The sequence below is a fragment of the Cibotium barometz genome, chromosome 35 (genome assembly GCF_041138505.1).
Source record: "Cibotium barometz isolate CiBa-2024 chromosome 35, ASM4113850v1, whole genome shotgun sequence".
Lineage (NCBI taxonomy): Eukaryota > Viridiplantae > Streptophyta > Polypodiopsida > Cyatheales > Cibotiaceae > Cibotium > Cibotium barometz.
In genome coordinates this window covers 25,528,247-25,600,335 of record NC_141080.1, presented here as the reverse complement: position 1 = coordinate 25,600,335, position 72,089 = coordinate 25,528,247, and the positions used below count along the sequence as shown (strand labels likewise).

The 72,089-nt window shown below is 40.8% G+C and overlaps 1 protein-coding gene across 2 annotated transcripts; it reads right to left on the bottom strand.

Annotated features, from left to right (window-relative positions):
- Positions 1–30,532: 30,532 nt before the first annotated feature.
- On the bottom strand, positions 30,533–69,349 carry LOC147618266 (MADS-box transcription factor 23-like). 2 transcript variants are annotated; one of them, XM_086774711.1, is made up of 8 exons: positions 69,231–69,349; positions 68,473–68,903; positions 67,194–67,272; positions 31,989–32,050; positions 31,759–31,858; positions 31,622–31,663; positions 31,390–31,431; positions 30,533–31,015 (listed from the first exon to the last, which is right to left on the bottom strand). In XM_086774711.1, exons 2-8 carry the CDS (start codon positions 68,844–68,846, stop codon positions 30,836–30,838), a joined length of 879 nt encoding a protein of 292 aa, XP_086630837.1. In that variant the 5' UTR covers positions 68,847–68,903; positions 69,231–69,349; the 3' UTR covers positions 30,533–30,835. The 2 variants fall into 2 exon arrangements, with proteins under 2 accessions (XP_086630837.1, XP_086630836.1); XM_086774710.1 differs by having other exon boundaries at positions 69,225–69,316.
- Between the last annotated feature and the right edge of the window lie 2,740 nt (positions 69,350–72,089).

Below are 72,089 nucleotides of genomic sequence, written 5' to 3'. Positions count from 1 at the left end.
GATATCTCACATGGCTCGTTTTGACATAAGATTGACCAGGCTTACCATGGCCCTATGTTTAAGTGAGAGAAAGAGATGAAACTCCTTATAGAGGGTCCCAAAATGAGCTCATAATTTCCCTAATGTTTGGCATAGGGTGGCTTAACATACCATTACCTCTAGGTACTTTTCAATTGATGTGAATTTAAAATTTCCTACGAGCTAGAGCATGGAACTGCTCACTAAATTAATTAAGGATCTTAGTGATCCATAACAATAAATTTTAGGAGCTTCTCATGTAGATTAACCTTAATATTTGCATGCTTGACCTAGAACATCTCTAAAATCAAAGTATGGATCATGGTAAAACATAAGACACCAGTAAAATAGTATAAGTATAGATGGATTAGTGAACATTTTTATATATGAACCTAAAACTCCACAAAACTTAGGCAAATCTTTGAAATTTTATATATTATATGGTAGTATGTAGTTTACTTTTGATGAATTTATCTCCAAAAACCATTAAAAACTAAACATATTTGAGCAATTTTTCCTCTTGACAATATAAAAGATGCTTCTAAAACAACCCTCAATTTTTTCCTTACTGTGTATTTAATGTTTCATTTAATGATAGATGGTGACTCAATTTAAAGTTCTCTTTAAGCCAAATCATGGTAAGGGTTTAAACCCAAGTTCTATTTTTTAGAGCCAACATGCCACACCAACTCAACCCAACAATTAGGGTTGAGGTTCAAACCCAAATTCTTTTCTTCTAAGCCAACATGCCACACTAATTTGACCTAACAATGAACACATCCAAGTGTGAGCTGATTGTTAATAAATAAATAATCATACACATATAAAATATATCTTCCAATTTATGTCATAGCATGCTCTTACCATCATTAGGTTTTAATGTGTACTTGAATATGAATAAAACTAAGTGCAACAATAATATGTGTGCATGAACTTGGAAATTTAATTAATATGAATTTCATTGTGTAAGAAAGTTTTATTACTCGTGATTTTTTACTACCATCAAACAAAATAATAACTTTTAACATTATGCTATCTATAAGCATGACCTTTGAAAACACTTCTTTTTTTATTTATTTTCATAGCTTTATGAATGTTTTAAAAACACATTGAGAATAGAGGCCAACACTTGTATTTTATTAGTTGTTATTGAGACTCATTAATTGAAATTTCATATGTAAGGACCATGTGCTAAAATGTTTCACTAGTTTATCAAAAGATGTAGTGTACCTAAATTTCATATGTATGGAGCATGTGCTAGATGTTTCACTAAGTTATGCAAACATGTACTAGACTGTATCCTTTTATAAGATCTTCTTCTTCTAAAATGTGGATGCTGTATATAGGAAAATTGTCCTCCTTTTAAAAGAAAATTCTTTAAGGCTAATGTTCCTCCTTTTATAAGAGTTTTCTCTAAAATTCTTTCTTTAACAAAATGTGTCTACCTACTGGTGTGGCCAATCAAAGAACAATCTACTTGGTGAAATTGATGATAAGTTTCTTTATATAAGTTGAACAAGTCTAAATTATTAGTGTTAATAATGCCTACTTTAATATCAAAAATTTTTGTTTGTTTTTATGACAAATAGATAATGGAATCTACCAAACTAATGTATGCCTCTAAATATAAACCTTCTTGTAACATCAATTTGGCTTCCTGTATTCATGTGACAAAAAGATAAAGGAATCCAGGAGACTATTATATGACTCCAATTTATTACACACCCTCTTGTAAAAGTTTTTAATATCATATTCTTAAAATCAAATTTAGCATCCAATGAAAGTTTCAATATCTTGATTAATTTCTTAAATAACTTTTCCATTGTTATTCATGATGCAAATTCCTTAGAAGCATGAAAGAGTCATTTTTTAAGTTTAAAACAAGTTCTTGATAGAGAACATGTTTAGTTTCTCCATCATTGTAAGATCATCTTAGAAACATGTTTAGTTGCTCACTTGAGAACATGTTTAGTTGCTCACTTGAGAACATGTTACGTTCTTGATAGAGAACATGTTTAGTTGCTCACTTGAGAACATGTTAAGTTCTTGATAGAGAACATGTTTAGTTGCTCACTTGAGAACATGTTAAGTTGCTCACTTGATAGAGAACATGTTTAGTTGCTCACTTGAAAACATGTTAAGTTCTTGATAGAGAATATGTTTAGTTGCTCACTTTAGTTTTTTTAAAGGTTTAATTGAAGTTGTATGTTCACCAAAATGTGCATTCTCCTTGCATGAGAGAGGAAGCAGAGAAGAGAAGAGAAAAGATGCAAGGGTCAGAACATGCACTTAGCCAACCCTAAATGGGTTAACTACTCCATGTGAACCGCTAGGGGCTCACTCCACCACCACTTGTGTCACTCAAGTAGAGCTTTCCTTGAGCTAGGTAGGGAGAAATGAGAGAAGGATCTTTGGAGAGCTCAAATCCCATTTTAATGCCTTGATGTGTGCAAGGGTGAGAGAGAGAGAGAGAGAGAGAGAGAGAGAGAGAGAGAGAGACCATGAGAAGAAGAGAAAAAAAAGAAAGCATCACCTATTAGCGCACACCCACAATCAAGCAGGCAAGCATGCATCAACACACAATCTCACCACCATAGCCACAAGAGAGCAAGAGGAAAGAAGAAGAAGACTCGATTGTGATAATGGGATTGTACATGAGATCTCTTTTTACAATGGTGGACCGCCCATTTAACAATTGCAGGCCCAAATTTGGTTCTCTAGCTCTATGTATACCTAGGCTTTGTTGCTCATGGGGCTAGCGTTACACATGTCATAAGGTCGGTCATCAAATATCTTTTTAGATGAAGTGCTTAACGTGATTTTGTATATAAATGAATTACCTGAAGCGTAACCACTCTTTGAGTAATGTTAATCATTGTGGTTGCAGTAATATGTTAATCATTGTGGTTGCGGTAATAGAGGGAGTAGGTGCAGACAAAATCGTACCTCGCTTTGGGGTACAAGGGGGGTCGATGGTGGAAAGCTTTATAGGTTATCCATAAGGCGGTCTCCTTCATATCTTCAAAGTTCTTGAGGCACGAGGTGGGCATCCACCATTGGATGTGTTCGTAGTAGCAAAAGAGCTGCTTGAGTACTCCTTGAGTATGGGGCCTTTATTGAATATATCAAAGTCAAGGCCATGGTCTCCTTCATGATAGTGGTGCGACGTGGGAGATTTTGCCAAGAGGGTGTTGATGAGGGTGCAAAAGTAGATGGTGAGGATGATGGCGGGGTCATGGAGTTGATCATACTTGGCCATGAAGGCATGCATTTAGGCAAGCAAGATTTCTTCATTGGATAGGTTGTGGGACGTAGGGGGCTAAACCAAGGAAAATTGAATTATAGCTTTGGTATCTGCTTTTGTTCGAGGCAGAAGAAGCCCCATGCCCATCGGCGCGCTAGATGGGGAGATAGGAGGGGTTGATGCGGAGATGGTGTCAGGCTAAAATCTGAGAACAGTTTTGGGTCTGTGTACATATGGTGCGTGTGGTGTGTGAATAAAATTTGCCCTGATGAATGCCTTGGCAAGTGTACAGGCCGGGCGGTTTTGCAGTGAGCTGGAATATGCACGTGTTTTTTTTGGGAGCAGATGCTGGAGATCTGGAGTTTTATGGCAATTGTGTGATGTGCGGGTGGTTACTAAAAAGAGGGCACCGACTGAATTGGTTATGTTTGGTAAGTTGAGATGCTGATGATGGTAGCTGTGGGTAGCATTGTACTGGACGTATGGGCACCGCACGTGAAGTTGAGGAAAATAAGGTATTAAGGTTTGGATGGTGGTCATCATTTGGTGGCTTTGAGGTTTTTTTTAAAAAAAAATACAAATACATATGTATATGTGGCCACCTTATAAAGGGCCACGTGGGGGTGTTATGGGTCGCCAGCCTGAAGCTCTAAAAGGTGGCGCTTCGAAGGTAGGAGAAGGGGGTCGCCGTTTACACCTCGAAGGAGCAAGCCCAGTTGGTGTTCGGTAGGCAAAAAGGAAGAGCCGGGGGCCTTGTAGAGTGGGTGCGTGAGGTGCTGCAAGTAGGAGACCAGAGGAGAGCGTGCAGTTGCGCTGGAGTGCTGGAACAGACGGGTGCGAAGAGAGTCAAGTGGACAGGCCGCCGAGTTAAAGGGAGGGCTTGCTGAGGCGCGGCAAAGAGATGCAAAGAGGCAAGTGAGGCGCAGCGCTAGAAAAGGAGGTGGCCGCCAACGATGTGAGAGTAGCCGACTGGTGACCACTTGGAGTGCAGCCGTAGATGAAAAAGGACAATAGCCACCTTGTGAAAAGCGAAAGGAGCTGAAGGTGCTGGCGGCCTGGTGACAGTGGAAGAGCTGCTGAGGGCTCTTGGGCGCAGCCGCCGCCGCAGCCAGAGGGAGGCCAGGAGTTCGTGTTAAGTAGCCAAAGACTTGGCTGGCGTCAAAGGTTCTCGGGCGTAACTGCAGACTGCACAAGGGATGACTCTGGAGAGAGAGAGAGATAAGGTGGTGACTGCCTCGTTGTGGAGAGCACCCTGGTGATAGCTGCAGCAGAGGGAGACAGTAGGGCTGGAGCACAGCCAGGTGAGCAAGAGAATCAGGCTGGTGTGGGCCTTGGGTGATGGTTTAGTGCGGGCTGGTGATTGGAGCAGTATAGAGGGCTGCTGGCAGGAACTGAAGTGATGTGGCATGGGCTAGATACAAGAGCAAGAGATGGTGATGCTGCGTTGAGCAGTGGTTCGTGGTGCTGAAGTGATTGTGCAAGGCTCTGGTGGTTGGTGAAACTGCTGGTCTCGACACGCAGAGAGTGTGGCTGCTGAGTTGAAGGTTTGCTGGTGTGGGCGCCTTCTGGTGAGAGTAGCTGGTCTTGTGTGGGCGATGATTGCAGGCAGTGCGTGGATGCTAGCCAGAGAGAGAGCCTTAGTGTTTTGTGTGTATTGACTGTAGAGATGCTGATGTGTGGGCTGGAGACAGTGGGGCTCGCCTACGACAATTGGCAGATAGCAGCTGGAGACAGAGAGTAGCCGGGCTACAGAGAAAGTGAAGAAGGGTTGCTGGTGTGGGCGCCCTCTGGAGATTACAGGGACCGGGAGACAGAGGCTCGGTTGTCAGACGCAAGGGTGTATTTCCCTTGGCAATAAATCCTGGCCAGAGTCCTGGTCTTTGGTGTATTTACTGAGTTTGTACATGGTTGATGCTGTATATGTTTTTTGGTGAATAATCATCTGTTCATTGTGGTTCTGAGCTGTCTTTATGGTGTGGGTGGGTGGCGAATGGTGAGAGAGTGTTCCAGCCGGTGGCTGGTGGTGCCCCGTTCGTGGTAGTTTTTCCAAGTTTGCGAGGTGGAAGGGCTATAGAGGCAGGTCTTTTCTTCTTTTTTTCACCTCACAGATGGCATGGGGCTTTGTAGTATTCTACACAGATGTGTAGTTTGACAAGGAATGGATGCCGCCAAACCATCTCCTTGCCCACAAGATCAAACATGACCATTAGGAATTTTTTAGACCCAAAAAGGGCCTCCTAAGATTCCTAATTTTAAGGGATTAGAGCTTAAAAAGCTGGGCTTAAGGGAGACAAAGGCTATGATGACCCCATTTTTTGCCTTGCCATATCAGCCATACCCCCCTAGTTTCACTTTTTAAAGAGAATATTCTCATACTCTCTCTAGAGCTTAGTTTTTGATTTTTCTTACTTTCTCTCTTACTTTTTGAATTTTTTATCTTCACTCTCTACAAATTGAATCTTTCTTGTCAGTTTGAAATCTCCTTTCTCATTAACTCCCACCATATCTCCCTTTCACATCAGAAAACATTCTCGTATTTAGGTGGGTCCCAAAAAGTGAAAATTTTTTATTTTATTTTTTTTTACATTTTGAGGTGGAAAAAACACCACCCAACCAATATGTATGATGAAAATAAATTTTTCCCTCCAAAAAGCTTGTAATTCAAGGGTCACGTCAAAAGCCAGTACATCCATAACTAACTGTCAAGTCCCCACAACCCTATAAACATAACTAACTATCAGGAACCACTACATCCATGAGATCCCGAAATTGTGGAGACCCCAAAATTTATTATTTTTTAATTTTTCTCATAAATGTAATTTATTGTGATGAAAAACTCCATGTTAGTATATTTGTATATCAAAAATATCATTTTCTACTTAGAAAAATGGATTTGAGTTAAACCTACAACAACCTTCTTCCTCTACTTAGCTATGCAGCCTTTGCAAGGTGTGTGTGTAGCCCCTTGTGAAGCTAGAAAACGGAAGGTTGATTTACACATTCGTATTCCTGAAGAGTATGGCAGCTCTAAAAAAACCCATTCAATCGATGCACAATCTGTCCAAGCTCATAGGATAGCTAAGGAGAAAAATGTAGATCTTTGGGTTGATGGGCATCTCTATCCAATTGACCCTCCATTAAGAGCAAACCCTCCTTTCTGCAATTTATCATCTTTTATGCAATTTGTTGGTGAAGGAGAGCTTGGCTTATTAGGATACTGCAGAAGATTGACTACAAGTGGAGCTTGGCAAACCCATATTCTCCAATCTCAATTGTAAGAATCACAATTCAGCCTTTTACAATGTCAAGAAGGACTTAAGAGATCATCAATGAATAAGTAGGCCTCTGGTATGTCATACGAGGTTGCTCAAAAGGTCTCCATGATAGGATCAAAGGCAAGGAGATTTTTGGAGAAGCCAGCAAACATAGAGAAATTCAAAGAAGACTTGGGGACTTTGGAGAGACCTATGTGCAATCACCACAAATGTAGATTGTCCAATGCCAGCTCTTGTAAATATGCGCAAACAGCTTTGGATAAATTTCAATAACATGGTTCGCATTATGAATCAAAGTAGCACAACTGACCAAGAACGAGCATCATTCCAATAACATATCACAGAATTCACCAAAAGTGTGCTAGGTGCTTGGGGAGAGAGTAAAGTAACACACTATAGTAAGTTGTACAGTAAAAAAATAAAATGTTGTTTTAACTATGACTTTTTCTAATTAAATTCTATTGTCATGTGTACAGCACATAGTTTATGCGCATGGTGTGTATTTCATTAACAAGTATAGATCGCTCGACATGTGGAGTACCCAAGGGATGGAGAAATCACATTATAAAGCAAGAGGGGTTTATTTCAAAAATACAAGACATGGAGGTGGAGCTTCTGCATGAGGAACACATACAAACTATCTACAAGAGATGTTCAATTGGTTTTATCGCACAACCTTCGGAAGGGTATTGGTTAGGGAGCGGGCCCAACAATCTAAGCTTAAGCAAGAGGCACGCAAGGCTACAAAAAGTCATGCTCGGCTTGAATGGTTGCAGACCAATGCTCCCCATAGGCATGGTGCTTGGCGTGCACAAACGAGAAGACAAGGCAGGCATTGGGTTGTGCACGCACCAGCATAAATCTAGATGTAATAAGGCTAAGAAAATAAGTTTAGTTAGGGTTTTTTTTGCCCTTAAAAAAACCATTAATAGTTCCTTCTCTCACTTCATTTTTATTTCACTTTTTTAGAGAGCTTGAGCTCAAGATCTAGATAGACACCCACGTAAGGACACTAGCACATCACCACGTTTTAGCATAGTCATACAAGCATAGTCGTACATGGATATGGCACGCACCAAGAACACCGCACGTGTTATCATGTCTTCACAAAACACAGTGCAAGGCACCCAACGACCACATACTGGTGACACCACGGATTCTGGGACACGCCCAATGGGATCACCAGAGTCCAACCCTCCTCCCACAGCAACACCAACGCACACACATGCAGGCCCTTAGAGTGGGAGCATGCGTGTAAAGAGAAGACCCCACAATGCAGCCACCCCAGAGATCAAGATAGAGAGGTCGGTGATGAGCAGTTTGACTGCGTTGGTGAAAACATTCCTACATTGCGCAGCACCATAGGTGGCAAGACCCTACTACTAGGACAGGGTCCCCTACCTACCCGGGAGGAACTTGATACACAGGTATCATAGCAACAGGAGGAGGAGGATTCAGACTATGAGAGAGACCAAGAGGAGGTTCTTGCAAGTGTGCGTAGGCGTAGAAAGGTCATCTCTTCAAGCCAAGGAAGTCCCAACCTCGCGAACGCACTAACACAACACAAAGAGCTCCAAGGAGAAGGATGCACCAAGGGCATAGGGCTCTACAAGAAATCAAGTTCTATCAGAGGAACACTGAGTTGCTGATAAGAAGAGCCCCTTTCGCTCGCACAGTGAAGGAGATTCTCCAACGATATAGAACAGAGTTCTGTGTGTAGGGGATTGCCCTTGAAGCATTGCAAGAAGCCTCCGAGGCTTACCTTTTTGGGCTTTTTGAAGACACCAACCTCCTTGCAATACATGCAAAGAGGATTACCATATTTGCCAAAGGACATGCAACTAGCTCGTCGCATTCGAGGCGAGCGAGACATGATCTAGAGATCTTAGAATGTTAACCTTCTTTTTGAAGCAACTCTTTTGTTTCAAACCCCCATTTGTAACAAGCCTATTTGGCTTTCATTTGAAACCTTATGATAATTAAAATTTTAAGTTTCTCTTACAATGTCTCGGTGTCATCATATTTGTTTAACATGGAGTGTCTATCATGTGCCAGTTTGTCACCCAAGGCATCAGAAATGCTCTTGGAGGACTGAGGAAGCTGTGCCAGAACAGTGCGAATTTGACCTTTGCAACGGCGATGTAGTCTCAAAATTCGCACTATTCTGGCACTTCTCCCCTAGCCACTCAGGATCATTTCTGATGCATTTATAATGAAGTTGAGCACACTAATTGTGAGAAACAGTAGTTTATAAAATAAAAACACCTTTAATCATGTGTAAAAATATAGTGTTTATCATCCAATGCATCAGAATTGCTCCTGGGAGGACTGGGGAAGCTATGCTAGAAGAACAGTGGGTGGGAATTTCAGCTCTATAGATGCAGACTCAAAATTTGCACTGTTCTGGCAATGCTCTCCTAGCCACTCAAGATCATTTGCATTTATAATGAAGATGAGTACACTAATTGTGAGAAACAATAGTTTATAAGATAAAAATAGCTTTAATCATGTGTAAAATTACATTGTTTGTCATCAAATGCATCAGAATTGCTCCCCCTAGAACAGGATGTAAGGGCATCGAATCTTTCCTTTGTGGTTTGGCAACACAACGTTGGCACTCATCACAACCTTCGAGAGAAAGAGTGAAAAATTCTTGAAGAGAATTGGCCACTAACACCTTGATTGGAGTATTTTCTTAGTTGTGATTTCTACTACAAAATGTCCATCTACTACCCCTTGGTGCTCTTGTTCAAAGATATACAAGTATTCATCCTCCTTGGAGAACCATCTTCGTATATCATCTTTAATTATCCTATAAAGGGTTCCAACAATCAATTGGTAAGGCTCCACCTCTTTTAGAAATTTCCATGCCAAATTGTATCTTAACTTTTTTAGTGTTGGGAATGCATTAGCAAGAAAGTTAACAATTCTCTCTCTCCACCCTAGTATAGCATCTCATAGATCATCATCATTATCACCCTGGTATAGCTTCAACCTTGAATAGTATAGCATCTAGTCAATCATCATCATCAACTCCAATTGGTGCTTCACGATTAGATACACGTGATAGATGTTCCATCGTAACAAGTTTTTTGGGAAACCTCATAACTACAGTGAAATTAAATTCAAGAAGAATCAATAATCACCTTGTGATTTGTCCTATGGAGCATGGTTTGTTAATAAGGTAAAAGAGGGCGCAGCATAAAAAAACAAACTTATTAGCAAGAAGGTAATGCCTAGATTTCTTAATAGCATAAACCATTGCTAACCCCTCATGCTCCATGATGGTATAATTAATTTTCAACATCATTCAATTGACAGCTTGCGGAACTAATTGGGTAGTGTGACACAAAGTTGGGGGTTTAACTTTGGTCACGTCTCAAACCCAAAGTTTAAAGAAGGGGAGGCAATCTCAGTGTCAAAAAAAGCAACAAGAACAAACTCTTACCCTCTATCTCCCTAGATCAAAACAAATACATAGACATCAAAGGTGAGATTGTAGTCCAGAAGAGGAGATAGGAAAGGCTCTGGGGAAGCATTAATTTGAGCCAAGTGATCAGCTCCAAAAGTGAGGGCAAGTCTTTGCTGCAAGAAAATCTTTCGGCTCAATACAATGTGAATTGAAGTGAAAGGGGTATATTGATACGCCTCATTTGGATGGATCAGATGGTTGGGTGGGCTGCACCATTTTCAAAAAAAAGAAAAAAACCAATAAAACTTCCCAAAGTGAATAATGTGCTTTGATTATAGAAAGCTATAAATTTTTCTTTACTACTCAAAAAAAAGTCTTAAAAAAATCAATGCATAGATCTTGAAAAAACAGACTTTTATATAAGTTTCATAAGCTTCACAAAGATTGTTTTAGTGAGAAGTGACAAAACTATCCCAAATACACAGTCTACTTTGATCAGATAGCCATAACTTTTTCTCTGCTACTCAAAACAAATAATTGAAACCATCAATGGATAGAGCTTGGAAAAAAAACAATTTGATATAAAATTTATAAAAATTGGGAAAGCGAGAGTAAAGTTATGACTATTTTAGTGAGAAGTGTCAAAACTATCCCAAATACACAATTTGCTCTAGCCATAACTTTTTCGGTGCTACTCAGAACAAAGAATTGAAAACATCAATGGATAGAGCTTTAAATTTTTTTTTTGATATAAGCTTCATAAAAAATAGAGAAGCGAGCACAAAGTTATGAATGTTTTAGTTGAATGTTTTAGTGAGAAGTGTCATTAGGGGAAGGTTGAGGTCTATAGGGGCCCTTTAAGCTGCCATATTATGATTTTAATGACTTTTTGTTAAAATGTTAAGTTTCTTTGACTTTAGATACCTTCTTATTCTTCAAATGGCAATAAGTTTGAATTTCAAAGTTTTCCACCAAAATTGAATTTAAAATTGAGTGGGCAAAACCATATCATGTGACATATCTATGGAAAGAGCTCATCGAGTAGATTCTGGATCTCTAATCTTCGACAAATTTTGAGCTCATATGTAGAAGTTATGGATGTCCTAAATTTCAAAAACTTTCCCCCCTCCCACTTTTTGGGAATGAAAAGTACAAAAAGGCATCTTCTAGAGAATTTTTGACCACCTTTAATCACCCAACATTTTGGTATACATGGCATCACATGATTGGCCCTTTTCCTTAATAACCTTTTAATCACATGGCATCTTAAAGGCCCCCTATAGACCTCAACCTTCCCCTAATGCAAAACTATCCCAAATACACAGTCTGCTCTCATCAAACAGCCATAACTTTTTTGTGATGATCAAAACATAGTATTGAAAACATCAATGGAAAAAGCTTGAAAAAATGAAGATTTGGATATAAGTTTCATCAAAAATAGAGAAGCAAGCACAAAGTTATTATTGTTTTAGTGAGAACACTACTAAAACTGTCTATACCCGCCTACAACTGTGGGGAGAGGCAATGATTTTCCTCATTAGAGAACTTCCAAGATGCATGGTGGATTGCGGTCACCCAAGGGAGTAGAGGACCCTCTTATAACAGATTTGGAATCAAGATACTCATGTGGACACACTTTGCTTTGAATCGAAGAGGGAAAAGATAGAGAAAGGAAGCAAAAGCTTGATTCACGATGCAAAAGAGACTTCCAATTGGAGAGGACTACAAGAGTAGGAGATCCTAATGCTTAAGGGAGATGGAAAATCATAGGAGGATCTAGATACAAGGCTATGGCATAGCTACAAGGAGGAAAAAAATTGAGGTGCTTCAAAGGGAGGAGGAGGTCTCTTTTATAGAGAAACTCTCACCTTGTTACATTTCCAGTGAGTAAATTCCTTCACCCCTGGTGACATAAGGACATGGGTCACCATCAATTGTCCTTTTGGAAACATTTTGACAAGTGTCCCATCTAAAGATGCCTATAAATCTCTTGAAATTGAAAAAGTCAAGAGTCCTCTCACATGGAGCCCATAGGGATCCTCTCTTTTCCACATGTCAAAATCCTCCATATTCCACTTAGGATATCTAGAAGGATTCCTCTTGATCCCACACTTCTCCACACTCCTCCACACAACCTTCATGTGCTTTACATGTGATCTCCATATTATTTAACTATCTTATTTATTCCATGTAGACATTTGGCCCACCCTAAATACATGACTCATTTCTATCTTCCTAATATAATCGAATAATAATTCACTCTCAAACCACTCTGTTCCCATACAAAGGTATTTATAATTCATACACATGGTATTTACATTGATTCATTCCACTCATACTCACATCCACAATCATTCTATTAGTTATTCTAATTAGTATCAAGCCCATATTTTTGATTACATGAGATAAAGTAGTCATCATTAAATGATTAACAAGCCGGAAACAAACGAGATTAGCCGCTCCCAAAAGCCATCTCCCACCAGCTTCTCCATAACACTTCTCGGTTGTTGCCATGTCTCCATGACTAGCTTTTCCATCACACTATGGGCCTTGCAAGATTCTCCCACAAGTTTCCACCTTATTGTTATTCTGAAAAAAACAATATCAGTTTTTGTTGTCACATCTTTCCCCCCCTGCTGCAAAACAGATCCCCAAACTTGTCTTGGAGGTCTGTTGGCCATGGTATCCGAGGATAAAACATATTTAGCAAGTATTCATTGGCACGTCCAGGAACCTCTTAACCATTTGCATCTTCTGAAAGATAGGTTTTGTTTTTGAATTTTTTCTTTATCCTAAAGGGCCCTCCCAGTGTCGAAGAAGCTTATTATCTCTACACGACCATCAAATTTCATGACCAAGCTTCCTTCCTTGACTTTTGGCTTCTTCTTCTTTTTTGTAAGAGCATCATGCCTTGCCTTGCACCGTTGTTGTGCTACCTCCAAATGTTGAAGTGTTTGAAGCTGCTTCTCATCCAAGGTCTCCAATTGTACTAGGCATTGGGCATGAGTTTCTTCTTCATTACTTGATCATGCAAAAGATGTGCGAAGGCGTGTTATTTCCAATTCTATTAGCAAAATGGCCTCCACTCCATACACTAGCTGAAAAGGTGTGAAACCAAGAGAGAGCTTATGAGTGGTTCTATAATCCCATAGAACCTCTGATACATGCACATTCCACTTTCTTTTCATGGCATCCACTAGCTTAGACAAAGATCCACAAAGAAAACCATTAGTCTTTTCAACTAAACCATTGCACTTAGGATAATAGGGGGTTGACATGACATGATTTATTTTTAATTTGTGCACCAAAGATTCAATCAAGTCATTCCTAAAAGATCACCCTCCATCTGTAAGGATTTCCAATGGGCACCCAAATCAGGCACATATATACTCCTTGAGAAATGATGCCACAGTTGTTGCCTTATTGTTGACCATGGCCTTTGCTTCTTCCCATCTAATTGCATAGTTGGTGGCAATATATAATACTTACCATGTAACAAGCGAGGAAGTGAGCCTACAAAATCCAATCCCCATCTTTCAAATGGACCATATGTTGGAATGGGATTTAAAGGTCCAAGAACCAATTGCTTGCACCCATATGCCTGACACACAGTACAACTTTGACACCATTCATGGACATCTTTGTTGAGTCGAGGCCAATAATAACTTGTGCAAAGGATCTTTCGAGTAGTGCTAGTTGAAGCAAAGTGACCAGAACATTCATGACATAATTCCATAATCCTTATAGATTCTTCCAAGCTCACCACCCTCCTAAGGACGTTCTTGCTTGTATAGAACATCACCAAGGATTGTGTAAGGACGAGCTTTCCTTGTAATTCTTTGCTTCTGTTCAAGGGTCAACTCACCTTTATCTAAGTATTGTTGAACATCTTGGAGCTCTAGCCAACCTATATTCATCAATGCAAGAGTAGCTTCTTTGAAAGAAGCTAAAGCTTTAGTAGCCAATTCATCTGCCTTTTGATTATCCTTCCTTTGAATATGCACAAATTTGTAAAATATGCACAAATTTGTAAAATATGCACAAAATTGTAAAACTCAAAAACTTCTTTTAAGTCCATTGCTCTTTTATATAAATCTTGTAGATTCAGACTTCTTGCTTTGTATTTTCCTTTCATTTCCCTAATGACTAGTTGAGAGTCCCCTTTTACCTCTACCTCTTTCACCCCCTCCTTTAGGCAATCTTCTAATCTAGAAATCAAGGCATTATACTCAGCCACATTATTTGATATAGCTTTTGGAAATTCCCTACCATTGGCCTATACAAAGTGGTTGGTGGAGTCTCCAAATCATCACATACTTCTTCCTTTGTCTTGGTTCCTTCTTCTTCTTCTTCCCTACCTATAAGAAAATCTGCAAGATAGGATCTAGTGGTACTTTCTATACTAAAAGTGAAAGAGAATTCTTGAAGCTCACAAAGCCGCTTTGCAAAATTTCTTATAGGATTGGGTTTACGAACAAGGAATTGTAAAAAAGGCTGAGATGTAAGGAAGAAAAAAGGGCAAGGCAACAAGCATGACCTGAACTTCTTCACTGCAAAGACCAAAGACAAACCTCCTTTCTCTATTTTGCCATATCTCTCCTCGGCATCAGTGAGTTGTTGACTTGCATAATATACTGGTTTCATGCATTCTTGATCACCCTTTTGCAAGAGTATAGCACCCATTGAATGTGATGACACACTTGGATTCACATAAAAGTCATCCCCCCATCCAAGAGGCTGCATAATCAGACCTTGACTCATGTATTCCTTAAGAAAACAAAAGGCTTAACTTTGCTCTAGTCCTCATTGAAAGGAAACATTTTTCTTTGTCAACAAATTTATAGGATACATCTACTCAGAAAACATGTCAACAAAGCGTTGATAATACTTTGTTTTACCAAAAATCCTCCTTGCCTCCCTTACATTGGAAGGTGGTGGAAGGTCCATAATTGCTTATACCTTCTTAGGGTCTCCATGCCTTCCTTTGAGATAACATGTCCCAAAAGAACCTCCTTCTTTCATGCCAATCGGCATTTTCGAGGATTGAGATAACACTTTGCATCATCAACACTTTGCAAGGCCATCCTCAACTTTTCCAAGTGATCCACGCGGCTTGAGTAAATGCAAAAATAATCCAAAAAGACTCTTATAAACTTTCCCAAGTAAGGTGCAAATACCTGACTCATGAACCGCTGAAAATTTGCTGGTGCATTGGTTAAGCCAAATGGCATCACCCTATAGGCATGCACTCCCAGGGAGTAACAAATGAGGTCTTTCTTTGATCTTCCTCAGAAATCTGAATTTGAAAGTATCCAGAGTATCTATCACACACTGAATACAATTCATGGCCTAAGCACCTCTTCTTGCACCACTCCCAATTGCCTTAGCTACTACTGCACCACTGGCTTGATTTGGGGTTTGAGATCAATTTGTGCTCTACTAAGATAACTTGGCGTACCTGTGAGTAGTTGTTTGCAAAAAGGTTAGGAAAACCATGCAACATTTTTAAGTAATTCTCCCTCTCATATGGACTCATCAAGAAGAATAAGCTCATTTTGTTGGCGAAAGAATGGCGACTTCATCTTTCTCGAGCATGATTGAAGAAGCTTCTTCCACCAAGGTTCCCCTTCCTTCAATGTCCCCCAGATCGATGCCTAGGCAAAGGCCAAACACAACTCCTTCCACCTATCCTTCTGATATGCATGCCTTGGAGAGCTGCCACTTGTCTCCTCATCATCAGATGACTCTGACTCTGAACTCTTGAAAGTTGAAGATTCATCTCTTACCAATTTCTTATGGCGACTCTTGATGTTGTAGTAGCGGGCCTTCTTATTCTCTCCTTGAAGAATGAGATCACATGTCTCCCACTTCTGAATTGCCCTCACATGGCAAAGACATGGCCTTCCCAAGATCAATGGGTAAGCCCTAGCATTTAGCTTTATAAGAATAATCGAAAAAGTTGTAGACACAAAGATACCACATACATCCACTGCTAGATTCATTACCACTCATAGCGTTTTCCCCCTAGTATTATCAGCAAGTTTGATGCGATAGGGAGAGTTAACATAAGAAAACTTCAAAATAGTATCTTTCATTGTTTTTTCACTCATGAAATTTATTGATGCACCTCCATCAATGTATGCATTAGAAATTGTTTGCCCATCAATGATGACATCAATCAATAGCCATAGGGATCCCATTATCCCTCTTCTTCTTTTTCTTAGACTCTCTTTTGCTGGGGCTAACTTACCCCATTCCTTCTTGAGTTTTGGAGAGAGTGCCAAAAGTTGCCCAAATGTGATTTGTGCAATTTTCTCCCTAAGATCTGTTAAAAGGTCATACCTAAGAGATCCTTGTCCAAGAGGAAAATTCGATTCTCCAATTTTCCTCTTAGATGACTTTTTCTTCTTCTTTTGTTTCTTCTCTTTCTCTTCTTCTTCTTCTTCTTGAACACTCCTAGTTCTACGATTCCTTCTTGCCATCAATGGCATCAAGGTTTCTTCTTCTTCTTCTTCTTCTGAATATAATTCTTCTAGAAGTGCTACACTTTTAGATGACATTTTCTTCTTCTTTTGTTTCTTCTCTTTCTCTTCTTCTTCTTCTTCTTGAACACTCCTAGTTCTACGATTCCTTCTTGCCATCAATGGCATCAAGGTTTCTTCTTCTTCTTCTTCTTCTTCTTCTTCTTCTTCTTCTTCTTCTTCTTCTTCACATATTTCTTCCAGAAGTGCTACACTTTTATCCTCTCTTTTCTTCAAATTTGGCATTGAAGATGATAGTGTCCCTTTTCTTAACATTCATGGCACATAACATTGATATTATCCCTAGGCTTATCCTTAATATGTGGAGCCTTAGGTGGACTTGCATTGACTAAGTGCAACTTCAAATCAGCAAATTCTACCATAAGTTGTGCAATATTGTGATCCAGTGTGATGGAGCTGGTACCTGATATGTTGAGGCTACCTCTGCCCGAGGTAGTGGAGTTGGCACACCTGCAGAAGGTTGGAACACAGCCTCAATTTGAAGGGTAGCCTCCTTTTTCATAGCAATGCGAAGTACCTTTTTGAAATTACTAGGATTATTGCTAAGAACTTTTCCATGTAAGCGAGGATCCAAAGCCATGACAAACTTGTTCATTTTCACGTGCTCCATTTCCAAAGAATTTTTAGAGTCCCCTGTAGAAGATGATGAAGAAGAACAAACAACACGTAAAGATACTTGTGGATACTTAATAAACAAGGCCTCATACCTCACTGAGAAGGTAGAAACTGACTCTCCTTCCTTTTGGCAAATCTGATCCAACTCCAATAGTAAAGCATTTGGCGACTCTAGTGTTCCAAATCTCTCCTTCATTGCCCCAATAAAGTTGTCCCAATCACTCTTGGTATCTTCTGGCAAAGCCTCATGCCAAGTTAAGGCCACGCCCTCCAAGAAGTCTTGAAGAATTTCAGTCCACTCCTTTCATAGCCAACCCGTTAAGCGCCATGCTCGGTTGAACTCTTGGAGATAACTCCCTGGGTCTTCTCCTTCCAATCCATGGAACACTGGAATGTTAAAGATCTTGCACCAAAAGATGAGTAAAAGCCAATAAAAAAAATCTTTCAAATAACATCTTCCCTTCTTTCAATCAAGCGGGATTGTGAGGTTATGAATAGAAGGACTCTAAGCAAAACGTACCCGCCGTCTCCACCAAAATATGTGACACAAAGTTGGGGGTTTAACTTTTGTCATGTCTCAAACCCAAAGGTTAAAGAAGGAGAGGAGGTCTCAATGTCAAAGAAAACAATAGGAACAAACTCTCACCCTCTATCTCCCTAGAGATTGCAGTCCAGAAGAGGAAATAGGAAAGGCTTTGGGGAAGCATTAATTTGAGCCAAGCGATCAGCTCCAAAAAAGAGGGAGGGATGATAAGTATTCAATCATGACCTTTTTTTCCTTGTCTAACTTTGGGTTGATGGATTTATGAGCTACTACTGAGGCTTGTCCATTAACTTCTCTTAGGACGAAGAGGGTGGTGTGCTTTGGAACGCAAATCCAATTGTTACCTTCATGGAAGCCTAGAGCATCTTGAAGAAGATGAGTGGAAACTCACCTTGAAGTAACTTAAGGGTTGGTTGAGAGATGACTTTTCCTAAGCTTTTGGTCCATTTGTTGTTGACGCAGAATAGGTTGAGTAGCCTTGGGAACCCATTTGAAGATAGGCAGAGGCTTCTTGGCTTGTTTCCTTATCGGGCATTGGTCCCTCTTTGGAAAAAATGTGGATGAAAAGTTGGAAGCAGAAGACTTGGGTGGTTGGTATTGATGTTGAGGTTGGTATGGAGGAAGCCTGTGGGTTGAGCCGATGTTGAGGCTTCTTCCTTATGGCATTCTAGTGATAAGTATTGTAGTGCAGTTGCAATATGCAGTGTGAGGGTGTAGAGTTACTGGAGACACTCTGTGTGGCCCAGTCTATAGTGCATTGGTAGATTTCATCCTTGCTCGACCAAAAATGACTTGTTCTTTCATTTTCCCGATATATGCATGACCAAAATATCACTCGCCCAGGGCCCATTTTCACCATGGATGATGCTTTCTAGAATGCCTAGCACTTTGGTATTCTTGTTATTGATGTTTTTTACTCTCAAAGGGGAAGTTACAAAATGAGGCTTTCCCAATTGGTTTCATATATTAAAAGAGAGTAAATTATGACTTGCTCCAGTATCAAGCAATGTATTGTAGATACATTTACCCCATAAGGGCTATGTAATTCAACTTGAATTTGGAAAGGCGTAATGTGATCTCGGGGGATGCACCTCAAAAAATGTAAGTCTACCACGTGCGATCATTAGGTGGGGTTTTTTTAATCCAAAATATTGGGTAAATTTACAGAATTACAATTACAAGAGGGGTATTTTAATTGTACTTTGGAAAAAAACTCGTAAGTCTATAAAGAAAAAGGGGTAGTTTTATCAGCTCAAAATTCACAGATAAGGGGTTTTTTAAATACCCCTTGAACGCACGTCGTAGGAGGGGCTTCCATATAGTGCACCCCCCGAGAATGTGATCTTTTGTTTCTCCAACAACCTCTCCTACAAAAACTTGTGCAACTTTCAAGCTTTCTTTGCATCCTTTTCAAAGTTAGATTTCTCTAGCTGGATCTTCCTCTCGCACTTTAATTTTCTTTTAAGTTGCCCGTTAATTTGTAACTTGGTTATCGTCGGCACCACGTAATGCATCCTCTCACTGAGAGGACCATAGTATTTTTTGAATTTACTCCCATTTAAGAAGCCAATGGTCTCAATTCCATCTAGAGTTTCCACATGCATTTTCCCTTTGCACTTAATCTTTGCTTAATCTTGCATAAGCGAAATCTCAGGGAGTTCACTATATGTAAACCCTCTATATCATGTGCGTTCAAGGCCTAATTTGAAAACCCCTTATGTGTAATTTTTTCATGAATAAAACACACCCTTTCTCTATTCAATCTGTAAATAACCCCTTTAAATGGTACCCTTTTGTATATGTAAAAAATGTGTAAAAAAGGGATATTAAAAACCACTTCTGTTGAACCCACGTGCTACGCTTACATATTTATGAGTGACCCCCCCGAGCCCGAACTGGTCCTTTTCTTCTATATTTTAGCTTTGTTTTCCATTCTCGACCCCATACATAAGTACCACATCTCCAATATTAATTTCCTTATCTTTGACATGTTTGTTAAACCACTTTTCCTTTTGTTTCTATCAACTAGCATAGCCTCCTCAAGTATCTCCAAAGTGAGTAAACGTTCAGCTCACTCATTATCCCTAAGCTTTTCAAGTGCAGCCACTCTTAAGATGGGTACCATGAACTCCCAAGGCATAACTACCTCAAGTCCATAAACCCTGCAAATCATTACACTGGATCATTAGGCACATCCCAATATGTCTGCAATAAGTGACCCCACATAGAAAAGGATCAGATGATAGCAAACTACAAGGAATGATTATATTGAAACAATTCAGCCCCACTCATTTTATTAACCAAGCATATAGACCAGCACATACAAATACATTTATGCATCAATCCACTAACATCAATTCCTATATCACAAGCTTTCTGAAACACAATCCAGTTTCTAGAGTTCTAGATTTTCCATAAACAACAACACCTGATATTGTTAAAGATCACATCACCATGTCCACCACTAGTTGTCCATGTGCCACCCATTGACCTTGTACCCCTAAACAACTCTGGACCCATTTGTAAATCTTAACGCAAGCTCCTCTAACAGTAGGGCAATCCAGGAGGGCCACCCATCAAAGTCCATACTCTTATTAAATCTTGGATTAAACTTGGACCCTTCTAGGTGAAAGATCCTCTTTGAGATTGAGAGTTGCTCCTAGGTGCTCCACCCAATTCCTAGCTATCGATCTCATCCATTTCATCTCCTACCCATTATCATTTGAGACCCTACCTACAACCTCCTTACCTCTCAACTTTTCAGTTAACTTAAATAGATACCCATTAGGTCTCCTTTTATTGGTGAAGGTTTTCGATTTGTACCTAGTCTCCTCCTTCTTGGAGCATTTCTCCTCTTCACTTTTGAGCCCAGCTTTTGGCACTTAAAATACCAGTTTGTCTCTTCGGTAGTTAGTTTCCCCACCTGCCTCTTCTTCTAAAGAGATTCCAAGAGATCACCCCATCTCTTTCTTTCATGTCTACCTTCCTCAGGCCTTAGCTTCCCAACCCTCCTAATTATTCCCTGCATTTCATTAGCAAACAATCTCCAAGACCCTTGCACATAGCCTCTTCCTTTGAGTCTCTCTATGGCTTCCTCAGTTTGACTGACAAACAAATCATCCTTTAGAAGCAAATTATTAACCCTTAGTTTCCTGGTGGAAACCTATTTAATCCAGCTTCTTCTCCTCCAAGCACATGCCATCCCCACTTAAGGGCCATATGATGAGACAAAGCAAAGCCAAGTAGTGCTGGTTGAAGAAAACCCTGTGTATCCTAGAAGAGGACCCAAAGTATTGCAAGCTAAAATAAGTATGTTCAAGGTCTTAGCTCCAATCTCCCATCTCCCAGCCATCCTTGAGTGGGTCACTCATAAATATTTAAGCGTAGCACTTGGACTCAAGAGAAACGATTTTTAAAATCCATTTTTTACATACACAAGGGTACCATTTAAAGGGGGTATTCATAGGTTGAATAGAAAAAGGGTATGTTTTATTCATGAAAAATTAACAAATAAGGGATTTTTAAAATAGGCCTTGAACGCACATGATACAAAGGGTTTACTTATAGTGAACCCCCCAACAAGCAGCCATCCCTTGGGGGGGGTTACTCATAAATTTGTAAGCGTAGCACGTGGGTTCAACAGAAGGGGTTTTTAAAATCCATTTTTTACACATTTTTAACATACAAAAGGGTTCCATTTAAAGGTGGTATTTACAGATTGAATAGAAAAAGGGTGTGTTTTATTCATTAAAAATTTACAGATAAGTAGATATTTTAAATTAGGCCTTGAACGCATGTGATATAGACAGTTTACATATAGTGAACCCCCCAAAAGCCATCCCTTAGGCCATGCTTACCTCTTAATGATTCCCACGTCATCTTTTCAAATCCCATTAACACAGTGCTCCCACCATACCTATCCCTTTATTTTTCTACCATATTGAAGTCCCCCATGAGAATGCAGTGCCCACCATGACAATTTAAGTTAGCAATCCATTCCCACATCCCACTCCTTACCTTCTGGTTGTGAGCTCTATATAAGTTAATTACCCATTCTCTCCTTCCAAAACAATCTCTACTACCAAAATCCCCTCATTGGGATGGCTGGCTATAATATTAGGGCATAAGCTACTCTCAACAATAGTCATGACACCACTAAACCCACCATTCAACTCCCAATACAAAACAATCCAATCCTTAAACTCGTCTTTTCTAAGAATGTTAGACCCAAAAAGATTATGATCTCGAATGGCTATAATAGACAAATTCCAATCCTTAATCAGACTCCAAAAAACAACACTCTTCTTTTTATCTTTAATTCCCTTAATATTCCATGAGCACCCACTGATTTTGATAGTAGAACTCATGAGCAATGATTTTATATTCACGTGATCACAAATTTTTTTTTGTTAATAACATGTGTTAACATGTTAACATGTTAACATGTTCCCAAAAAAGCCGGTGGGAAGCAACCTGGTAACCGGATAAAATCCCGCCAGGCTTTTGCTATACCCGGCGGTCCCGCCGGGAAAAAGGAAACCTCGGCGGGGTCGTCATCCAGCCCAGCAGGGTACAATTTTCTATATATATGGGCCTGGGGGGCCCTTTGGGAGTTCATTGCTGATAGCATACACAGCTAATGAAACTTGTGTGTGTGTGACATGTGTGTGTGTGTGTGTGTGTATGTGGGTGTGTGTTCGTGCGGGCAGCCGCCCACTGTCGCAATGCGCGGCAGGATGTGAGTGGTCCGCCACATGAGGGATATGTGTGTGGGTGTGTTTTCATGCAGGCAGCCACCCATTGTCGCAATGCGCGGCAGGATGTGGGTGGTCCGCCACACGATAGGTGTGTGTGTAAGGCCATTCTTCGGAATGGTGCTTACCCTGGGGTACTTAGACGGTAACGCGGCTAGTCTGTGTCCTATGGTAAGTATGGCACGCCGTAGTGGTACTAGTCGGTAATGCGGCAAGCATAGTATCGTTATGGCGATGTCACCTTCCCTTCCCTTCCCTTTGTCAAATGCGGGCATATGGTCGGTAATGCGGCCAGTGTATGTTCGTATCCTATTTGTATTCCCATAGAATCGGGCGGCATTTTGTCGTTAACGCGGCAAGTTGGTGTCGTCCGCTAGTGCATAAATTGTTTTTTGCATATTGCGGCATTTGATCGTTAACGCGGTCGAAAAAATGTCGTAAATTTGCTTGCATATTACGGCATATGATCATTACCGCGGTCGAAAAAATATCGTAAATTTGTTTGATTTGACTTGTATTATTTTTATTGTGTTTGATCCATGCGATACTTGGTTGCTAACGCGGCATGAGTATTTCATGGATCAAAGTTTACATCATATTGTCTAAACGTTTTATTTTATAATATCGTGATTCGTAACTCGAAAAAATGAATCTCTCTTTCTTCCTACCCCCCTCTCTCTCTCTCATGATACACTTCACAACTCTTTCTCTCTCTCTCTCTCATGATACACTTCACAACACGATAGATGTGTAGATAAGGATTTCTTTTTTTTTCTCTTAAAATATACATAATTCCTAATAATTTCTTTTTTCTCCCTCTATTTACTTAAAAATTAAAACAGTGCATTATTTTCCTCTTTAGGAACTCACAAAAACATTAAAAATGTCATCTAATGTTTCTTCTCTCTATCTGTCACAACTCTCTTCCTCCTCTCTCTCTCTCTCTCTCTCTCTCTCTCATGATACACTTCACAATTCTCTCTCTCTCTCTCTCTCTCTCTCTCTCTCTCTCTCTCATGATACACTTCACAACTCTCTCTCTCTCTCTCTCATGATACACTTCACATCTCTCTCTCTATCACGATAGGTGTGTAGATGAGGAGTGCTTTAGGATTACAAAACATTATTTTCCTCTCTTTAGGAACTTACAAAACTATTAAAAATGTCATCTAATGTTCCCTCTCTCTCTATCTGTCACACCTCTCTCTCGTCCTCCCCCTCTCTCTCTCTCTCTCGCTCGATAATGTATACACTTGATAAGTAATAATGCACTTGTTGCGGTTGTCTCACGTTCGATAATGTATTGCATGATGTTGAGTTCAGTAATATTGTTTGATATTTCGTTTTTGTTTGATCATTGACAAGTAATGATACACTTGTTGCTGTTCTCTCACGTTTGATGATGTATTGGATGATGTTGAGTTCATTAAAATTATTTGATATTCCGTTTTTGTTTGAACATTGATAAGTAATGATACACTTGTTGCTGTTCTCTCACGTTTGCTTGATGTTGATTTCAGTAATGTTTGATATTCTGTTTTTTTGTGTTTAGTGATATTTGCTAGATTTACGAAGACGAGTAACATGCTTTCCCCTGAAGAGCGTAAAATCGTTCTACGAGAAATTCGCATTGAAGCAGTCATCACAGTGTCACAATGTGCTGATGATGTCGTCAAAAAGATCAATGAGTCTGAGATACTCATGCGAGATCTAATAGACCAGATATGGGAAAATGCACAGCGTCGGCTTCGAAGCGGAGGCAACGCTGAGTTGCTTGATAGACAGAAGATAGTAGATTTCAACCATCAATATATAACACGAACCATTTTGGGGAGCATGCGTGTAACATGCAGTGATCTTAGAGATGCTACCCCGCCTCAAGCTAATATGCAACATCTACAGTTATGGGACGTTGTATGGAGCGAGCAAAGAGCCAAGAGCAAGCGCATGAAGGCGCTGGATGCAGAGTCCCTCCCCAAAAAGAGTGCGCATTGCCCAGGACGTCGCTGCAACGTCCAGCCAGGCAGATGCAAGTGGTACAGGTGTCATTAATCGTACCATCTACAATTCTATGTGCACCTCATTGGCATCCCGCACGAGGCGCAGTTCGAAGGGCGAATAATAGGCTCTGGTGTTTTTGGCACAGTAAAAGAGTATACAGTTAAAGGTATATCATTTTTTCCGGAGCACATTACTTTTTGCGGAAAGCACTACAAAGGAGAAGGCAGTGCCAAGTTCGAGAGCTTCCACGCAGAGCAGGGCATGCAGGTTCTACACCCATCGATTGTCAGGTGTATTGCCTTCACAAAAGAACCTCCTTGGATCACTATTTTCCCGTACTATAATGGCGGCTCGCTTGGTGATACTCTTCTAAAGGTTCCCTTCAGATTCAGTGAGTTCACCATAGCAATTTTCCGTTTGGATCGAGGATGGAGACAACCCCCGCCCGATAATATTCCTTTAAGTCATCTAGAACTTTCTAAAATAAAACAAATAGTAATAACCATGCCACATATTATGCATGCCCTGGTGGAAGGCCTAGCGGCAGCACATCTGGCAAGAATTGTACATACCGACCTACATCCATTCAATGTAGTGTTGGATTTTACAAAAGAGTTGAAGCCACGCATAGGTATTATCGATTGGGGGTTACTGCTGAGAGCGCCCAAAAAACGGGTGTCTCTCAATTTTGTATTTGAAGCAGACAAGAACCCTGAGAAGGTGGCATAGGCGGTCTCCTACGCAGACAGAGAGCGAAATAAACGGCCGTGGATAGCCCCGGAGCTTTATGATCCGTTTTTGGCAGATGCATACACTCCTGCATCTGATGTTTTTGCCTTGGGATATTTATTACAAACTTTATATGACTTTTGGCAGAAAGTACAAGAGTTGTGGATGGATAATAGTTCCCATGACAAAGTTACCATGGATACTATTATTTATAGAGTCAAAAATTGGATGTTTCTGCCTAATCGCGATGAGCGAAAATCAATTTTGCAAGTAGTTGAATTTTTTAGATCACTAAATATTGACCCAACGAGGGCACAACGTCCTCTTGTAGAGCTATCGGTGTCATTCACCCCAATTTTGTAATTTTGTAATCTTGCACCACCTCAACGTTGGACATCAAATCCATATTCCAATATTCAGGATCTAACATGTAAGCAGCACTGTGTAGTGGTGAATGCACTCCAATCCATCTAGCATGAAAGTACTTCAATAGAACTTTTCTTTGTCTACTGGAGAATGGTACACGCCATTGCTTTTCCACCACTGAATGCTCTAATTTCTCAGGACACTCCAAACTCCGCTGGATAGTCCACCATTGCATCCATGCTTTCCCGAGATTAGGCGCTCTTTGATCAAGACTTCGTACGGCATACATAACAGGCATCATTACATGGTATGCATCCATCACACTATTCTACCAACTTCTTCTCGTAAGCGCTGCCTTCAAGACTTTGATTTTCTCTTTCACTTTTTCAAGTTGAGTGTTCTCCCAGTCATGAAATGCCATGCATGTAAATGTTTCGCAAACTGCATCTTTATTTCTAAGAAGAGACTCAAAAGTGTAAAAGTGAAAGCAAAACCTAGTCTCCGCTGGAAGCTTTAACATAACTGACATGCGAGGTCGAAAAATATCTAACACTCTCTGTCTCTTGAGCATGAATCTCACAAGCTGGCGAGCAGTGTCGACGATTGAGGAAAACCATTTGGTATCATCACTTTTATACCAATCTTTTAATATCTAACACTCTCTGTCTCTTCAGCATGAATCTCACAAGCTGGCGAGCAATGTTGACGATTGAGGAAAACCATTTGGTATCATCACTTTTATACCAATCTTTTAATACAAGATTCAAACTATGAGTATTACAGCCTACCGGAAAAACATGTGGATATTGTCGCTGTAGGATTTTGGATGTATTTTTGTAATTTTTTGCATTGTCCATGACGACTTGGACTACATTTTTTGGCACCCACTTCCTCTATCACAGAGCTAATGACTTGAGCAATGTATTCCCCAGTTTTGATTGAACCAGCTGAATCCACGGCACGGATGAAAGTCCATCACTTACTATACTACATCCAGAAAGCTCTATATTGCTAAGAATTATTCTTTGTACACGTTCTTTTACTTGCGCATAACATTTCTCTAATAGATCATTTCGCATAGCATGATACGTAGGCGGTGAAAACCCTGGTTCAAACTCACCAATTTTTATCCATGCTCTCTTCCAATGCTCACTGTCCACCATCATCATAGCACTGCCAGAAAAGTAAATCGCTTCAGCAAGGGCGAGTTGTGCATCATCGAGTCGACCTTGACGTAGGCTTTCTTGCAATGAAGTTTGACGCATGGGTATATTTCCTACGTCAAAGTTTCGCTTGCAGGAAGATGCACTGGGTAGATTACTTTCTGGTTGCACATTGCCGTTCGGGGTACAAGTAGGCGATGTAGCGGGAGTTTGATGATTAGAACAACAGTGTTCTTGCTGCCTTGATACATTAATGGTAGGAGTGTCATGTTTTCTTAAATCTTTCTTTTGAATTTCTTCTCTTATGCGTTTGGCCACTACAGGTGCAGAGGGGTGGGTACATGACTTTTTCTTCGGTCCGCCTAAAAAGTGTTCTCTTAGTCGAGGCGCCCCACCTGATTTTACTGCATGGCATAGCTTATACTCCCAATCTATGAATCAATCACCAACGTTAATTGCATATTGCCACTCTATCCCAGGTGCCTTTTTTTTCCTGCTATTTGAAATTTGGACTCTATTGGAGGTATCACTGGATCCAACATTGTCCTCCATCTGAACAAATAACCTATTCAACCAAGCATATAACAATGAATACACAATTGAAAAAACAACAAAGTCACTCACGTATTACAAAACATACATTAGCAGACAAAGTACTTCGAAACTATCTTGACAAATACAAAAGATCATCACATAACACAAAACTACTTCAAACTATCTTGCAAGGTCTTACTACAAAACTACTTCGAAACTATCATGCACATTGCCTTTTGTACCCAATTAAGGATACTTTACACAATCAAAGATCTATGCTTGCCCAATACTCTAGTATAGGACAATAGACCTTCTGTAACATTCACAAAATAAATCAAAGATCTATGCTTGCCCAATACTCTAGTATAGGACAATAGACCCTTGTCTACTCTAAACTATATCAAGTATCAAGAACCAATACAAGCCCCTAAGCAGGACTCTTGGCTCCATCCAACCATTCATAAAGCAGAATGAGGTAGATTACCTACGTAGCTCAAATGGAAAGTTGAATGACTCCAAATTTGTCCCTAAATCTCTGCAAGTATTAGCTACGAACCACACCCTGCCCCCAATTCAAAGAACTAAGGACAAGTGGCTCAATAGCCTTAGGAGTGCCTACTAGGAAAGACGACAACCCCTAAGATAAGGACGTTTTTCCCAAGAGGACACTTCTAGCAACTTGAGAGCTCTACAAGTACTTTGAGGAGAGATATCACGCCCCCAAAACAAGGACTATCTCCCCAAAAGTTCCACGATGGGTGTCGGGCAGTGTTTATATACAGAACATAACCCCGCCGGGTTTCTTTGGTTTTCTCGGCGGGCCCGTCGGGATATTTGGGTTTCCCAGCGGGCCCGCCGGGAAAGCTCAAAACCCGGAGGTGTTACGGGACTAGTGGGTTCTGGCAGGTCATTGCTCAGGTCATGTGAATATACAATGTGATCACAAGTTTTAATATGTTAACAACAGGTTTTGTTAACGTGATCACGAAATTGTGAAGACGTTAATGAAATCCCTGCTCATGAGAGGACAGTCTCGGGAACCATCTCTACCTCTTCTCCACAATCCCCTTGATCACCTTCTTTTTGAATCCCCTTCCAAGCTTCCTCAACTTGCCAATTAAGTTTTTGAATTGATGAAGTTCCACTATCATCTTCCCCTAATGGGTTAAAAGGATTGAAGTACATTACTAGGCTTAAGCTACCAGATTGTTTACTCCTTGGTTATTCCCAACACCACCCCCACTTTCCTTTTTTCTTGCTTAAGCTACCAGATTGTTTACTAGGCTTAAGCTACCAGATTGAAGTACATTACTAGGCTTAAGCTACCAGATTGTTTACTCCTTGGTTATTCCCAACACCACCCCCACTTTCCTTTTTTCTTACTTCCTCTTTAGCGTGTCTCACACTCATTTTTCCCTTTACTTTTTTCCAGCCTCCCTCTCCAAGAGAGTCCCCCATGTTCTCTTCATTGTTTTTACCCTTGTCCTCTATCCCTTTTTCGTTACCATCTTATTTTTCCACACTTTTCATCTCTCCTCCTAGCTTATCCTTGCTTTCAGCCTCTTCTCTCACCACACTCCCTTTAACACAGTGTCTATAGCAATATGCCCCTACCCCCCGCATTTGAAGCATGCACCGAGAAAGGGACCAAATTTCAATATCAACTCCAACTTGCCTAAGTCACCTAAGTCCACCTCTACAGATTTGGGAGTTTGTACTACTCTATTCCATGCAATACAAACATTGTTACCTTGTCGATTGCCTGCTTCGTCCTTGGTAAATATAGGACTGGGCCAATCGCGCAAGCAATCTCCCTCAAAGCAGGTGCAACCAAGGGGGTAACCCTACTACTTCAACCCACACAAAGCACGACTTAGCCAAGCTTCCATTAACATCAAAGAAAGGATAAAAAGGAATCACATGCATCAACCTATGATCCATGAAAAGGGGAGCTCTGGCAAACAATTCTAGGATGGCTTGTGCTTTAGTAAACAAAACGTTAAAGAAGCCTTTGCGTAAATAAAAAACGTGAGAAATCACACTACCATGAATAACCACACTACCATGAATAACGTGATCCTGCAACCATCTTGCTACATCAGCTTTCGATGTGGGATCCTACTTGAGCAAAAGACAATCAGACTGCACGGAGAAAACAAATCAATCTGGATCCTCACCAGATCAAGGGACACTTGTAAATCTGGATCCTCACCAGATCAAGGGACACTTGTAAACATACCTTCTCTCCTTAGATGGTTAGCAGTTTCTGAGCATACGTAATGAGCCTCTCAGCTACTCTCTCAGGCAAGGACTTCTTTTTGCGGTCCCTTCCCTCATCCTCCGTCGCCCACAACCTCTTCATCTCATCAGACCCTTCATTCCCACAGTCCCCCCAACCACGATCTCCTTCATCCGAACGATGCTCCCAAAGGCAATCCATGCATGCAACCCGTCACCTTTCACTAAGTGCGGGGCATGCTCAAGCACGTGTGAAAGTGCCCCACGCCCCCCGATGGCCGCCACCTAGTACCAGATTTAAAAGCCACTTGATCTCCCGTTCCTGGCCTCACGCGATTTTAGAGAGGAAAGCTTTTATTTCCGAGACTGCCCACATGAGGACCTGTCACCCCCGGTTGCAAGCACTAACCGCTCTACCTCTCTACTCGGCAGAAGCATTAGCTTTTGAAAATACTCATAAAACCGCGTTTGTGCACTTCAATGGCATTTGATCTTTAGTCATTTGCACACTCCTGCATTCGCTATCTCATCTGTGCACTCCTGCTGCAACTATTCGAGTAAAAGCAGCAACCTGCATGCGGCTCACAACTGTGCAGCCAGAACACAGTGGTGTAGCTAAACCATTTCCTTGTAACCAGTCCAATCCGATCACATATTGTAGGCTGGAGGACAACCCTGTCAACACTGCAACCACGATGATATCAGAAATTGAGCTTAATTAGTAGTGCGTCTAGGCGCACCTTTCTTATGTTAATCTCAATCACTTTGGGGCGGTAAACCTTCACTGGGGCGCTGGCTAGCTTGCAGCAAGCAAGCAACAAAAGACATGATTTCTTTTGCACAGCTGTAAGGCGGCCATATGCTGCAATCCTGGTGGATGATCTAGGCTGTGGGTGCAAAACATTCACAGCGTACATATAACAGATGCACGCCTTCTCCACATATTCTATATCTTGATCGCCTCAAAAACCCAACTCAAATGACAAACTGACAAGATCACAGGAAACTTACAGATTGACCTTTGCTACAATCATGCTTAGTATAGAAATGGAGAGATTCTTTAAGCATTTTACCTATACTAATGACAATTATGAGTATTTAATAGAAATGGAGAGATTCTTAGAGCATTTACGTACTAGTTAAAATCATGTTAAGAGTCACGATTGTTCTTAAAATATAAATTCAAGGAGGGAGCATCAATCATAGCTTTAGGTTTAACTTGTAATTAGGGAAGCTACGTTACTGATACTCTCAGTGATTGTGCATGAAAGCTCACTACCATTGTTAGTGGCGATGGTTGCAATGATGATAATCACACCGTCCTTAATGTATCAGAAAACAAGAATACTGTTTTTTTCTGATTCATTACTCAGAGGTGCACAAAGCCAATGTGGTGCAGCTCATCTCTGTGGGCATCCAAGTTGGAGGGTTGTTTCAGCAACATTGATCATGGATTCATTCTCTTGTGCAAACCCTAACTGTGGCCTTGAGGAAGCCTTTATACTTGAGCTATCTTGGATGTCTTGAGAGGTTGTTTCGGTGATGACACTACGCGCTTGCATTGAGGATGCTTCCGCAAGCTGAATCATACAGAAATGTGTGAAAAAAAGGGGGGGGGGAAAACACCAAGTTGATTTTTCTTCCTCTTTTTTTTTTTTAAAAAAAAACCTATTGAGAATCACATTCAAGTTTAAGATTATAAAAAGCATTCTAAAGACCTCCATGATGAAAATAGGAAGGATGTCCTTTTCAAAAACTATTTTCAATGTAAAATTTTAATACAACAAAGCTTCCATGAGAGTTTTGCTTCCTTGGAGTTGGGGGAGGGTGTGTGTGTGTGTGTGCACGCGCACGTGTGTGTAGGATGACCAAGGAAAGGGAACCCATCTATTTGCATATGTTTCTAGTAATACCCATGAGAAGCATTGTCTTAGACACATGTAGAGAAAAATACCTTGGCTCGTAGCATCTCATTCTCTTGTAAAAGTAGATACTCCTAATATGGGAAAAGAAAATCATAAATGAGAAAACAATAACATCACATAGTGAAAAAATAAACTTCCAAGAGTAGATACTCCTCAAATGGGAAAAGAAAATCAAAAAGGAGGAAAAAAATAGCATTAACATAGTGGGGAAAAAATTTGCTTCCAAAAGTAAATAAAAGGGAAACACTACAAAATGCATACCTTCTTATGACAATTTTGAACTTGTTCCATCAAGAGTTGCACCTGCCCAAGGTATAATGATTTAAATACTTCTAAAATAAGATTTGGAAAAGTTTTAATTTAAGATATCTTATTATTAGTGTATACTTAATCAATACCTTTCTTGCTCTCACTCGAGTTATTCCAGCTTGAAGTTGGTTTTCAAGCTTTTGCAAATCTTTGATTTGAAATCCCGATAGATTTTCTCCCATTAGGTTTCTACAACATAACCGAATAAGTAAGGAGAAGATTCACAATTAAAATGAATGGCAAGGACTCCCTTCAAAAAGCAACCTCTTTTTCACTAAGAGAACCCTAGAAAATATGCCTCATTTAACAAACTTAGTACCTATATCTTTCCTCCATGTAAGCTAATCTCTCCTTACATTGAGTGGCCTCATGTCTCCAATACTACAAGAACAACAAGACACTAGTACATTAGAACCATACCAACAATGTCATTAATATATCTTCAAAATTAGTACTATATCTTTCACAAAATCATAATTACTTTGATTATATATATTAAAATATTATAAGTAAGAAACATATTTTTGTTCTAATATTTTATAGGGGTGAAAACAAAGGGCTCACTTTGCAGTGTTTAGATCCTAGCCTTAAATAACCCATAAAACACGCAAAACGACTATAAGCATTATGTCTTTAATGGCAACTTACACTAATCCTAAGGATTTAAAGTTTCTCAGAGTTTGAGAACTTTTCTTCTATGTTTGCATGCTCAAAATTTGTATGTGGTGACATTAGTGTAGTTGTTTGTGGGCTACACCATACTCACTTTTCAATTCACATCAAGGAAAAATTATATTATTTCATGCTTATTTTTACAAAAGGACAACTTATAGATTTACATGCTATATCATGTTGGGGAGACAAGTAAAGTATCATGTTGGGCAAAAGGACAACTTAGAGATTTACATGTTATATCATGTTGGGGAGAAAAGGAAAGTACCCCAATAACTATGTATCATGTTGGGGGGATAAGGAAAGTACCCCAATAACTATGTATCATGTTGGGCACTAAGCACCCTAGATAAGCTACCATGATTCTACATACAAAACACTGATGGGTATTAGTTTAGACACAAAGACCAAATGCTAGATATGACTTAGATAGATTTGGCATACTCTAAACATCTTGCAAGCAAATGTATAGTGATATTTCCATTTTTGGGCCCACTAAGGGCATAAGGAGATATTTAGAGGAAAGTTTATTCTCAAATTTAGATGTGATTGAATAATGTGACCAAACTATAGATCTATTGTGTGTAGTCCAACATTATTACCCTAAGTGGGTGTTAATAATGTAAGCCAAAATCCACCATCTTTGACATGGTTGCCTAATGTGTCTTTATGATTAAACTCTTGAATTAATGGCATGACCAAGTCGAGCTAAAATTCTTTTTAACGTGCATGTTATGGGAGGGGCATCAAACCATTTGACCTTCGTAGCTCAATGTAATAAAATCATTTTTAATTAGTTTTTTGCATTGTAGCTAGACAATAAATTTTGAGCATGAAGATTCACGTTGACACCAAATGGATGTACATGGATGATGACATCCATGGGATGATGTGGCAATTCATGGACTCATCCCCATCACTTTAGTTTATGTGGTTATGCATGATAGGTTATCACATATAAAGGTACATGGATGATGTGCATATAAATTAAAAGGTACATGGATGATGTACATGATGATGTATCAGGTCATGAAATTCATCGCTATCATAGGTTATCACATATAAAGGTACATGGATGATGTGCATATAAATTAAAAGGTACATGGATGATGTACATGATGATGTATCAGGTCATGAAATTCATCGCTATCATAGGTTATCACATATAAAGGTACATGAATGACATGCATGTGATGATGTGGTAGGTCATGGAATTAGATCCTATCACTTTAGTTTATGTAGATATGCATGATAGGTTATCACTATGAAGCCTTTTTAAAAATTTCAAGTTAGTAGAGTCATATTGCATGTTTTTTTTTATATTTTTGTATAGAAGGTCATTGATGCTACATGTTGAGATTGAATAGAAGGTCAGTACTGCCACATGCCGAGATTTTATGAAAAGCATCATGTGATACAACAAGATATTAGATAACAACATGCTGAGCATACTTACAATCATGCATATGGGAAATCGTGTGTATGGAAATGGAAGAAATCTATCAAGCATCATGAAGTTACCTAGGCATCAAGGGTGCTTGTTTAGACTAGACATATATATGATCATTCGTGAGTCCATCACACAAGTTAAATGGTAGATCTCATGATGTAGAGATTTACCCCTATTTTCATACTATACGGATGTATAATTACATATCGAGTGCACTTTAGTTATACACTAATTGTTAACACTAATCACTACAAGAGAATCATTGTTTTTCGACGCTTAGTTTCCATGCCTGGTCGCGCACAAGATAATTTGAAGTGTCGAGGGGGGGGACGCAAGATTTGGAAAGATTTTGAATTTGAATGAAAAGTAGCAACCGTCGAAAAAAATCAGCACCGAAAAAGCGATCAAAATATACATCAAAAAGAGCGTGGAAATTTTATTTTTTTGACTCTTATTTCCACGCTTATTTCCACGGTTATTCTGATTCTTTTTCCCACTCTTATTTCGATGCTTTTTTCCACCCTTATTTTGACTCTTATATGTTATTTTAATGCTTTTTCCCACACTTATTTCGATGCTTTTTCGCACTATTATTTTGATGTTTTTTTCGACCTATATATCGACGGCGCAAGTTTTTTCAGTAAAACAGAACCTCTCTTTTTTTGCATTTTTTTTCGTGCACGTGTGTTTTGCTTGCTTCCTCACCAGGTATGCCTTCTTTTCTCTCACTCCCATCTCCTCTTGGTTACATGTACATGTGATGTAAAATGTCTGTGTGTGTAATTATAAGTAATTTTCTTATTTTTTTGCTTTGTCATTTGTTTTGCAGGTCCTTTTATCTCTCCCAAGCTCTTCTCTACCTCCTTCTTTCCCCTCCCCTCCCCTCCCCTATCCTCTCCTCTCCTCTTGGTTGTTAAATTGGTGTGTGTGTTGAAGGATAAACCTCCTTGTGTATCCATGCTATTCACACTTTTAGGATTTTGTATTACTAATTCTTTTCTCAACTTTGTAGGTCTTATAATCCTCTCTTTCAACTTCACCAAAAAGAGGTAAATTTTTTTCTCTCTTACCTCTCTTTTCAATTTTGTATGTATGCATTACGTTCTTAGGGCTTTAGTATGTATGCATTACTAATCCTTTCCTCACCCGTTTGTTGGTTTTGTAGGTCTTCTAATATTCTCTTTCAACATCACCAAAAAGAGGTAAGTGATTTCCTCTCTTTTCTATCTTTTTATCCTCTCTTTCCTCTATTTTTATCTACCAAAAAGCGGGGTTTTGTTTTGTAGGTCCTCTATGCATAGAGCTCTAATCATAGAGCTTAATCTATACATTAAGCTCTATTCGTATAGCTTAATGCATAGATTAAGCTCTATGCATGCATTCATAATGCATAGAGATATATGCATAGATTAAGCTCTATGCATGCATTAAGCTCTTTCTATGCATGCATTAAGCTCTATACATAGAGCTTAATGAATGCATAGAGCTTAATCTATGCATGTATTAAGCTCTATGTATGCATGCTTAATGCATAGTGCCAGGGTACGGTTTAGTTTAGGATAGCTTGGCTTGCATACTGCTTTATGCATAAGCCTCATGTATAATGCTTTATGCATAAGCTTTATGTATAAGGCCTGATGCATAGCTTTATGCATAAGGCCTCATGCATGCTTTATGCATAAGCTTTAGCATAGCTTGCATAAGGCTTGCATAGCGGCATAGTTTGCATAAGGCCTGCATAAGCTTTAGCATAGCTTGCATAAGCTTTTGTATGTATGCATTACTAATCCTTTCCTCACCCTTTTGTTGGCTTTGTAGGTCCTCTAATCCTCTCTTTCAACATCATAAAAAAGAGGGAAGTGCTTTTCTATCTTCCTCTCTTTCCTCTATTATTATTGCGCCCTTGGGTGCTGGGGATTAGTTTTTAGATTTGCGCATAAGCATTATGCATAATGCTCATTCATGCTTTATGCATAAGCCTCATGCATAGATTTATGCATAAGACCTCATGCATGCTTTATGCATTAGCTTTATGCATAAGGCCTCATGCTTAAGGCCTTATGCATAAGCTTTATGCATATGCCTCATGCATAGCTTTATGAATAGGCTTTAAGAGGGATAATTCATGTGTATGCTCTTATTAAAGTGTCCATGAGGGCTTTGTTATGTGTGTGTAGAAATATGTCTCGCACTACTCCAGATGAGACATCGGCTTACTCTCCATCCTTCTCTCCATATGCCATATCTCCTAACGAGTTTATGGGTTTTTTTAGCACAAGCCACGCCCAAGCAAAGAGCAATGACACAACAATATTTTACGAGGGGCGGGCACTTTGGCCGCACCATCGGGCACCACCACCGCTAACCCTAGTTCACCTGTACAACTGCCACAAAGGGCCACTAGAACCCCTCCCTCAGGTCACTTGTCCACTCATCGCAGAGAACAACACTCGAGTAGTGGAGGTGGAGGCGGTTATTGTCCAAGTGGGGGCACGGATGGGTCTACGCCCCCACATGAGTGTCCTTCCCTATCTAGTGCCAGAAGCACTCCACGCTCGCGATCATCGTCGCGACGTTTTGACACACAGCCCACACCTGCCCGATGGAGAAAAATTTTACACAATTGTCAATGGCAACGTGGTTTTGGATAATGTCACGCAAGAGAAGAAGAGCCGCATCCGCGAGCTTTGCCAGATTGTCTTTGCAAATGACTTTATGACTTTATGGCCAAAGTTGGATAAAGACAAGAAAGATAGAGTCATAAATCAAATTAAGGATGAGTACAAGCCGGCCGGCAATAGTGATGTCGTCTCCATAAGGTGGATAAAGGACCACATGGTGGACGTCATGAAACATTGGCGTGGGGAGATGTGACTAGGAGAGTGAAGGCAGGGCGTGAGAAGCCTTGGTACATGAGCACCAATGATTGGAATGAGGAGAAGCAAAAGCATGCTCGAAATCCCTAACGCTACAAGGAACAAGAGGATGTGGCCAAAGCCCACGAATGGAGAGCATAGGAAGCTCTCACCTTGGAAGCGGTGGTTGGGACGCATTCCATGTCTACTTTGTAAGTATCAACATTTATCTTGTATATTTCATTTAATGTTGTCTACTTTGTAAGTATCAATGCTTATCTTGTTGTTTTGGTACTTTTAGAATCAAGTGGTTGGTTGGCCCGCAAACAACGGGAGAAGAGGAGGACATTGCTCACTACCATAACACATACTTTCTTTTGGAGAAGCTTGAGCGAGAAGGCGCCAACCTCAATTGGGGGTGCATTGTAAATATGGTAAGTGCGGCAAGCCTTAACCTTATGATTTGTATACATGCTTTGCCTTGTCATGTTAGATCATTGGTTTGGTATACCACAAAAAGCGTCTTGTATGGTTTTTGCATGGACCAATGCCTGATCCTAAGTGAGGGCTCCACATAGAGTGGCCTTGCCCATGTCTTTCCCCTTGTACATACACATTTTGGTCAGCTCACATCTTTGTTTGAGCTTGTGTAGATTGTATGCAAATTTTGGTTTATCTTGTCAAAGCTTGATATGTAAATTTTAATTTTTTCTTCTCATCAGAGCCTTGATATGTAAATTTCACATCTTGCAATATAATTTGGCCATTGTTTGCACTTTTGTGAATTGTGTACCTACTTTGTAATGTCGAAAACGTTATGGCACTCTCTCTAACTTTTTCAACAAATTCACTTCGTTCTTTACATCATAGTACAGTTGCCTTTGGTACTCTATAAATTTGGTGTAATGGTGCATCCAATTACAAGACTGCAGAGTTGGATGCACCATTATGCCAAAAAAAAAATTAATACCTGTGTCGAAATATGCATCGAAATAGCAGTCAAAACAACAGTCGAAATAGCAATCGAAATAAGCGTCAAAATAGTAGTCGAAATAAGCGTCGAAATAGCAGTCAGAATGTTGGTCGAAATAATCGTCGAACAGAGTGTCAAAAAGTGCGTGGTAAAATTACTTTTTTCGACTCTTATTTCGGCGTCTATTTCGATGTTTCTATTTTGATGCTTTTTTCGACGGGTGTTTTGACGTTTAGGAGATTTTAAGCTTAGTTCTAAAGCGTCGAAAAAAGTGTGGATAATGGCCCTGCCTCTTTTGGTGAATGTCCAAATTAGACATAGCTAGGAGTGTTTTTAATGCGTTCACAATAGAATGTCAAAATTATACATAGTTAGGAGTGTTTTCAATGTGTTCACAATAGAATGTCCAAATTAGAGATAACCAGGAATGTTTTGAAATGTGTTCATAATAGAATGTCCAAATTAGAGATAGCTAGGAGTGTTTTCAAATGTGTTCACAATAGAACAAGATGAGAAAGAATAGAGAAAGCTTGTGGAGATCTTCCATTATTTCTGTGAAAACGTAATGCATGTCTCTATTTTTTAGCTCCCATCCCAATTGACATTCAGTTCCTTTGTTGATAGTGTAGATCGTGTACACTTCAAAGATGGTATCATGGTGGAATAATGGTGGGATTAGTGGCTTTTTTCAACCATTCTTCTTTGTCACAAGAAGTGGACATATACTAGAGAAAGCAAACCATAGTCTCATTCCTAAACTACACCCTATATAAAGAACCAATCGTTGAGTTTTACAACCAACTCAAACTTTGCACTGTGCTCATCAAGGAGATCTTTAGAACCATCATAGCTTCTTAGAACAAGGAAGCTCATGCTACAAAGATCAGGTTTTGAGTGCCATTTTAATGGAAAACAAGGAGTATACTTAGCCTCTGGTTGAAAGTGGACATGTGGTTAATTTTAAAAAAATTATAACCCAGGGTGTTAGATGCAAAGAAACAAAAACATTGCTTCATTTAGATTAGAAATCATAGATTTTGTATAAGATGTTTGGTTTCAAAGCATATCTATTCACATGTCTCAAGTCTTGAATTAAGGTTTGTCATCTTATCAAATACCTCAATTTAGGGTCCATAATTTTGAAAATAGCCAAAACAAAGGAGCCTCTATGTTGTAGGGTTTAGAGGCCATAGATAAATTTTTATTTAAGGGTATAGATGTGTTTTCCTAAATGTTTGGTTTCTTAATTGCTCCATAAAATTACTAAAATATGACACCTACATCTATGTCAAGATGTTAGATATTGAAATGAAGTAACCATAAGGTAAGATTTGAGATAAATCATTATGTTGATTAGCATACAATTAAGAAGAAATCATACACAATGCATAAGTGATTTAGCCTTTCATCAAAGGATTGAAATGGCATTCAATAAGCCAAGGTATGGAATCTAGGCTCCAATGTACATTCCAAAATTCATATGATCAAAAGATACAAATGAGCATCCATGAGCCCCTTTGATACTTGAGCCCTATGACTATAAATCTAAGCTATGTGACCATAAACCTAAGCTAACTATATTCAAAATGCTACTCCATTACAAACCATCCTTTCCCCAATGATGTTGTCCTCAAAATCTATCATGTGTACACTTGCCATATCTCCCATATATATCAATGATAAGAGAGGGTTCCATCATATGTACAAGATAATGTCAAGGTCTCCAAAAGTAGACATATTGAAGTAGTAAAAGTACACTTGCCATATCTCCCATATATATCAATGATAAGAGAGGGTTCCATCATATGTACAAGATAATGGAAAGGTCTCCAAAAGTAGACATATTGAAGTAGTAAGAACCCTAAATAGATTCCATGAATCCATAGCATGAGCAATGTAGAACTAGACCCTCCAATCATGAACGAAGTGCTCTTGAAGCATAGTGGACTATTATGACAGCCCATGTCGATGTTGAAACCACTTTCAAAACACTTCAAAATGAGCCCCAAACTACATGTGCATGATGTCAAAGCATCTACATATCATAAAACCATTAGAGCTCATTGAGATCACCAAAAGTGCCTCTGCCAAATCTGTCCAAAGAATTAAGAATGCACATCTTCCATTGTAGGAGTCATAAAATCCCATATATTGCATGCGGAATGGTCAAACCACATCCTCCCATAATACAACTTGTTTGTTGCACATAAGAAAATTGTTGCCATGTAGTCTCATCCATAGGTAAATCCACTAAAACATGAACAACTCTCCCATTGATGAATCCCACCAATAGGGTTAAATGGAAATGTTGTATCATCTTCATTATTCCAACCTCCGGGGTCAACTCTCTTTTATGAAAGAGTGATACTCATATCACTTCAATTTTGTGAGACTCCTTGGCATCCCCTCCTCCATTCATGAGAATCATGGTGGCTAAACCTTCCTAGCTTTGCATACATGCCCAGGTGACCTCTTTGCACATGAAGCATAAGCCTTTTCTTCTTAACTCATTAATATCTGGGTCATCCATACTTTGAGTCTTGTTGAAGGTTTTAGGAGACTTCTTAGTGGAACTATTTCCTTGGCATCAAAACAAGCTTCGCTGTTGGGCTGTCCACCCCCATAAATGGTAGGAAATCTAGGAATGAAAGAGGGTGGTATAGAAAGAGAGTTTGTATACCTGTATTAGGAGAAATATTGGTGGCTTAGATGGGTCATTCATGAATAACGTGGGCTATGATTTTCTTTATTTGGGCTCATAAATCTCTGTCAACCTCAAAGCCTCTTTAAGGGTATGTAGTCTTTGAGCTGACACATCCGCCTTGATGGAAGAATCCAACCCATGCACAAACTTCTTCATCTTCATAACGTCACTTAACCCTACCACATACATGGATAGCTTCATGAAATTCTTTATGCACTCTCAAATTACCTTGCCCTTTTGAGTGAGCTCATACCATTGCACATGCTATCTATATAGCAAGGTGAAACGAAATTCAAGTTCATCTCCCTTTTCAAATCCTCCCATGAGTTTTGTATATTCCCAAGTTTAACCATGTGTCTCTACCATTGGTGAGCATAATCTCCCAAGTTTAGGGAAGCAAATTGCACTTTGTCTTGCTTGCTCTTGGGTTAGAGCTTAAAATAAGTCGCTGACTTGGGGATCCACTTCTCCAACTCATGCAAAGAGGAACCATCACCCTTGAACTTAGAGAGGGACACCTTATCCTTGATATCTTTAGAAGTATTAGAAGAAGTGTTCTCATGATGTGGCTTGCTCTTTGTGATTGCATAGAAAAGTTGGAAAATTGTGCAAAGTCCTTGTACTCCTTTTTTATAAAAGAGGGTAACTCCATCCAACCATGATGAGCCACCACTTGTCTTTATGCAAACAACATGTGCTCCCAATCATCCTTGACCCTTGAATATCTTCATAAGTGGCTTAACATAAAGTCTTTCCACAAGAAATTGTAAGAGAGTATCGTATGAAATGGCTTGTGCACCTTGAGACGTGTGCTTATGAGTGCCTCCTCTTCAACTTCCTTTGAAGCTTGCCCAATTGATGGAGAAGTGCTTTTGTGAGTTCTTGTCACAATAAATTGCTCTTTATCTTCATAAGTGGCTTAACATAAAGTCTTTCCACAAGAAATTGCAAGAGAGTATCGTATGAAATGGCTTGTGCACCTTGAGACGTGTGCTTATGAGTGCTTCCAATATTTGCCTCCTCTTCAACTTCCTTTGAAGCTTGCCCAATTGATGGAGAAGTGCTTTTGTGAGTTCTTGTCACAATAATTTGCTCTTTCAACTCCTCCATTGTATCCATTTTGCCATGATTCATTAACTCCTCCCCTTCCATGTCTTCCATATGTCCAATGAAAGCTTTCGGGGCCGACCTTTTGGCTTGCCAACCATAATGGATTGTGTTGAGAAAACTGCAAATAAATGGAGCTAGGGTTATGTGATTTGAACAAACTAAGGTTCTATGTAAAGGTAATTAGATGAGGCATAATCCTATGTGATTAGTTTAAGTTCACTCCGGGCCTTAATACTCTCTACTTTAGGTTTTTATAAAACAAGTCTTCACCAAAATTGGGTCGTCACTCCTCTACTCAAGAGTCCAATTTGGGAAATATTTAGCTTGTTAGGATCCTTTTGAGGATTACTACATACCCATCAAGTTCAGTCCATAAGATCACTTTTGGTATACTGTAATGAAAGGGGCTTGGGTTTTAACATAAAGAAAGCTGATGGGCATGGATATGGCCGGCGGGCAAGTATGGGGTCCCAACATTAATAAGTGTGGAAAGGTGGGAAAGTATATAAGAACAAATTGTCATTAGGGGATCTTATCATTTTGATGAATCAAATCATACTCCTTGGAGCTCCAAGCTTCTATGGCTATGGTGGTACTCCGTTGAGTGCATGTGGTACTCCATCAGCAGGAGTGCATGTGGTACTCCATTATGAGTACATTCTCTTTCTTTATCTCCCTATCATTGCAGTGGTATCAGAGCTTTGTCTTTGATCCAATTTTTTCTGATTTTTTTTTAAATTTTCTTGATCTTTCTTGAGTTTCTTGGAAATTTCCTTGATTTTTTAAATTCTTAATTAAGAAATGGGGCATGGGGATTTGGGATGCTGGAAATTCCTTTGATTTTTGAATGATCCAAGTTTGGCGGCGGGCTATGGGTCACTGTGGACCAAAATTTGGGATAGCCACTCCAAACTTTGAAGAGCATGACCAAAATTGGCAGAAAATTATTGTTAATCATGATTAGTTACCTTAATCAAAACATTTATTATTTTCTCTCTCTTCTCTCCTCATGTGTTGATCCTCTGAGAGAAATAGGGTTTCTTCCATGTAGATCTCAGTGATTACCTAGGGTTTCAGTCATTTCCCTCCTAAATCATGTTGATCCTCTGAGAAATAGGGTTTCTTCCATCTACATCTCAGCCATTACCTAGGGTTTCATTCATTTCCCTCCTAATCAAGACCAAGAAAAGATCAAGACGGAAATGTACTTTGCATTACATCCCCGTGAAGAGGAAAACAAAGTACAATTTACCATGTTGCATTTGGAAGATTATGCCCATTCATGGTGGCAATTTACTCAAGATGAAGGTATGCTTTTTGACATGTGAGCATTCAAGGATGCCATGTTTCAAAGCTTCACATCTCCATTGGAAAGAGCTTAACTGGTTGGACAATGGTATGATTTGGAGAAAAAGGAAAGTTTTGTCAAGGAGTATAGTAATCAATTTAGAAAGCTTTTCATGTTTGTTGGGGCAATGAATGAGAACAAAAAAATGATGAAATACATACATGGATTGCAATAATCATAACTTGAAGCTTATGTGAAGGCTCAAAGATCTCAGACTTTGCAAGATGCCATGTATTATGTAGAGGTCTTTGAATCTAAGTATAAGGTGGGTGTTACAAATAGATGGAATGTGGGATCAACTAAGTCCCAAATGCAGTAAAATGGCCAACTTCTACCTCTTCAACACCTTATGTACCTCGTGCAAGCTTCCCTTGAACTTCTACTCCCATATCCTAGTGTGTATGGACAATCAATGAATGTGAAATGGAGTGGTTCTATGGCCAAACCTCCTCTCAAGAGTGATGCTAAATCTTCTTCCCTTCAAGGAAAAGTGATTAAAGAATTGTCACAATTGGAGATGGTGGAGAAGAGGAAGAAAGGGGTTTGATTCATTTGCAATGAGAAATGGAGTCCGGAGCATGAAAAGATTTGCAAGGAAAAGAAGGTAAGAGCTAACATGATCTTTCAGGTGGTTGAAGATGAAGAGGCACCATTGGATTATATGGATGAGGCTGAATTTCAAGCTTGTGCAAATGAAGTGATAGAAGAGCCTACTCTTGACCCTTCTCAAGAGTTTTCATCTAGGTGGAGAGGATTGGGTAGAAGTTGAAACAAAAGAAAGGATATCCATGCTATGTGCCATTTCACAAGAAGCTAAAGCAAGATGCAAAGGTTCCAACACTTTGAGGCTTGTGGGGAAGATTGGGGACAGATCCATTCATATACTTGCTCATTTGGGGAGCAGACATAGTTTTGTGAACTCTAAATCAATAAATTCTTTGAAACTATGCCAAATAGAGATGATGAAGCCTCTAAAAGTAGAGGTTTTAAATGGATAGCATGAGCTGAGCAAGAGTTGGGTTGCAACAAGGATCTCTTTGTCTTTCGATTATACATATGATACTCGTTTGATTGTTCTTGATATGGTTCCCATTGATGTGGTGCTTGGATGCAATTAGTTGCACACTTTGGGTAGGTTTTCAATGGATTTGAAGCACATGAAAATGTGGTTTATGCACAAAGGCAAAGAACTATGCTTGGATAGAATTTGTAGCCATGCTTCAACCTTGGTGTCTAGGAGACAAATGCAGAGAGAGTTGAAGAGTTTATGCCTTGTTTACATGCTATAACTCACTCGTCAAGAAGAGGACAATGGGCTGAAAATACATTTTGAAGAGATGGATGCCTTGTTACAAGAGTACAAAGATGTGTTTGAAGCACCTAAAGGCTTGCCATGTACTAGAGAAGTCTACCATGCCATAGAGCTTGAGAAGGATGCAAAACCAATCAATAAGCCTCCTTATAAGCTTTCAAAGGAAAGAAAGTGGAATAGCTATTTCGAAATGGGATTCATACAACCAAGTCAATCACCTTTCGCCTCACCCGTTTCATTAGTGAAGAAAAGGATGGATCTTATAGAATGTGCATCGATTATAGGGATCTCAAAAAGATCACTATAAAGAATCGATATCCCATTTCAAGGATTGATGATTTACTTGATAAATTGAAAGGAGCAAAATACTTCTCCAAGATAGATCACAAGTCCGGGTATCATCAGATAAGGATGAAAGATGGTGATGAGTTTAAGATGGCATTCTGGATTGAATGGCATCTATTTCAATTCATGGTTATGCCTTTTTGATTATCAAATGCCCCAGCCACATTTCATGCTCTCATGAACAAAGTTTTGAAGCCATTCCTCTACAAATCAGTTTTGGTCTTCTTTGATGACATATTTATGTATAACAACTCAAGAGAAGAATACTTGATGCATATGGAGCAAGTGTTGAAGGAATTAAGAGAGCACAAGTTGTTTGCCAAGTAAAGCAAGTGTTGAAGGTATTAAGAGAGGATAAGTTGTTTGCCAAGTAAAGCAAGTGTACCTTTGTCACAGGCAGTGGAATACTTGGGTCACATTGTGAGCAATTATGGTATTAAGATCGATCCCAAGAAGGTACAATGTGTGAAAGAGTGCCCTACATCCACCAACACTACTCAACTAAGGGGATTTTTGGGATTATCATCCTTTTATAGGAGGTTCATATGCCGTTATGCTCACATGGCAACCCCACTTAGGCTTAAGAAGGAAGCATTTTTTTGGGATGTCGTGGCCAATAAGAGCTTTCAAGAGCTCAAGCAAGCACTCGTTTCATCTCCAATATTGGTTTGCCCTGATTTTTCTAAGCCTTTCATTCACTATACGGGCAGATGCAATTGGGAAAGCAATTAATGCCATGCTCTATCAAGAGCATGGGGTGATTGCTTATGAGAGTAGAAATCTCACCACTGAGGAGGAGAGGGAGCTTCATGTTTATGATCAAGAAGTGTTGGCCATTTTGCATGCCGTAAAGAAGTGGCACCACTATTTGTATGGTGGGCATTTCAAAGTAAGGAACGATCACCGAGTACTCCAATTTTTCCTCACCCAACAAAACCTTTCTCTAAAGCAAAAGAGATGGCCTGCTACCTTGCAAAATTATGATTTCAAGATCTCTTAAATGACGGTAAGGGACAATGTTATGGCAAATGCACTTTCTAGGATGTGGGCTTGCACTATACATGCTATTTCTCAGAGGTGTATTTTGATTTAGTGGATGACATGGCTGGTCCAATGTTTCAGAAATTACAGCAAGGGTTATGTGATGAATATCCACATTTTGAGGTGCACAATGGGATACTTTGGTACAAGGGAAAGGTCTACTTGATTCCTCACTCATCCTTCAAACTGAAAATCCTACAAGAGATGCACGCTTCACTAATCGTTTGGGAGTATTCAAGACCTATGATAAGATACGAAAGAGTTTCTTTTGGAAAGGATTTTGGAAGGATGTGCATGAATAACTACAAAAATGTTTGCCTTGCCACAACAAAACAAGGATCCCAATAAATTTCTGGGAGGATTATTGCAACCATTGCCTATTCCGGAAGGAAAGTGGACCCACATAACCATGGATTTCATTACCGGGCTACCTACTACTAAGCAAAGGGTGGAAGAACATCGATGTGATATTGGATAGATTAACAAAGGCAGCACATTTCATACCCACAAAGGTGCAATATACAACTTCTATGGTGGCTCAACAATTTATGGAGCATGTGTTTAGGTTACATAGAATGCCTAAGCAAGTGGTGAGTGATAGGGATGTCAAGTTCACGAGCCATTTTTGGAAGAGTGTCTTTGATTCCATGGGGGCCATGAAAAGATGTAGGGGAGAAGAGAGCTTAAGCTCTTGCAAGCACACACACACTCACAAAACCCTAATAGAGGACACACAAGGTGAGAGGCTGAAATCTTCTTCTTCTTCACTCAACACTCAACACACCATATACAAAGATAAGAGTACTCACATATGAAAGGTACTCAATCAAATACATAATAGGGTTCTCTATAGTATGAACCCAACTAATTGAGCTCGCGCTTTAACTATGCCAGTCTCTAGAATGGCTATCACACAGCCTGTCATCTGAGTGGCCGCACATCACCCATGATCTCACCAACCATGCCAGTGGTCTAAGTGTGGGGCCTATCCCCCAGGCGGGTCATCAGTGTCACCCGCCTCACTAGATGAGCTGGATATCTCAACACTCTCCCTCAAGCTCAACTCCATCTATTGTACACCAAGCGAAGCCCTGAATGTGCGGAGCTTCTCTATACCCAATGCTTTGGTGAAGATGTCAGCTACCTGATCTTGTGTGCTAACATAAACAAGGTCAACATCTCCTGCCACCAAGACCTTCTCTCTGACAAAATGGTAGTGGACCTCTATATGCTTCGTACGAGCCTGAAAAATTAGGTTCCTGGCCAACTGTATACTGCTAATGTTGTCATAGAAAATGACAACTTGTCTATCCATTGATAGATCCAAATTTGCAAGTAGCTTTCTCAACCAAGCTACCTCACATGCTGCCATATAGTAGCTCCTCTCTCTGTACTCGACCTCTGTACTCGATAGAGCAACTGTAGGCTGCTTCTTGCTGCTCCAAGTCACAGTTGCACTCCCCAAAGAAAACATGAAGTCACTAGTAGATCTTCTATCTAAGATACTACCAGCCCAATCAGCATTTGTGTACCCATGTACACATATCTCTGTCCCTGTTTCATAAAATAGTCCACAATGCAAAGTAGACCTCAGATACCTTAGTATGCGTCTCAATGCATCCAAATGCGGCTTCCAAGGAACCTGCATAAACTAACTCACTAACCCAATAGCATAGCTCAAATCCGGCCTGGTGATCGTCATGTAGATCAAGCTTTCCACTATGCGCCTATACATAGTAGGATCCTTTAAAATCTCTCATGAATCTGCACTCAACTTGTCATTCTGATCCAATGGCACTAAGATAGGCTTACAGCCTGTCATACCATACTTGGACAACATGTCCAAGCCATAGTGTCTCTACAGTAATCCAATACCATGTGGTGACCTAATCACCTCAATGCCCAAGAAATATCTGAGCTCTCCCAGATCCTTTATCTCAAACTTCTGTCTAAGCAAGATCTTTACATCAAAGATCTCTACATCATGGTCCCTCGTAATGATCAAGTCATCTACATAGATGACAATAAGTACAACTTCTCTATCACCATGTCTCACATATAGCGAGAAATCTGCATTGGCTACATGAAAGCCAATAGTGACAAGATATTCAGAAATCTTGTCAGACCATGCTCTTGGTACTTGTTTTAAGCCATACAAGGCTTTCTTCAACCTGCAAACATGCTCGGGGTGACTCACATCCTCATAACCAGGTGGCTGCAACATATACACCTCTTCTTGCAAATCCCCATGCAAGAATGCATTCTTTAAATCCATCTGATGTAAAGACCATTTCTTTGACGCAGCCACTTCTATCACAACTCTCACTGTTGCCATCTTGGCAACTAGGCTAAAAGTTTCCTCATAATCAATGCCATATGTCTGCTCATATCCTTTGGCTACCAATCTAGCCTTGTATCTACTTATGCTTCCATCACTGTTATGTTTTACTTTGTACACCCACTTGCATCCAATGGCTTTGTTGCCTTCATGCAATTGCACTTAATCCCATGTCTCATTTCCATATAATACATCCATCTCCTCATCCATAGCTTTCTCCCAACACACATTTCTAACGGCCTCATCAATGCATGTGGGCTCTACAACCTGTACAACTTTTGCCATGTATGCATAGTGATGTGCCACATAACCATCATAGGTAAACCTCTGCACAGGGTTCTTCACTCTCCTAGATCTTCGTAGCTTTGCATTCATGGCTTCCATAGTCTTCTTTACACCAGGTGTTCTCATAGCTGGGATCCCAAGCTCCTCTCATCAAGGCTCATCTCTGAGCCACTAGACTCTCCATCAACATGAGAATGCCCTGCAGAAATGTCAGGCATACTAAGGGGCTCGACCACTTTCTCTTTGCCTTTATGTGATGTACTAATCACATTTACAGGACTGGTATTATGCTGTAGCCTACCACTCCATGGTCTATCAGCTGAACCACTAGATGAGGACTCTCCTGGTCTACTCAAAGACTGTGATTGCTGACTTGCATTCTGTGCAACTACATTTCCACTCCCATCAGTCCCAATAGCCTCTCTTTCAGCAGCATACTAGCTGTTCATCTCATCAAAAACAACATCCCTGCTTACCCTCAACTCACGTGTAGCAAGGTTATAACACCTGTATCCCTTTTGCTCAAGGGAATATCCAATAAACACATATTTTTTAGCTTTTGGATCCAGCTTAGTACTCAAATCATCAGGCACATGCATATATGCAATGCATCCATAAAAATTTAGATGAGACAAATTAGGTTTTTTGTCAGTAAACCTCTCCTCTAGAGTTACATCATGTTTGGCTGCAGTTGGAGTCCTGTTCATGATGTAAACTGTTGTGGAAACAGCCTCAGTCCAATAGCTATGCGGCATATTCTTTTCTTCCATCAATGCTTACGCAATCTCAGCAATGTGCCTATTTTTTCGCTCATCTCAGCAACTCCATTTTGCTACGGAGTGTATCTGCATTTAAACTATCTCCGAATACCATTCTTCATTAAAAATTCAGAGAACTCATTGGAAAAGTACTCTCTCCCTTCATCTGACCTTAGGCACTTTACATATTTCCCTGTTTGCTTTTCAACCATAACTCTGAAATTCTAAAAATGAGTGAACACCTCACCCTTCTCCTTCATGAAGTATACCCACACTTTCCTTGTGTGGTCATCAATAAATGTCACATAATACCTGCAGCCTCCCATAGACATGGTCTTCGTTGGACCCCATACATCTGAATGCACAACATCTAGTGCATTTCTGTTCACATTTCTGATACGTGGAAATACATGCTTTGTTTGCTTTCCAAATTGGCATGCTTCACATATTTTCTGCATAGATTCAACTTTAAACTTTGGCAGCCCTGTCACAATTCCTTTAGTATGCATAGACTTCATTCTGTGCACATTCACATGTTCAATTCTTTTATGCCAAATGTCTGTGTCTGTAACAATTCGTGAACCATTTCCAAACATCGCAACACTCACTTCAGACATGTTTACATTCAACGTAAACATTCTACCCACTCTGTTGCCTTTTGCAACCAACCTACACTTGTCTTTAAAGTCTTCAACATAAAACCATCAGGGTTAAATGGAACCTGCAAACCCTGCTCAATCATCTGGTCAATTGAAACTAGATTCTTTGTTATGTTCGAAACATGAAGTACATTTGCTGCAAGGTACTTCACTTTTCCATCCTGCATAGACAATGGCACATCTCCAACATTGGCAATTAGATGAGCAGTGTCATCCCCTGTTTCCACAAAACCTGGTCTTTCAAGGTTTTTTATCTCCTCGAACCACTCTCCATGACTTGTCATATGGTTCGAAGCACCTGAATCAACGTACCATACATCATCTTTATGTGCTACTTCTACATTTTCAGACATGGCATTAATGACATGCTGCATAACAAACAACCTTTCATTATCCTCATTGTTTCTGCTCGAGGATGCATAGTTGTTTTGCTGTAATTTTCCATTTTGCATGTCATCTTGCTTCTTATAACAATCTACCTGCACATGTCCAGGCTTACCACAATAAAAGTATCCACGTGTATCATTATATTGCCTTTGCCAATTTCCACGACCTCTTTGACTCCCCCTGCCTCTGAATTGGCCTCTTCCACGTGCTTGTTGTTGTTGTTGTTGTGAATTCTTGGACTATTGTTGTTGCTGCTACTGGCCATAATTCTGATTACCTGTTCGGCTACCTCCTTGACTGCGTCCACAACCTCCTCTACCTCGTCCTCTTCCTGAACTTGTGTAGAAGGCGTGTTGCTCTGAACTGTTTTTGTTTTGTGAAATTCAATATTGTTGGTCTTCACCCAAGCTCTTCTCTTCTATTATCAACATAGACACTAAATCTGTAAAATTGGAAATGTTTTTCCGAGTCTGAATAGATGTCTTGAACGCCTTGTATTGTGTCTCGAGACCACATAGACAAACTTCTACCTTGTCATCATCATCTACTAAAACACCAATAGATGCAAGGGATTCCACAATACCCTTTATCTTCAATGCATAGTCATCACAGACATACTCTTTTTCTCCACAGTATGTATCTTTCGCGCCTTGGTATCTTTACCAAGGTGTCCCATGCCTCCTTAGGGACTTGGCATCCTGTATGTGCCCAATCATGGTGTCTTGTGTATACTGATAGAGAGAGCCAATACATAACTTTTCTAGCTCCTTGGTTTCAATCCTTGAACTCTTTCACATCTGCAGCAGTCTGTCCAGTATCTCTGGTGCCTCTTCATGCTCACCTTCTATATAGTCCCAATAGCCCTTTTTCATCAAGAAATTTATCAGCCTGAACCTCCAAGCATGGAAGTTGTTCTTATCAAGCTTCTTAGCAACAATATGGGTTATGCCATCATTTGACATCTTGCCAGACACAAAAATTTACCAGAAATAACACTCTGGTTTGTCCTGCACAAACTACTGTATTTTCTGCAGCGGTACTGTAGTACACTCAAATGTCACAACCAGTGACCTCATTCTGCATACATACGCCCAATGGCAACTATTGACCTCCTTGCAGGCAGTACACACAATGTCTGCACAACCAATATATCTTCCTGCAGTTCTTAAAACAGAGTTCTGCAGAGAATCGTTGACTTACCCGTAGTGCTCGAAACAGAGTTCTGCAGAGAATCGTTGACTTACCCGCAGTGCTCGAAATCGTCTGCTTTCTGAGAAACGGAGGTCGAGACGCGCCCGAAACGCATTTCAAGCCCAAAAAATTATATCCTATAGTTTCCCTATAGCTTTACTCTTGCGAATAAAGCTCCTCAATCAGAGATCGTTTGCCGGTGCCTCCTATAGAGCTCCTGACAAGGTGTAGTTGCCAACACAAATAGGAAAGAGTGATGAAGCTCTTACCCTCGTACCGCTTCCTGTGCTTCTCTTAATTGCAGCTCAGCCCTTAGCATAAACGAGGCTTTGATATTATGAAAAGATGTAGGGGAGAAGAGAGCTTGAGCTCTTACAACAAGCACACACACACTCACAAAACCCTAATAAAGAACACACAAGGTGAGAGGCTGAAATCTTCTTCTTCTTCACTCAACACACCATATACAAAGATAAGAGTACTCAACACACCAAATCTTCTTCTTCTTCACTTAACACTCAACACACCATATACAAAGATAAGAGTACTCACATATGAAAGGTACTCAACCAAATACATCATAGGGTTTTCTATAGTGTGAACCCAACTAAATGAGCTAGCCCTATAACTATGCCTATCATCCCACTGGCCACATATCACATAGCCTGTCATCCCACTGGCCGCATATCACCCATGATCTCACCAACCATGCCAGTGGTGTAAGTGTGGGGTCTATCCCCGAGGCGAGTCATCTCAGTGTCCACCGCCTCACTAGATAAGCTCGATATCTCAACAGGCCACACTCACTCCAAGTATGGCCTATCATCTGCAAACAGATGGCCAAATCTAGAGGGTGATCAAGTGGCTCGAAATCTATTTGAGACACTATTGTTATGTTACCCAAGCTTCATGGGATAAATGGTTGCACTTAGCTGATTTTTGCCCCATAACAACACCTATCACATGAGTATTGGTATGTCTCCATTTGAAGCCATGTATGGGTATAAGGTGCATCTACCCACCTTCTCAAGCCAAAGAGGAGATTGAGAAGATTTGTGCAATATTGCAAAGGTGCAAGGATAACATGGCTAAGGCGGCACAAAACCAAATGAAGCAATATGACAATGAGTCAAGGATAACATGGCTAAGGCGGCACAAAACCAAATGAAGATTTGTGCAAGGATAACATGGCTAAGGCGGCACCAAACCAAATGAAGCAATATGACAATGAGTCAAGGAAGCATGTGGAGTTCAAGCAAGGGGATTGTGTATTCTTAAGAATCCCTAAAGTCAAGGTATGCTTCTTTGAAGGGAGACACCAATACAAAGATTGCTCGTCACTTTTATGGACCTTACAAGGTGTTGAGAAGAATTGGTGAGGTTGCCTATCAATTGTTGTTACCTTCTATCTCACAAGGATCCACAATGTGTTTCATGTGTCACATTTGAAGAGATATGTGGGACTTCAATTAGAAGTGATTGATGAGTTACCTCCTATGGATGAAAAGGGAAAATGATTCAATATGTGGTGGAGAAGGTGATAGGAATGAGGGAAAGACACCTTCATAGTAATAGGTCTATTGTTGAGTAGCTTGTGAAGTGGAGAGGATTTCCTAATGAAGAAGCTTCTTGGTAGTCCAAAGGCTTTATGAAAGACCATCCAGATCTTCTACAAGCAATGAATCATAGAAGTGGATAAAGTGGTACAGCTGTATGGTGTCTTTGGATAGCTATATGCATAGATTGGGATGATGATATGAAGGGAGCCATTGCTGTAAATTTATTAAATGGATAGCCATGGTCATTGGTGTACTTCACCACTTATCAATCCAAGCTCAACAAGACTCCTTTGCATAGAAGCCTGCCCCAATGGTAGACCTTTTTCTTCAATCCTGGACATCTTCAATTTTAAGTCACGCATACCCTTGATAAGCTCATCCATCGGCCCATCTATCTTTGGAATTGTAGCAACTGGTTTGGATAGATTCTCAGGGGTGACAGCAGTTATGGGGGTTGCAGAGCCCATCACCATTTTATCCCTCCTCCGCTGCCGCTTTGCTAACATAGTGACTGCATCCTCAACATCATTCCAATCACTCTTTAATCCCTGCTCTGTATCCTTATCCTCAAGGAGGATTTCCAATTTCTCCTGGAGATCTTTCCCAGCTGCTTGTAAGAAGAGCTCTGTTTTTTCTCTGTCCAAAGTTGCACGCTCTATCCTTGACAGCTGGGCATAGCGCTTCTCAAACTCTCTTAGCAATTCTGTGGCAGAAATTCCCATTTTAGGTTTTGTGACCCATTCCAAGAAAGTTCGTTTGGTCACTCGCTCAGAATCCTCCATGAAATATTCATCCTTTAAAGCAAGCTTGAACTCTTCCCAATTTCTCCCACCATGTGCTGTCTGCAATCCTCTTATGCGCTCTCTTATTTCAGGAACACATACCAGCTCGAAACTTCGAACCATATCTTCCTCAGTCACCCTGTTTAGCTCCATCTCCTTTATATAATTACGCAGGTACTTTGTAATGTCCTTCCCATCAAATTGATCCATCTTTTTCACAATTGATTGTAGTGCTTTGGTCGTGGAAATTTGTCCCCTCTCAGCAGCTTGCTGCTGTTGCATGTACATGGTAAACATCTGAAACATCTGCATAACTCTAGGGTCAAAATGAACCCCCTGACCCTCAGAATTCTCAGCCATAGCTTCCCTGTATATTTCACCACACTCTCACCCCAGCAGGTTCACGTCGGGTTCACCAAAGATGTCATGAAGTGTGCGGTACAGCCAGGAAAGTACGAGACTTCTAGCTGTGAGAGTGAATGCCAAATCTAACAAGGAAACTCACACACAAAATTTCCCAAGGAGTATTGAACATCACTATTTCCAATGACAAATACATGTGTCGATTCACCTCAATACATCCTTGAATTCATCGTGATGATTGCACAAAATTGCATATCAAGTGTTTGTTCCTTTACTCACTGACTTCTTTCTCGAAATCCTTTGAACCATTCACATGTAGGCATAACAAAGCCTTCAAATTTTTCCAATATACATGTGACCAGTTACATCCTTTACATCCACCAGTGCCATCAAAACCATTATATCAAGATGCTCTTTATCACCTGAAAACCTGCCTTAATATTCTAACATCTCACAAGCAAAAGATAGCATTCGGCATAGCTATAACATACTCGTAATTTCCAAAATTCATTTGAGTAAAAAGTAAGGCCAATTTCCCTCGACTTCAATGTTTTTTTTTTTTTTGTTACCTTTTTCACAAATCTCCGAGCTCCAAATCCTTTAGCTTTTTCCCAAAGTCTTTCTACCCATTTCCATATTTCTTTTGATATATAAGATATATGATTTTCATAAATCGTATGGAGTGAAGGTAATTTTAAAAGAAATAAAAAAAGTCACTTAACTGATGGTTTACAAGAGAATTTTCCCTTGATTTATTTCACTATTCGCGAAGCTGTACGCTGCCGACTGTTTGATGAAGGTCGTGAAGAAAAACGAAGAGCATCTCCTTTAGTAGAACTCAGAATTCTCTTCAAATCTAACACCTACAAGGCACGAACAGTACATATATTCATGAAATGAAATTCACTGGTCGATTGGGCACTGGTTGCCATTTTCTGCAAACATTTCTCTTCTTTGGTCCTCGCCGCCTCCTACCTCTGGTTTTTTCTCTCTTTTTCCCGCGGGGAAATCGTGCTTACACCACCTTTTGCAGCTATCAATCCGGAAATTTCCATTTCAAAACGCTGCGCTCGCATTTCTCTTGCATATTATCTAGAAAATTCCAATAAAAAGAAATACATTTCTTTTCCACGTACGCTGCCACCCTTAGTGTATTACTTCTAACCTTAGCATTAAGGTAAGGTTCTCAATGCAAGGCAGTTCATTTAATTTTATTCCCCGGCATTCAATAAATTCTTCGACACTGTAATGTCCATTGAATCTCTATTACTCTTGATGCCTCCGTAGTTTATAAATCATCATATCGGCCATGTGATTTATAGACTCCCCAATTGTTCATTCAAGTATTTTCCCATGTCTTCATAAATACATTCCTTTGTGCATTGGGATGCCCTCATGTTTGCATTCCATAAGAGGTATTCACTGATTTGACCCAATCGATACCATTTAAAAGCTACCACACATTATGCACATGGGAAGCCATTAACATCATTAACTTATCCCTTTGGCGTGCCACTCATACCATCATATATAACTGGATGTTTCTAACTTACCCATGGGCTCTGAGTAACAGCAGAACCATCACCCTCCACACTCATATACAGAAACTCCTAGATCTGGCTCAGCCTCAGCTTGTCTTATTGAACCTCATTTACAATATGAACATATGTACATGGCATCATATAATGACTCGTCATGGCACATAACCTCATGCATCTGGATGTGTATTTGATGGCCTCACATGCACGGTTTCACACCATAGACGTGCCATGGCACGACAACGTGTAGCAGGTTTATAACACTTGTATTCATTTTGCTCAAGGGAATATCCAATAAACACACATTTTTCAGCTTTTGGATCCAGCTTAGTTCTCAGCTCATCTGGCACATGGACATATGCAATGCATCCAAAGACTTTCAAATGAGACAAATCAGGTTTTCTGCCAGTAAACCTCTCCTGTGGAGTTACATCATGTATGGCTCCAGTTGGAGTCTTGTTCATGATGTAAACTGTTACAAAAACAATCTCAGCCCAATAGCTATGCGGCATATTCTTCTCTCTCATCAATGCTCGTGCAATCTCAGCAATGTGCCTGTTTCTCCGCTTAGCAACTCCATTTTGCTGCGGAGTGTATCTGCATGTAAACTATCTCCGAATACCATTATTCTTCAAAAATTCAGAGAACTCATTGGAGAAGTACTCTCCCCCTCAAACTGACCTTAGGCACTTTACATATTATCCTGTTTGCTTTTCAACCATAACTCTGAAATTTTAAAAATGAGTAAACACCTCACCCTTCTCCTTCATGAAGTAAACCCACACTTTTCTTGTGTGGTCATCAATAAATGTCACATAATACCTGCAGCCTCCCATAGACATGGTCTTCGTAGGACCCCATACATCTCAATGCACAACATCTAGTGCATTTCTGCTCACATTTCTGTCACGTGGAAATACATACTTTGTTTGCTTTCCAAATTGGCACGCTTCACATATTTTCTGCATACCTTCAACTTTAAACTTTGGCAGCCCTGTCACAATTCCTTTAGTCTGTATAGACTTCATTCTCTGTACATTCACATGTCCAATTATTTTATGCCAAATGTCTATGTCTGCAACAATTCCTGGACCATTTGCAAACATTGCAGCACTCACTTCAGGCATGTTTACATTCAATGTATTCATTCTGCCCACTCTGTTGTCTTTTGCAACCAAACTACACTTGTCTTTAAAGTCTTAAACATAACAACCATCAGGGTTAAACCGAACCTACAAACCCTGCTCAATCATCTGGCCAACTGAAACCAGATTCTTTATTATGTTTGGAACATGAAGTACATCTGCAAGGTACACTTTCCATCCTGAATAAAAAATGGCACATCTCTAACATAGGCAGTTGGATGAGTAGTGTCATCCCCTGTTTCCACAAAACTTGGTCTTTCAAGGTTTTTCATCTCCTTCAACCACTCCCCATGACTTGTCATGTGGTTCGAAGCACCTAAATCAACGTACCATACATCATCTTTATGTGCTGCTTCAACATTTTCAGACATGGCATTAACGACATACTGCATAACAAACAACCTTTTATTATCCTCATTGTTTCTACTCGAGGATGCATAGTTGTTTTGCTGCAATTTTCCATTTTGCATGTCAGCCTGCTTCTTATAACAATCTTCCTGCACATGTCTAGGCTTACCATAGTAAAAGCATCCACATATATCATTATACTGCCTTTGCCAATTTCCACGACCTCTTTGACTCCCCATGTCTTTGAATTGGCCTCTTCCACCTGTGTGTTATTGTTGTTGTGAATTTTGGGACTGTTGTTGTTGCTGCTCTGGCCATAATTCTGGTTACCTATTCAGCCACCTCCTTGGCCGCGTCCACGGTCTCTTCTACCTCGTCCTCTTCCTGAACTTGTGTAGAAGGCATGTTGCTCTGAACTGTTTTTGTTTTGTGAAGGCTGTTGGTCTTCACTCAAGCTCTTCTCTTCTATGATCAACATAGACACCAAATATGTGAAATTGGGAATGTTTTTCCGAGTCTGAATAGACTTCTTGAATGCTTTGTAAATATTGTGGCCTGAGACCACGTAGATGGACTTCCACCTTATCATCATCATCTACTAAAACACCAATAGATGCAAGGGATTCAACAATACCCTTGATCTTTAATGCATAGTCATTCAGAGACATACTCTTTTTCTCCACAGTATGAAGTTCATTCTTCAACTGTATCTTTCCAGCCTTGGTATTCGTTTCATAGAGTTTTACCAAGGTGTCCCACGCCTCCTTGGGGGACTTGGCATCCTGTATGTGCCCAATCATGGTGTCTTGTATACTGATAGAGAGCCAATACATAACTTTTTTGGCTCCTTGGTTCATATCCTTGAGCTCTTTCACATCTGCACAGCAGTCGGATTGATCTCCGGTATCTCCGGTGCCTCTTCATGCTCACCTTCTATATAGTCCCACTATCCCTTTCCCATCAAAAAATTTGTCAACCTGGACCTCCAAGCATGAAAGTTGTTCTTATCAAGCTTCTTAGCAATAATCTGGTTTATGCCATCATTTGACACCTTGCCAGACATACAAGTTTACCAGAAACAGCACTCTAGTTTATCTTGCATAAACTCCTGTATTTTCTACAGCGGTATTGTACTACACTCAAATGTCACAACCAGTGACCTCAATGTGCATACATACACCCAATGGCAACTGTGTTGACTTCCTTGTTGCAGCACACACAATGTTTGCAAAACCAATCTGTCTTCATGAAGTTCTTAAAACAAAGTTCTGCAGAGAATCAATGACTTACCCGCAATGCTCAAAATTGCCTACTTTCTAAAAATTGGAGGTCCTAACGCGTCCGAAACATGTTTTCGGCACCAAAAATGGAGTTAGATAGGACTATATAATTGCCCTATAGCTTTACTCTTGCGAAAAAAGCTCCTCAATTAGAGATCATTTGTCGGTGCCTCCCGTAGAGCTCCCGAGACGACAAGGGTGTAGTTGCCAACATAAAAAGGGAAGAGTAGATTAAGCTCTTACCCTCGTACCTCTTCCTATGCATTTTTGCCAATAGCTCAACCCTTATCATGAACCACGCTTTGATACCATGAAAAGATGGAGGGGAGAAGAGAGCTTGAGCTCTTGCAAGCACACACACGCTCACAAAACCCTAAAAGAGAACACACAAGGTGAGAGACTGAAAGTCTTCTTTATCTTCACCCAATACTCAACACACCATATACGAAGATAAGAGTATACACCATATGAAAAGGTACTCAACCAAATACATACTAGGTTCTCTATAGTGTGAACCCAACTAAATGAGTTGGCATTATAACTATGCCAGTCTTTAGAATGGCTCTCACACACTAGCTTGTCATCCCACTGGCCGCATATCACCCATGATCTCACCAACCATGATAGTGGTGTAAGTGTGGGGCCTATCCCCCAGGCGGGTCATCACCCCCACAGTGTCCACCGCCCACCGCCTCACTAGATAAGCTCGATATCTCAACAAGAATCATGTCCTTACTATACACTAATAGGTGCTAAAGGAGAATGATTGCTAGGTTCAACAGTTATAAGAAAGCCATGTTCTAATATAGCACATTCATGAGTCAAAGACAAGTACCTTAGATCCAAGGTGGATGCACACATGGCCAGCACCCTTGGCCATAGCACCATACCTCCCTCCCCCACCCTACAACCCTCGTAGCCCTTTATCCCTTAATTAAAAGTAATTACAAAGCCATAGCCATCAACAACTTAAAATTTGATGTGTGTCTTCACGTATAGCTCACAATTTCCCATGTATTATACCTCATCAACCAAATTCTAGCCTTGACTATCTTTTGATTCACAATGCTCTATTTCCAATAATAGCTCACCCTTCTAGTCCCTACTAGCATCTACTACAATCTATTTTTCGCAACCTACAATCATGGCATTTATTGCTCATGGTGTGAGGTGAAAAAAAGAAGAAAGAACCTGCCTCTATAGCTCTTCCACCTCCCAAACTTGGAAAAACTACCACGAACGGGGCACCACCAGCCACCGGTTGGAACACTCTCTCAACATTCGCCACCCACCCACACCATAAGACAGCTCAGAACCACGAAGGACAGATGATCATTTAGCAAAAAACATATACAGCATCAACCATGTACAAACTCAGCAAATACACCAAAGACCAAGACTCTGGCCAGGATTTACTGCCAAGGGAATACACCCTTGCGTCTGACGACCAAGCCTCTGTCTCCCGGTCTCTGCAATCTCCAGAGGGCGCCCACAACAGCAACCCTTCTTCACTTTCTCTGTAGCCTGGCTACTCTCTGTCCCCAGCTGCTACCTGATTGTCGTAGGCGAGCCCCACTGTCTCCAGCCCACACATCAGCACTTCTACTGCATCCAACCCACACAAAAACCCAAGGCTCCCTCTCTGGTCAGCATCCACGCACTGCCTGCAATCATCGCCCACACAAGACCAGCTACTCTCACCAGAAGGCGCCCACACCAGCTAACCTTCAACTCAGCAGCTCCCACTCTCTGTATGTCGTGACCAGCAACTTCACCAACCACCAGAGCCTCGCACAATCCTCAGTACCACGAACCACTGCTCACCGCAGCATCCTCAGATATCTAGCCCAAAGCCACATCTTCTTCAGTTCCTTCCTCACAGCAGCCCTCTCTGCAGCTCCAATCACCAGGCTCTTTCTCTCTTTGCCTCTGGATTTTTACAGCTACCAAATCGGCCTCTCACACTCTCTATGCCTGTCTCACTGTCCAGCGACCTCACACTAGGCGACCACCACCTCTGCAGCCCCACAGTCCTCCGACTAGCTGTGCTGCTCTGCATTCCACATTCACCTGCAGCTTATCCTTGCTGCCATCACCTTGCCACAGTCGGCTTCTTCACTAGCCCGGCTGTCCTTTTTCGAATAAGGCAGCTATTCCTTTATCTTTGCCAGCCTATGCAGCTAACACCCGCCAGCCCACACGACTTCTCTTCACCCAGCGTCCTCAGACATCTTCTCAAAGCAGCCATCACTTCCTTCTATACAAGTCGGCTGCGCCCCTCTTCACTATTGTGAGCCCGGCTCTCTTCTACGCCAGCTTCTTGCGCTTCAGCCAGTCGTCGCCTCTGTTGTGCCTCTCTCCACGTTGCCCAGCTCCAAAGGCGGCCACTCCAACACTCTCTAGCGTCAATCGCGCCGCCACGACCACGTGGTGCACCAGCTGCCCTTTACTAGTAACGTCTCCCAGTCGTCACCAGCAGTAGCCACGCCAGCATCTTCTCTCTGTTCTCTGCACGCTGGTCCAGAATCCCTGTAAAGTCAACGTTGTGTGGCTAAAAATAGAGGCTGATAATGTGTACATACGTGTACATGGCGTGTGTAAGGTTTTGCTTTGAAATGCGTCTTCAGGTGTTCAGGGTGAATAGTTTGGTGTTGAGCTTGTTGCAGACTTATCTGGTGAAAGGTCAGATGGAGGTGGTTTCAGCTGGCAGTGGCAGCTTGGATGTGTGCGCGTCCTAGAAATACAATGCCATCGTGGGTGGTAATTGAGGTGTATGGAGTATGGGCATTTAGTGTAAAAGGGAATAATTGATGGTTTTAATTAAATAAAATGATGAAAATGTGGCCATAAGAGGAGAGAGCTACGTGGAGGTATGAGGGGCTGCCAACGAGGTTCATTCTGGTGTTCTGGTGATAGCGCAGTGGGTTGGCGCAGCTGGAAGACGAGTGAAGGAGCCGCTTTTGCGAAGGCTGCTGGGGGCGCTGCAGCAGAGCGGAAGACACTAAAGAGGGGGTCTTGTTGAAGGCACCGGCTGTAAGGTGACGGGCTGGAGTAACAAGTAGTGGAGGAAGCCTTGTGTGGCAGCTGGTACACAAAGCAAGAGAGCCAGAGAGAGAGTTGGGTTGCTGTGAAGCCGGCAAGGGCTGGTAGCATGCAAGCAGGTTCTTTTGCTTGGGCTGGATATTGGGCTAGCTGCAAGAGTTGACAGCAATTGAAGGAATGCTTCTCTGGTGAAGTGTGGTTAGCAACCAGAGAGAGGAAGGTTCAGAGGTGTGACTGGTTTTTTGTTTTGGGGAACTGGCAGTGAGCTGGTGGTGGTGTAGCAGAGGGACCTGCAGATAGTGGAGTAGAGCAGAGAACAAAGGGCTGCTGCAGAGAAGCAAGGAACGAAGGAATTTGGATCGACCAGGAGCTGGAGCAGGCTGATTGCGAGCGGGTGCTTGGTGTAGCTGGTGTCTGGGATATCTTGGGATATCGATCTCTGTAAAGGTCAAGGTCCTTTTTGAAATATAGTCTTGTTCATGCTCTCTGGTCTGGTGTTCTGGTGTGTTTGCATGCGTGTGTGGAAGTGTGGTACTCTATAAGGGCGTAGACAGCTCTACCGCTTCCGTGCCATCACTTTTTGGTGCCTCCACAGAGGAGCAGATTTCCTCTGGTTTGTGAAAGAGAAAAAGGGCTGTGTGAAGAAAGATTTGGGAAATGGCTCAGGATTTTCCGGAGTATTGGGGATTGCCGCAGGAGAATGCAACCAAGTTTCTGGAGAAGATGGAGTTTACAGCTTTGATGAAAGACAGGGCAACCCCGGAGATCCTTTCTCGGATTTTGGCTTATTGCTTGCAGGGTGATGCAAAAGTATGGCTACAGATGTTTGTGGCTACACATAGGAATGTTCATCGATAGGATCCTGAGTACCGTGTAGTCAGAGCTGCCTTTTTGGCACAGTTTGTCCAGGTGAAGAGTCCAAATGAAGTGTGGAAGGAGTTGTGCAACATTCAGCAGAAGGATGGTCAGGATGTGGATCAGTATCTGATAGAGTTTGGTAGACTGTGGAGTCTATGGTGTGAGGCTTTGATTCCTGAAGTGCCCCCGCAGATGATAAAGAGGGAGCGGTTTGTGGCAGGTCTGGAGCCAACAATCCGTTTGAAGGTGGAGCTGAAGAACCTGGATAGCTTTGAGGAGGCTGTCAGAGTTGCTCGTGAAAAGGAGTGGAAGGTGAAACGTTTGAGGCAGTTGGGAATACAGGAAGAGCCGAGGAGATTTGTGAAGGTGCCACAGATTGAGAGTATGCATCCTGGAAGAAAAGCTGCTGTTGTTCCTAGGCAGGAGGACTCATTGAAGAGGGAAGTTCATGATGCAGTGGAGCTCATGAAGTCTTTGAGTGTGAATTGGATAGAATCTGCAGGAAGAGGACGAGGCATAGGTGATATGGGAAAGAAGACTGATGCATCATCTGGTTTTGAAAGAAATTCAGCATATATTGGAAGAGGGAAAGGGTATCTGTGTGATGTGCAATGCCGGAATTGTGGTGAGTGGGGTCATATGAGTCCGTAATGTGAGAGACCAGCCAAAGCTAATGGTGGAATATATCAATTGTCTATGGGAATGAGTGATAGGGTGATTGGCCCTAATATGCAGGTGAAAGATGCAATTCAGCCCAGTGTTTGTGAGGTCCGTGAGGTCACATTTGGAGAGCAGGATATGGGACAGGTTAGCCTGTTGGGAATGGAGAAGGGTGAGGTTTCTGGAATCAGCCCTGAAGAGCTTTCAGAAGGTGAGGAGGAGAAGGATGGAAGTATTGATGGTGCTGTGGATTGTGAGAGTGATGCTAGTGCTGAGGAGCCTGATGAGTTCGAGTATGGATATGGCTTGGATGATCTCTTTGATTCAGAGAAGAGTAATGACTTGCAGGTGCCAGTACTTCAGCCAGTCAAGGTGGAGTGTGATGATCAGGGTGTCACTAATGAAGGTGCTGTGGATGGAGTGCATGTGGATGATCCAGGTGATGAGTTGGATATTGCAGCCTGTGGTGAGAGTGTGGATGATGAGTTGGATAGTGTACTAGATAGTGCACTAGATGATTTGTTGAGGATGGCTTCCTTGGAGAAGAGTACTTGCATGCCAGTTGTGCAGCAGGAAGAGAGTGATGGTGTGACTGATGGTGAGCTGGATGCTCCTTTGGTTGATGGTGCGATAGACTTCGCAGGTGTGGTTGCTGATCAAAAGGTGTGTGTTCCTTGTCATGCCCAAGAGAATGAGTTGGTGGTTGTGAGTGGTGAGGATGCATGTGAGACTATTGTTGTTGGTCAGGGGGACCAAGATGCTTTGCCTGGGAGTTTGGGGAGCTTGGACTTGGTAGGGATGCCTATGCAAGATGTGGAGAATCTTGCAGGATCGCCAATGGTCTTGAAGCTGGAGAAACTGCAGGAAAGCGACAATGATGAGTCTACAGTGCACGAGGTTGCTGTGTGTGATGTTGATGGGCTGAAGGGAAGTGAGTGTATGGTGAACACACCATGTGTGGATGCTCAGCATATGGATGAGTGGTTTGGTTATAGTTCGAGTCTGGGAGGTTGCCCAGAGGAAGGGTTGGAAGCCAGTGATGTGGGTTGGGAATTGAGTGACCATGAGATGGGAGTTGATGATGAGATGAGTGTTATTTCGGTACATGACTATGAGTGGGAGTCAGATGTGTCAGAGGGGAGTAGAGGTGAGGGGTGGTGGTCTCCATTACAAGGTTATGAGAGCTGGTCTGAAGGAGGAAGTGCAGTGGATGGTGATGAGGCCATATGTGAAGAGCCAAGGGGGTTGCTGAAAGCAGGTTATGACAGGATCCATCAATGGTTGTCTGATGGAGGAAAGTGCTTGAAGGACTGGAAGGTAGATGCACCGAGGTTTCTGTTTGATCCAGGGGGATAAGTGGTTTCTGTTAGTGCAGCTGCTGGACATAAATGTCTCAGCAGAAGAAAGGGGGTTGCTAAATATGTGTGGCTAAAAATAGAGGCTGATAATGTGTACATACGTGTACATGGCGTGTGTAAGGTTTTTCTTTGAAATGCGTCTTCAGGTGTTCAGGGTGAACAGTTTGGTGTTGAGCTTGTTGCAGACTTATCTGGTGAAAGGTCAGATGGAGGTGGTTTCAGCTGGCAGTGGCAGCTTGGATGTGTGCGCATCCTAGAAATACAATGCCATCGTGGGTGGTAATTGAGGTGTATGGAGTATGGGCATTTAGTGTAAAAGGGAATAATTGATGGTTTTAATTAAATAAAATGATGAAAATGTGGCCATAAGAGGAGAGAGCTACGTGGAGGTATGAGGGGCTGCCAACGAGGTTCATTCTGGTGTTCTGGTGATGATAGCGCAGTGGGTTGGCGCAGCTGGAAGACGAGTGAAGGAGCCGCTTTTGTGAAGGCTGCTGGGGGCGCTGCAGCAGAGCGGAAGACACTAAAGAGGGGGTCTTGTTGAAGGCACCGGCTGTAAGGTGACGGGCTGGAGTAACAAGTAGTGGAGGAAGCCTTGTGTGGCAGCTGGTACACAAAGCAAGAGAGCCAGAGAGAGAGTTGGGTTGCTGTGAAGCCGGCAAGGGCTGGTAGCATGCAAGCAGGTTCTTTTGCTTGGGCTGGATATTGGGCTAGCTGCAAGAGTTGACAGCAATTGAAGGAATGCTTCTCTGGTGAAGTGTGGTTAGCAACCAGAGAGAGGAAGGTTCAGAGGTGTGACTGGTTTTTTGTTTTGGGGAACTGGCAGTGAGCTGGTGGTGGTGTAGCAGAGGGACCTGCAGATAGTGGAGTAGAGCAGAGAACAAAGGGCTGCTGCAGAGAAGCAAGGAACGAAGGAATTTGGATCGACCAGGAGCTGGAGCAGGCTGATTGCGAGCGGGTGCTTGGTGTAGCTGGTGTCTGGGATATCTTGGGATATCGATCTCTGTAAAGGTCAAGGTCCTTTTTGAAATATAGTCTTGTTCATGCTCTCTGGTCTGGTGTTCTGGTGTGTTTGCATGCGTGTGTGGAAGTGTGGTACTCTATAAGGGCGTAGACAGCTCTACCGCTTCCGTGCCATCAACGTCCCTCGCCTGGAGCTCCTCTCGCGGATGACTGCACACGCCTCTCTCTCAAGGCGGCCCCTTCCTCTCTATGCCTCTAGCCTCTTTTGCATCAAGTGCCCACGACCCTTCTTTCACGCCCTCCAGCTCTCCACAAGCTTCTCGAAGCAAGCTGGCAGAATATAAGAACTCCACATGGTCATAAAAATCATTGGCCACTTAATATATTTTTTATTTGTTTCTTTAAAACTTTATAATGGTCACCATATTGCTAAAAGACCCCTCCTTCGCCTTTCTTCAAATCATCACGCCGTGGCCATAATTTTCCAATACCAGAGCTACTCCCGGCCACCCTCATCAGCATCATTATTTCCAAGCCATCAATTGCCCAGTCGGTGCTCTGCATTTAGTATCCACCCGCACATCACACGGTTGCCATAAAAACTCCAAACTCCAGCATCTGCTTCGGAAAACAAAACACGTGCATAAACCAGCTTTCTGCCAAACCACTCGGCCTGTACACTTGCCAGGGCATTCAGGGCAAATTTTATTCACACGCCACACGCACCATATGTACACTGACCAAAAACACCTTTCAGATTTTAGCCTGACACATGGCATGTACAAACTTTGATGATATTGATTTTTGTGGTCCTCAAGAAGCCAATACATCTCCTAAAGTACTCTGCCAATCCTTCATTTACAACTCCAGTGGCTCGCAAGGGAGGACTAAATATTGGTCAGTGATACACATGACCAGCTTGATGACCATATTAACATCATAGTACTCTACTATAAAGTGTACTAATAGGCCATAATACATCCCTCCCCCTACATCCCTACTATCTTTGATACACCTTTGTTGATTCCTATATATAATATCCTAAAAATACCATCGACAAGCTAAAGCTTACTCAATAACACTCATCCGAATGAGACTTAAAGAAAGAGGATAAAAAATCAAGGAAAATAGCAACAAAAAATGCTTTCTACTACTAGAGAGTACATGAGAAATCAACCTAGTGCCATTCCCTACTTCTTAACTACCTCCTTCCACTTCTTAGTATTATTACTCTCTGACACTCCACTTGGTAACCCTCTCAACCACCATACTTGACACAAGTCTTTATAACTGTATTTCCTACCACTACCACCAGAACTAAAACTCCCCACATTCCTACTCTTGACACTCCACTTGATAACCCTCTCTCAACCACTGTCCTTGAAACAAGTCTCTATACTTGCATTTCCTCCCACTTGATAACCCTCTCTCAACCACCATCCTTGAAACAACTTTCTATTTTCCTCCCACTATGACCAAACCTCAAATTCCCCCCATTCCTACATCACTTCCCCCATCCTTGAATCCATCCTCTCCAACGGTTCTCCTAGATTTCTCTAGCAAACCCAAAACACACAGCACCCTTATAGAGGTTCTCAAGAAAAAGAATGCAATTTTAATAGAAGACATACACCCGCCTCATTCGAGGTGCCCATCATTAATAATGGGCCACAAATACATGACTAGTCTTAGGGACAAGAGGAGCTAAATATAGGGTAATAATATTTCTATCTAGTGTACAAGTATCAAGTCACATCATAATCTATAAATGGACAAGGGATAACATTTGATGAAAATGTGGAAACAACATATGAATATTAATGAACAAGGGCCAAGAAATACTAATGACAAATCAATCTCAAAGTAAGAGTTCAAATAAGAAGGTGCTACATTGAAAACAAAGAGTAAAAGAACATAATTACTTGAGTAGAAGATAGAATATAACACTTTATAGAAAAACTTCTCAAAAAGAAGAATGCATGGATGTAATATTTTAACTGTGTTATTACTTTCTACTACAACCTCACTGAACTTTTACACGAAGTAATTATTTAAATTTTCTTTCTTATTATCATTAATTAATTTTGTGGCAATTTCATAGTTCATAAAATATCTATAATTTGAAAGATAATGCATAGTCTTAATGATTATAAGATAGACATTGATAAAAATATTAGTTAGTAAAGTTTAAGGAAAGTACCTCTAGATCTTCTGTTACATTTATGCCTCCTTGTAATGAACTTGAGCATCTTCGATATCTCTCAAGAACTTTCATCATGCTGATAATGTAAAATATTCACATAAATTAAAGGAAACTCTCTCTCTCTCTCTCTCTCTCTCTCTCTCTCTCTCTCTCTCTCTCTCTCTCTCTCTCTCTCTCTCTCTCTCTCTCTCCAATGAATAACCAAAGTTTCTCTCCTCCTAGGAATATTGACCTTCCACTTGTGCAATATGTAATACATATCTTTTGACATGGAATCCTTTGCTGCCAAGATGGTAAGTCCTTGTTGGGTACTCTTTTGTTATATAGTAATTATATTTATATTTGTCTTTTTCTTATGATGTATAGTGTGGCATAAATTGCTAGATTGCCTCATAAAATACTAAATAAACATTGGGATTGGAGGACCAAATAATGTATTAGCATATGGAATTTTCACTTTTATATAAAAACTTTGTTCCAAGATCAAAAAAAAGGTTTTTCTTTTCCTATATGTTCCCATGATGTTCTCATAATATCATCATCACTCTCCAAGTCCTTCAACACCTCCACGACCAAGTTATCTAGGTCCTTCAACAATAAACCTACATCTTGAGTAAATTAGCAAACTCAAAAACTTGAGCAAGAAGAAGAAAATTGATGTTTTCTATAGAACTTGGATTAAACCATGTGAGTTGATAAGATATAATATAGACAATACCAATTAAATAGCCTTATGTAATGCTCTTCCAAAGTGTAACCATTGAACACTTTCCTAGTCCCTTTAACATAAGGCGATCTGAGTAAGGTAACAGAATGAGGTATGATTAGTACTTCTCTATGCATAGGTTTGAACCCTTTCTATGATGCAAACTTTGTACATCTCAATTTTTGAAAGAGATAAAACTTTAGTCCTAAAATAGACAAACACAATGATGTAGGTATCTCCAGAACAACACGATGATAAAGGTGTCTCCGAAACAGATTGTGGGAACCTCGCTAGAAGATGGCCATGAGACAAGGTTGCTCATCTTCATGCCAATTAAGTGAACTTCTCTTAAATTCAAAGCTAAAGAGCATGCAAATCATTGTGGGCATGTATTTAAGTATTCATCTAGGGAGACAAGAAGGTGGAGGAGAAAGGAAGGTTCGTGTGTATCCAAAATAAAGCCTTAAGGCTTGTATGATTAATGACACAAATTATGTAATATATGAAATGCGAAAATTTTGAAAGATCTTTTTCATTTTAGAAAAAAAAGAAAGAAAGAAAGAAACGTACTTGGGGCTGGCGAACTCGAAGAGCTTGCCGGTGGCGGAGAAGATAATGAGGGCGACTTGGGCGTCGCAGAGGATGGAGAGCTCGAAGGCCTTCTTGAGGAGGCCGCTCCGGCGCTTCGAGAAGGTAACCTGCCTGCTGGTTGTGTTCTCAATCCTGCGTATCTGAATCTTGCCTCGGGCGTTGTATTTGCCCGCGCGCTTCTTCACGCCACAACGGTTCTCGTCGTCATCACTACTGGTCTGATCAGCTGGAGGCGGCTCTGCTTGATCATAATCATCACCATGATGGCTTTTGCTATCATGGTCCTGGGAGTTTGAATTATCAGGCGCAGTGAGGGCAGCTTGGGCTATATCATTGATGTTAAAGTTGGCCATTGTGGAACAGAATCAATGGAAAGCGGCGGCAACGGCGGGCCGGAAGGTGAGGTTACTCTGATGCAAAGAAGCTAGAATCGTTAGACAGGCAAAGCTTGACAATCCGGAAGAGAAAAGAGACAAACGAGAGAGAGAGAGAGAGAGAGAGAGACAACACGATTAAAACGAGAGAGAGAGAGAGAGAGAGCTAACAGCTCGAACCATCTCTGAGAGAGAGAGAGAGAGAGAGAGAGAGAGAGAAGCTGCAGGCTGTGGCAAAGAGGGGGAGTTTGTGCTCTATCCAAATCGAGAGATCGAGATCGAGAGTGAGAGAGAGAGAGGGAGAGAGAGGTGCGTGACTGCTGCTGTACACCATAGCCAACCGAGAGAGGTTAATACCTGTACCTTGCAGCTCGCTCACGCTCCAAAGCGAAGATACTCACGCAAACCCTCTTTAGCTCATGACTGAAGTATGGAAAAAATGTTTGTGTGGGTGAGAACCGCACAGGCCACGTGATATTCCCCAGAGTTGTCCCATCACGTAGCACTGTCTGAAAACAACGTCGGGCCAAACCACAGCGGTTTTTTTCTCTTGCGTTAATGTGGCCTCGTGTGCCGTTCTGATTGGTTGTTTTCCCTCATGCACACTTCACACGCTGGTTTATAGGACGGTTGTACCCTCCAGGTACTTGAGGTGAATTTCAAATTTCCCATGGGCGATCATAAACTGCTTCTTCTTTGGAAGGAGTACATCCATCTCTCTCTCTCTCTCTCTCTCTCTCTCTCTCTCTCTCAGAGTGTTTTTCAAGTCTCTCCTTCGATTGGTCTCTCTAGATCAATAGGTCGACATTAAGCAGTCTGGTCTCTCTCATCTCTCTCTCTCTCTCTCTCTTACACATTGTTTTTTCACCCTTTTGTAGAGTGAGGGGGAGAGCATAGCTTCTTCTTTGTGTAAGGAGTATAACACACACACACACACACACACACACACACACACACATACACATGGTTTTTTCACCCTTTTGTGGAGTGAGGGAGAGGAGTGGCCGAGAATGAACTCGCATCTAGGTGGGGAAACGGTGCCACCTTCTAGACCTGGCTATCCTACCCACCCCTAGCATGCTATTTCATACAAACAATATTGAGGACATCAACGAACACAATGGCCATAACCTTGTACAAGTTGTCAAGCAGCTTAACCGTGGCATTTGGTTTGCATACCTCCAACCATCTCCAATTTGACATTGTTTGTTAACTGTGTTCTTTTTTATCGTACATGGAAATTGAATTTAGACTGCTTTATAGGCCAACTCAAGGTAGGGTTCAAAGGTCAACCCAAGTTCTCTCTTTAAGAACCAACGAGGTAAACCAACTCCACCCAATAAATGCACCTAAGTGCAAGTTGATTGCCAATAAATAAAGTATGGTACTTTTTACCATATCTCTACCCATTTCCATCGTTCATTCACTAGGTTTCAGTATATATAAATAAATAAAAATTAGTGGAACAATTAGGGTAAATAAATAAAGTATTTAGAGTGCTCTGTAGGCCAACTCGTGGTAGGGGTTCAAACGTCAACCCGAATTCTCTCTTTAAGAACCCACGAGCTACACCAACTCCACCCAATAAATGCACCGAAGTGTGAGTTGATTGCGAGTAAATAAAGTATGGTACATGCATACAATATATCTACCCATTTACATCATTCATCACTTGGTTTCAATATATATAAATAAATAAAAACTAGTGGAACAATTCAGGTAAATAAATAAAGTGTTTAGACTGCTTTGTAGGCAACTCAAGGTAGGGGTTCAGACATCAACCTAAGCTCTCTCTTTAAGAACCAATGAGGTACACCGACTCCACCAAAGTAATAAATAAAGTGTGGTACCAGTCGAAAAAGGTGAACCCTCACCATGCATGACTAGCTTAGCTCTAATTACTATGATTAAAAAACACTAATCTTATGGTGAGTGCAACCTAATTCACAACAGAATGATGATGAGAAGATTATGCTAACTAAGCTTAAGACTTAAGCATAATTAGGTCACAAGATTGAGACTTATTAAAGAGGCTTAAGAGCTTGCTTCATTTTTCATTACTTGAAATGGTCTCCTTTTATATGAGGAGATACACTCTTGGGTATGTACATCAATGTGGGATAAGTCTCCACTCTTCTCTCTAGCTCACATGTCACCTCAAAACACCCCCTTTGATGGTGATTTTACCTATCTTTGAGGGCTAGAGGTCATCTCTAAGAATGAGGTCCCCCCCTTGATAGAGACTTGACCTATGTTTAAGGTCTATAGATCTCTTCTAAGAGTAGGGTAACAAATCTTTTGCTATTTCTTCTACCTTGGCTACATCATCGGTTCTAGAGAAGGGCAAGATATACAATGTTTTTAGAGGATATTTTTGGAGCTAGAGGCATCTTGAATTGCAATTTCTACCACAAAGTCTCAGGGGGTGCACTTCTAAAAAATCATATGTATCACGTGCATTCAAGGGACATTTAAAAAACCCCTTAACTAAAAAAATTTCCCCACTAAAACCACCCCTCTTTACTTATGAACTAATAGATTTTTTTTAAAGTTGAATTAAATATCCCTCCTGTTATTGTAATCTTCTTTAAAATATTTCTAAATTTTGAATTAAAATACTACACTAACTTTTTTTGAGGTGAACCCCCCGAGCACAAAGTGACCATCTGCCACATAGTGATTTGCTTGATTTCGTTTGGAGTAGCAATATTATTCCAAGTGTCCAATTTTTCCACAAGCACTACAAATTCTTTTTGGTTTATTTTTAAAATGATAATTTGTAAAGATGTGACCAAACTTGCCACAGTGATTACATCTGATAGTTTTTCCTTTTTCAGTATACAAAGTAGTTTGCTGAGTAACATTTGCTATGTTTTTAAGTTTAGACTCATGCGAAAGTAGTGAAGACTCAACTTCACTTAGAGTTTTGTTGACATTTTTGAGTGTGGATACAAGAACATCATAGGGGATTTTGTGGATGTTGTTGCATTGAACTACAACATCTTCTTTAAGCTTCTAATTGATTCCTACTAGTTGTTGCCTGTCTGCCTTCAACTTATTGATGCGAGATGCCATTATGTTATCTTCTTCTTTGTCCAATCTATAAAACTGCATCGAAAGGTTAATCTTGGAGCTCTTGGTTTTGCTTCCTAAGACTTCGTTGCCTTTTTACAATCTTTTAATAAGATGTATGACTTCATCTCCCAAAATTTGAGCTATTAT

Bases quoted from the DNA above. Each gene is read 5' to 3' on its own strand.
- LOC147618266 (XM_086774711.1), bottom strand. From the start codon at position 68,846: ATGGCCAACTTTAACATCAATGATATAGCCCAAGCTGCCCTCACTGCG. The intron at 31,432-31,621 runs GTATGCATTTTG...TTCCCATATTAG, and splicing joins TTCAAAATTGTCATAAGAAG to GAGTATCTACTTTTACAAGA. The intron at 31,016-31,389 runs GTATTTTTCTCT...TGTATGATTCAG, and splicing joins ATGAGATGCTACGAGCCAAG to CTTGCGGAAGCATCCTCAAT.